At 29.5% G+C, this 72089-nt stretch overlaps 4 protein-coding genes and 1 non-coding gene across 5 annotated transcripts; 2 read left to right on the forward strand and 3 right to left on the reverse strand.

Moving 5' to 3' along the window:
• Positions 1 to 5779: 5779 nt before the first annotated feature.
• On the reverse strand, positions 5780 to 9428 carry LOC136071864 (parkin coregulated gene protein-like). Its single transcript, XM_065797400.1, has 2 exons — positions 9223 to 9428; positions 5780 to 6489 (listed from the first exon to the last, which is right to left on the reverse strand). The coding sequence occupies exons 1-2, from the start codon at positions 9316 to 9318 to the stop codon at positions 5872 to 5874; spliced, it is 714 nt and encodes a 237-aa protein (XP_065653472.1). The 5' UTR covers positions 9319 to 9428; the 3' UTR covers positions 5780 to 5871.
• Positions 9412 to 15808, forward strand: LOC136071863 (vacuolar protein sorting-associated protein VTA1 homolog). Its single transcript, XM_065797399.1, has 6 exons — positions 9412 to 9566; positions 12130 to 12224; positions 12379 to 12512; positions 13235 to 13310; positions 14970 to 15248; positions 15424 to 15808. Exons 1-6 carry the CDS (start codon positions 9464 to 9466, stop codon positions 15604 to 15606), a joined length of 870 nt encoding a protein of 289 aa, XP_065653471.1. The 5' UTR covers positions 9412 to 9463; the 3' UTR covers positions 15607 to 15808.
• A 1850-nt stretch (positions 15809 to 17658) lies between these two features.
• Positions 17659 to 18480, reverse strand: LOC136080185 (uncharacterized). The gene has a single exon (XM_065796798.1). The coding sequence runs from the start codon at positions 18478 to 18480 to the stop codon at positions 17659 to 17661; it is 822 nt and encodes a 273-aa protein (XP_065652870.1).
• A 20785-nt stretch (positions 18481 to 39265) lies between these two features.
• Positions 39266 to 39339, reverse strand: trnan-guu (transfer RNA asparagine (anticodon GUU)). The gene has a single exon. It is a non-coding gene; the product is annotated as a tRNA-Asn (tRNA).
• An 18794-nt stretch (positions 39340 to 58133) lies between these two features.
• On the forward strand, positions 58134 to 60329 carry LOC136080583 (uncharacterized). The gene is made up of 2 exons (XM_065797405.1): positions 58134 to 58406; positions 58481 to 60329. The coding sequence occupies exon 2, from the start codon at positions 58523 to 58525 to the stop codon at positions 58982 to 58984; it is 462 nt and encodes a 153-aa protein (XP_065653477.1). The 5' UTR covers positions 58134 to 58406; positions 58481 to 58522; the 3' UTR covers positions 58985 to 60329.
• The last annotated feature ends 11760 nt before the right edge of the window (positions 60330 to 72089 follow it).

Consider the following 72089-nt stretch of genomic DNA (forward strand, 5'->3'; position numbering starts at 1 on the left):
ATTAACTATATATAGTTGTCCAAATACAATATTTCTTTCAATTTTTACAAAAAGACGATAGTATTTTTTGTTAATTTTTAGTTAATTTTATAGAATTCCGATCAAGAAAGAGCTTATAATTATGGAAAATTGCCAATAAACAATCAGAAAAGATCATATTGTTAAACTATGATATCTATTTCACCTAAAAAATGTATTTATTTAAAATCTTATTCAAATTTGGAAGAGCGAATGTGATTTTAAGAAGATTTTTTTTTTAAACAAAAAAGAATCTTCGGTCTGGGATTTTTCGCTACAAACGTTTATAGTTTATGATACCGCAAGATTTATCATTTTAATTTTTTTCGACTTTTCATAATTCACAGACCTGATCATTTAACGGAAATATGTCGTAGTCAACAAAATATCTTACAGACGCTATAATATTTTTAAATTGCCTTAACTTCAAGGGGTAGGATATGTGATATACCTTTAGTGGGTATAATTTTCTACCTATTAATGTAGAAAAATATACCTTTAAGGTAGAAAATTGTATGACAAAATATTCTTAATATAATTTTAAACTTTAAAAGGTAGAAATTTATACCTTACTAAAGGTAAATCACATATCCTACTTTATGGTAGATATTTCTGCCTTTTTTATATTGTGAATGATGCATATATGGTCGGGGCCAACTTTGAACCACGGACCTACAGTTCTAAAGTCAGAACTCTAACTACTAGACCACAGCTGCTGACCAAATATATATTTTTAAACATTTGCTATTACATTTGAAGGTTGTTTACAAGTAGTATAAACTATTAACATTAAGTAAACACCTAATGCCAATGATTAAATTAGTAATGGTAATAACAATAATAAAAATAATATTTATATTAATAATAATAATAAATAATAATGTTAAATAATTATAATATTGATAATAACATATTATTTTAACTTAAGTAATAACAATAATATAATAATTTAAATAAATCGCTATAACTTTCCATACAGTAATCGTTTATACATTTAAAGTTACAAACTGTAATAAACTGACAAAACGTAACAACTAACAATAATATAAAAACGACTCTTGTTAAAAAAATTATAAAGATTTAGTAAATATATTACCCAAAGGGTCAGTGGTTTAGTTTATTAAAATTTTTCAATCTTGCTGTATATATTTATATCAAAAAATTATATTTAGAAAAAAAACACCTTTGATTGTTAAAATAAAAATTTAATTTTCTCATATAATACATATATTATACATGATCGTTCAATATACGCCCGGCAAACTCAACTAATGAAAAAAAAAACGTTTTCACTTATAGACTTTTGTACTTAACGCTATACAAATGGTGGAACAAAGAAGATGACGCAATTTTAAAAATAAAATGATCGCCTTAAAAATGTATTTCAGAGCAAGTAGCGTGACCCCCTCGTAAGTGGGAACAGTTTCTATAGATCCTGATAATGCCAAACTAGCTTACAAAGTGATTAAGAGGCAATAAATTTTCTTGTTTTCCCAATAACAAATACCAAATCCGGAACATATCTTTTTTAATATCTATCACAAAGATGCAATTATTAATGCGTAAATAAAGCCGAGTTCTTGCCACTATCCAAAAACAATTTATGGTATATTAAAAGGTTTTATCCAAAGAGCTTTTGCATTATGCAGTAAAGAACATATAAATTATGAATTAAAGTTTCTTACAGAAATGTTCATAGGAGATGGTCATAATAAAAAAATACTTCAAAACATTGTCAAAAAAATAAAAAACAATAAGCAAAATATTAAACAAAATAACAACAGTAACATTAAAAAACTAGAATTTAACTACAATTTCTCTACAATGGGTACCAAAATTAAGTATTTAATTAAAAAATGCAGGGTATACTCCAGTTTCAAATCACCAAAAAACCTTCGACAATTAATAAATCAAAAAAACAAACCGCGACTTTCTAACAACTCTTATCCTGGAGTCTACAAACTGGAATGCTTTTATTGAAAACTCTACGTAGGTGAAACAAAACTCAAAGTTTCAACACGCATTCGCCAACATTAAAAACATACTTTTGAGGAAAAATGGAAAAACTCAGCCGTGGCGGGACATTCCAGATATTGCCTGGAATAAAAACAACACGTTTAAAGTAGAGGCAGACTATTTTAAGAAAAGTGAGAGAGTCTTTGGAAATACAGTATCACCAGTGTTCTCCAAATGAGAGTGGTTTGAATCAGGGTGACGGTGATTACGTCACATCGTCGTTTTGGAAACCTTATTTTTCTTATTTAAGACGCAAGAACACATTACATTGAAGTTTTATTATTTGTTGGTTTTTTAACTGGTTTTTATATTACTTGAATAACGAGGGTATATATAACCCCAAGAAATACTGCATTATATTATAAAGAATTTTATAAGGATAAGTTTATACTATAAACCGATATTTTAACTTAATTTTAGCATATCAAAATTCTCTAATTTGTAGTGTCTGTGAGTTGCAATCAAAAAAGTACATTGTGTATTATTTAAAAATAAAACTTTTTGGGACAGTATATTTTGTCAGTCAAATGTAAGCGTTTTACTTAATCAAACCAGTTAGGGAATATTTTGCGAAATTCAAACCAAGAAAATCTAATATAAGCTTTCAAAGAGCTAAACCAGTTTCAAGAATTAATGCATTTACTAGTTTGCTGAAGCAACATATCTTGTTCTGGTTAATAAGATAGTTATAATCAGTTTTGATGTTCTCGCTGTTCAGTAGCTGTTAACAAATTATGAGGACGTGTTAGGAAATAGCTGTTTTTCTCAATAATGGTTAAAACTCTGCTCCTATAAAAACGGTTACGTCAAGGATGACGTAATCATTTTTATAGTTTGGTTTTGTTTCTTAAACTAAACCCTCCAGAAAAAACTCAATATATTCTAAACTTTATCCTCTTAACTTTGAAGGCATTTTATTTATAAAACCTAGTGCTATGGACCTGACGTGTGCATATCATTGGCATAAAGATTATCCTTGAACGTTCGAGCAGAAGAAATTAGAAAAAAATAGTAAGTAAGTTGTTTTTTGGGGTTGTTTTAAAAATGTAGATGTACTTTTTTTTTCAAATAGTTCATTTTCTGATAATGAAAGATTAACACAGTGCTAAGTGAACTATAAATCTAAACATTGAAAATAATACTATTACAAATAAATCTTTAATTGCTGAAACACTTAATCAATATTTTTTCAGTGTAGGTTCTACTTTAGCGGCGAAAAGAAACTACTGAAGTAAACTTTGAGTCATATTATACTCCTCAACCTCCTAAAACCTCAAAAATGGATAATTATGAAATTACTGAAGAGGAACTCTGAGATGCAGTATATCTTTTAAAACTAAACAAAAGTGCGGGGTATAATAATATTAGTAGTAATGTAATTAAAAAATCGATTAAATACTTAACAATTCCTCTTTTACATACTTTTAATCTATCTTTAAAACTAGGTATTTATCCGGAGAAACTTAAAGTTGCGAGGGTCATACCTATTTTCAAATCAGGAGACATTTCTAATCCTGGAAATTACAGACCAATTTCAATTCTTCCTTGCTTCTCGAAAATCTTAGAGCAATTTATGTATAACCAAATTTTAACTTTTCTAAATATAAATAGTATTATATATAATAAACAGTTTGGATTTCAGCCAGGTTACTCAATTGACCATGCCATTATTAATATTGTTCACGATATATTTAAAGCATTTGACGAAAGTAAGTTTACCCTCGGAGTTTTTATATATCTTAGCAAAGTCTTTGACACAGTAGACTACAGCATTCTTATAAAAAAACTCAAAAGTTATGGAATTAAAAGCAAATGTTTAGAATGGCTCGAAAGTCATCTAAGCAATAGAAAGCATACGAAGAAGAGAAAACTGATTACTTGACTATAACTTGCGGTGTTCCCCAAAGCTCAATTCTGGGTCCACTTTTATTTCTTATTTATGTAAACGATTTCCATAAGTTTTCAAACATTTGAAATTCAGTTTTATTTGCAGATGACAAGAAGTTATTTTATTCTAATGGAGATGTGAACCTTTTATTTAAAGTAGTGGAATTTAGTAACAAGGAATTTTTAAATCTAGAGGAATGGTTTAAGGCAGAGAAATTGTCTTTAAATTTAAATAAAACTATGTATACTTTTTTCATAGAATTCAGGATAAAAAAAATAATCCATTAAAACTTTCTGATCTTTATATTGACAACTCTAAAATAATTAGAAAGTCATCATTAAAGTTTTTAGGAGTGATACCTGACAAAAACTTGACAAAAACACATAAGAACGTTAGAAGATAAAATTTCAAAAAATATTGGCATTCTATACAAAGCTAAGCTATTATTAAACCAAAACTGCTTATTAATCTTATATTTCTCCCTCATTCATTGTTATATAAACTATGCAAATATTGCATGGTGCAGCTCTAATGTAAGTAAAGTTAAAAAATTACTTAGTAGACAAAAACACGCTGTCAGAATTATTTCAGGTGCAGGTCGTTTCACACATTCTAAAGAACTACTTAAAAACCATCACATACTTAATGTTTTCCAGTTAAACCTTTATCAAATTCTTATATTTATGTACAAACTTCATAATAAAGTAACTCCTATAATATTTAATACACTTTTCAATAAAATTAATCATGAGTACTCTACAAGATTTTCAAATTACAATTATGAGCAACCTAAAATGCACTAATTGGTTACTAAGTTTTCTATTGCCATCAGAGGTCCTAAGTTATGGAACAATTTATTAAATAACCAACTGAAAATTTGTTCTTCACTTTCTCTATTCCAACAAAAACTCAAGCAAAAACTTCTTAACGATGTTAATGAATTAAATTCTTTTTAAGATTCTTTTTTTTTTTCTTTTTTAACAGCTATTTTATTAACTGGTTTTTAATTTAAATTTTCCTTAAATTATCCTATTCACTCATTATTAGTTTTTAGGTGTAGTTATTATTATAATTATTATTATTATTTTTTTTTTTTTACGTTTTTTTTTTATTATAGATTAGTGACTGATCTTAACATACTTGTAAAATTTGTATTTATTTTTTATATGGTACAAAGTAATTTTATGTTTACATTTTAATGATTGGACATGCTTGCTGATCAAAACACGTCGGGGCGTTGTGATAAGGCAAATATTGTCTTTTTTTAGCCCCGGTCATGTAAATTTTATTTATTTAAAACGGCATTGAATTCTTTTTTTAATGACGAAATAAATAAACACATAGTAAACAAGAATTGGCATAGCCAACCCCGCTCAGTAGTTTTTCTGTGTCTCAGCAACGTTAGCTCCAATGAGATATCTTTTCTCATAGTGAGTTGATGATAATGCTAATAAATAATATCAACATATTATTTTATCCTTTCCAATTTGTTTTTTTTTGGCTTTTCATAAATATATATCTATTTCAAATATGTTTGACTTTTGGTTACGCCATGATGTGCTCAAAACATTGTTCTTACTTCGAAGGATGTGGTCTGGGATTTCTAGTTTTAATGTGGTCTAGGATTTCTTATCTTAAGTACAATCAAAACCAAACTGCTTTATGTTTTTGATTGCGACAAAATAATATTTTACCGCATCAATGCATAATATTATATTTTGGTGTTTCTCCGCTCACACATTTCATATTTAACAGCATTTGGTGAAAACTCGCCATATAAGCTTAAATACTTTGAAGCTGTCAAGCATACAGAAATAAACATTAATTAACCAGCGCTAAAGTTTGAAAAAAGTTCAATAAATAAAATAAAAATCTTTCATTTTCACGAAATAAGATAAATAGTATTACTAATATACACAACAGACAAAAATATTTTACAAATACAGAATTCAATTCAGAAGACATGATTCATAAGTGGGAATCATATACTTAATATTGATAAAAGAATCTTCACCACCGTGTTTTTCAAACGCCTCAAGAGTCTCCTGAATAAGATCACCAATGTTTTCCCGTCTTTGCTGACTATAATCAATTCCATCGCCAGAATTAAGATTTTTGTTTTTAAAGATGTTCAAAACTGGCAAAATTTGGCGATAGTAGGGAACTAAAGCCTCGCCAACCATTTCACCTGAGATCACTAAGTGTTGAAGGACTTTTAAAGTTGTGCAAACAACTTGTAAGTCGCGTGTGTCAAGAGCGTCTCTTATGGGTAGAATGAGTTGTGGGACAACAGGTAATATTTTAGCACCCCCATGTTCAAGCATATCGTGCACACCTTGGCGGGCAAAAAACTCATATGGATGTTCAGTCTCTCTCAATCCTTCAAACAGCATGGGAAGATAATGATGATAGTCTAGTTTTTCAATTTCAACTTTCCAAGCTATTTTATTTCCTTTAGTGTCATGTTCCAATGCGATTGGCAAATCTCCGCGATCGTAAAACCTACGAAACTGAGTATGTTTTGCAGGTCTTTTTTTAAAAGCACCAGCTTCAGGTGGGCCAGTAACCTAAAAAATAAATTTGTATATAATGAAAAAACTTAATCCTCTGAACGAAATGTAATTTTTAGTTAAAAACAAAACAAAAATGGAACGACTAAAAGTTGAAACATTTTGGTAGATATTTAAAGACTGGCCAAAAAGTTTTTATGATCCTTATAAGATTTTTTTATGCTACAAAAAAATTAAGTATTTATTTTGTGTAATAAAAAAAAAATGCTGGCATGTTATATATCAATCAATATATAAATAAACAACACAATGCTAAAGAATTTTCAAAAGGATTAAAATTCTTTTGTTTATTCTTTTGATATATCAATAATAATAATAACAATAATAATAACAATAATAACAATAATAATAATAATAATAATAATAATAACAATAATAATAACAATAATAATAATAACAATAATAACAATAATAATAATAACAATAACAATAATAGTTATAATAATAATAATAATAATAATAATAATAATAATAACAATAATAATAATAATAATATATATATATATATATATATATATATATATATATATATATATATATATATATATATATATATATATATATATATATATATATATATGTATATATATATATATATATATGTATATATATATAAATAAATGATCGTTATTAAAAGATAAAAGAACGCGGGGACTCGAAGAAGATCATACGGTCATGTTGTAGAGAACCGCTAAGAAATGTAGGTGTTAAAATTTACAAGATAAATAATAAGTTCACAAAGTAAGAAACTTTTTTTGAGAGTATATATACTTGAAGATAAACGAAAAATAAATAAACGAAATTCCTTTATAAACAAATGATGCATTATATGTATTATATATGTAGATTACAGTTGTCAATAGTAAATATATAAATTTTATAATTTAATGTTGAAGTAGAGGGTAAAAAGGAGGATCACTAAAAAGTATCAGAAGTACATTATTAAATGATTTAAAAGAAAAGTAGTTACTTTGATGAATAAAATCTTCAGTAAAAATTTTTAAAACTATTTTGTTTCATAAAAATGGTCCGCAAAAATCAATACAAAATTTAAAAAACATTTGTTTAAAAAATGGATCGCTTAATAAAATTATCATTGCGTATAATGTAATTATTTTTATTTTTTGATGAATAAAAATTATGGTAATAAATTGGGGATAAATTGGTTTTACATTTAAACGTAAAACAAAGAATATTAAAAATACTAAACTCGTATATATTAAAAACTTTCATTTCATAATAGAGACTTGGCATGAGTATAACGGTCTTTAAAATATATAAGTAGCGCTACGTGCTTCTTCTGACAAGAAGGAGATTTAAGTTTACTTTTATTTCCTACACCAAGCAATGTTTGCATAGTTTATATGACAATGAATAAACAAGTTATATAATTGTACAAAAGTATTTTTATTATATTTATTCTTCCTTTGCGTATAGTATATTCCTACAGTTATTGAAATTTTACTTGATAATTTTTTAATGTGATTTTTCCAAGTAAGATTTTCATCTATACAAACATCTAAAATGTTGGTTACTGATACTTTTTTAATTTGTATATTGTCAACAACAAGTTGAGGCATGTTCATTGGCAGTTTATGTTTTTGATTAGAAAATAGAATAGAATCCATTTAGTTTTATCAACGCTAAGAGATAATTTTTTATTCCTAAACCAGTCAGACATTTTGATTAACTCAATGTTCACGAAATGAAATAGAGTAGGAATGCTTTTGTGTAACCAATGAATTTGTGTCATCAGCAAACATAATTGTTATTAAATCCAAGGCTTTGTATAGATCATTAATATAAATAAGGAAAAGGAGAGATCCTAATATGGATCCTTGAGGAACTCCACATGTATTATTTAACTAATATGATAATAATGTTTCATTGGCGTATACAAATTGTTTGCGATAAGTTAAATAACTTTTCAACAATTTTTAAAACATTGTCTACTGTAGATCCCTGTAACAATGCACAAAGTTTTAATACATTGTACCCAAGTTATAGGGTCGTGCATTCCATTTATTCAGCTCTCGCCGAAAATGAGAAAACAGTTTATTAGCCGAGAACTAAGAGGGCGTACGTCCATTTTTTATATTTCCGAGAAAATTAAGTTTTAAAATTTAATTTGTAGAGACTTTCTGCCAAAATGTCCAACTAATTTTTTTAGATATTTTAAAAAGTTTTATCATTCTTTAGACAAGATTTATTGGGCACATACTCCATTGTTTAAAGTTTATTGATAATAAAAAGAAAAACCAAAAAATGTAGACATACGGCCTCTTGGTTCTTAGCTGACGAACTCTTAATTTTGTTTAATTAGGTATAATTGAAGATTCGTTTTTTGTAAAAAAAAGGCATCTTTATTAAAACCAATATAGAGACAAATTCGGTATTTGACTTTTAAATGTAAATGTATAATTAAATACGCATGTTCAATTAAACAATTGTAAATGCAGTTATATATAACATTTATATATATATATATATATATATATATATATATATATATATATATATATATATATATATATATATATATATATACATATATATATATATATATATATATAGTTAAAAGTTGTATACAACTATTGTATAACTTATGGTGCCTTAAGAATAAAATGATAAGCTGATTAACATAAAATTTTAACTACAAAAAAGTCATTAACGAAATTGAAAATTTGTACTTTAATTTATACATTTGTATAGTTAATAAATAAAACTAACCTCAGAATTTTTCATCCATGACTTAATAGTGAATCCTTGCGTAAAAATTGGTTTACACCTAAAAGTAAACGGCTTTTCAACCTCGCAAGAAGCCATTAAAACAAAAACAAAAAAAATTGAAAAATGTTTTAAAATAAAATGGCTAGACGATCAGCATAAACAAATAACCGCTGTAACTACAAGTAACGCGGGCCGTATATGAGTTTATTTTTATCTGAATCGACAATTTAAAAACACAAAAATGGCGGCTCCGGTACAGCTTCCACCGAATCTTAAACAGCTTAACTCATATTTAAAACTCGCAAAAGAATATGATAAAATAGACCCAACAGTAGCTTATTTTTGTAAGCATTTTTGAAATTTTTAAAATCTAATTAGAAATCATCTAACTGTTTTTAAATTTCATAATTTCATCAAAAATATATCATAAAGTAAACTTATTTACCCTACATTGTTATAATTTAATCCTAGTTAAAAATATTTTTCTTGTATAAAAATTTTGAAGTGATTGCTCGTATGAAAATTTTTTTTTATGATGAATTTAATTTATATACGAAATGTATAAAATTTAGTATCAAAAAAAAAGTCTTTTTAAAAGTAACAAGCAGGTAAGTGACCAAAAATATCAAATCATTGTGGTAATAAATTTAATGATGAAATTTAAAACAGGTTTTAATAAATAACAAAATAATGCCATTTTTTTTCTTCTTACAATACTATTTAAAAAAGTTGTAAGTATTTTTAGCATAGGATATTATAAAAGGATTGGTGAAGGTTTTTGTCACCATAATTTGTAATTAATGGTCAATCATAACTTAGCATCAATTGAAAGCTCAAAAAAGTTAGAAATAGAAATTTTATATATATATATATATATATATATATATATATATATATATATATATATATATACATATACATATGTATATATATATACATGCATATATATTATATATATATATATATATATATATATATATATATATACATGCATATATATATATTATATATATATATATATATATTATATATATGTATATATAAATATATATATATATATATTTATATACATATATATATATATATATATATATATATATATATATATATATATATATATATATATATATATATATATATATGTATATATTAGTCCAAGAGTCCCTGTGTCATATTATCTTGTCCATAGAAACTTTTTAAAAGAAAAGGTTATTTATTGGCTTCAGTGCATACATAGACTATCTTATAGCCTGTTGCTGCAAGGCAGCAGGCTATAAGATATTGTATGTATTTAAATGTATTCTATGTATGTATTTAAATAACAGTAATGAAAGAAGCTGATAGGATGAAAAAAGAATTAAAGAAAGCCGTCAAAAATCTTTATAGGCACAACATTTTTATGGCAAGAAAATTGAATAGAAAGAAGCACAAGCTGTGTTATAAAAGCAACTTTTTTTTTAGATGATGAGAAGCCAAAATGATTGTTTTAGTGTAGATTAATTTGTTAAATGATTTTGATATATAGGAAGTAAAAAAAGTAAATATTTGTGTAACAACAAATGCAATACTGAAGTAAAAGGTGGTGTTATATTATATTCAAAAAAAGAGTTTAGCCAGTAATTTAGAAGTTCCACAGTATATTGGTTGTTAGCATGATGTTTTAGAATTGTTATTAAAGCATGATGATTTTGAGTTAGCTTATTTGATGGTTTTGTGTGAGCTAGGACATCATTACAGTTATTAATTGGAAGAAAAAAAAAAGATTTTTCAAATATTAACTTTAAGGTTCTTCCAATTGAATTGTAAAATGTGACTTATGTTCCTTTTTTCAAAAGGAACATAAGTCACATTTTACATGTTTTGAGAAAACTAAAAAAAATTAGTTATCTATTTAAATTTTCAACAAATAATATTTTTTATTTTTGTTAGCAGTAGTTTATTGTAATTTTAATAAAAATAGTTTTACTATTAAAATTTTCTCTTTTTTTTAAATATACTTATAACGGTTTAAAATGTGAGAGGTTTTTCAAAAAGGGCTTAAGTCAACATTTTTTAGAGAAAAAATAATTTTTGTGACAAATTATATTTCGTGTGATTTAATGCTTGCGAATTAAGTTTGTTTGGATAGACTTATAAAAATGATAACACAACTTCCTAGAACCCTAATATTTTGAGCACCTCGCCCTTGTTACACGATAAATAAAGATCCTATTCGGGATTTCATTTTTTTGTAACGATTTAAAATTCATATGTGCTCTATTAAGAAAAGTAAAAACATTGGAAATAAAATGGATGTATAACTTTTTATCCATGTTAACATAGTCAGAATTGTGCCATTTATACTATAGAATCCAAAAGTAACCAAAACTCAATTTCGGCAAAAAAGGAATTATGTCCCTTTTGAAAAAACGCTTTTCAATTACTAGTAATCCTAGGAATTTTATTGCCAGAATTTCAACAGCAACCAGCATGTAATTTTATTACTGGCAATTGGATGGATATCTGTTTCTAATCACTATTATGATAAAACAAACTGTAAAGTTTTATTAGCTGCAGTTAACCAGAATACAAAAGCAAAAAAGCAACACTGGTGTAATCAAGAAATTTTCATGAACAATGCAACATTTATGAAACATTTGTGCAAAACGCACATTAAATAAAAAACCAGTTTTTTGTAATAAAATTTAAAAGTTATACTGGTACTAATTTTTTAAGCCTTTTGAATTTTTCAGAATAACAGAACTGTATATTAAAAACATAATTAATCATAAAAGTCTTATAGTTTTACATCTAAATTTATTGTTTGTGGTAAAAAAAATGGTTCTTAATGACTCTTTATTTGTAAAAGTTATATATATATATAATGTTTGTATATGTATATTTGATTTTTTTTATATTGTTCTATAGGTCGGATGTTTGCTGTTCAAAAAGGCATCAAGCTAGACAGCAAAAGCCCTGATTGCAAAAAATTCCTCTTTTCTTTAATGGATCAGCTTGAAAATGTATTTTTCAGTTTTATTTTGTTAAATCTTTAAATAGTTGTAGCAAAGATTTACTTGACATTTTTCAACTCACTCAGTGTATAAGTTTTTTCAGGTAAACACTAGTTTGCATCATTTGGCAGTTTTTCTTCAATTGCTTGTGGCGTTATTTTAGACAAAAAAGGCACTTTTGGAGAGCGGTGAAGAGGCGGTTTCAAATGAAATTGTTGGGCAAGCTCATATAGAAAGTGTTACATTGAGTCTTTTTTCTTGGGCTGATAGTGCAGATAGGAATGGAGTTTTTAACCGGTATGTATGTTTTTAACCGGTATGTATGTTTTTAACCGGTATGTATGTTTTTAACCGGTATGTATGTTTTTAACAGGGTTTTTTTTATAGGATTTAGGTTTTACTGGTATGTATGGATTTAGTACATTATAGTTTATAGTTTATATTTATAGTTTTAATTGTTATCATTTTATTGTGTATCATATTTTTTGATAACCTTTTGAATGTAAGTTTGTGTGAGACTTTTAGTGGAAAAAATCTCACACAAATGTGCTTTTCATATTAGATTTTAATTATTTTGATTTTAAGTTGAAAGTTGCTGCTTTACTTTTGTCACTATTTTATTATAATTAGCTTAGATTAATTACAGTTATTAATTATAAGTATAATGCTTTTTATTGGTTGAAATGTTCATGAGATTGATCTAAAAAAATGTTTACAAAGTTTTATAGAAATAAAAATTTAACAACATTTAAAGATATGAAGAGACTGATCTGTGCTTAGTTTTTGAAAATTTGAGGAAAATTTTACTTGTTTTTTTTCCTGATTTCTTTTTATGTTGAGGAAATCATGTTTAAATTTAGAGTTATTAGCAAAATAAAAAACCTTGTTCTCTATATTGCTAATATTTTTGGTCATGTTATAACTTCCTGAAATGCCATTTACTATAATACTGTTTATAAATATGTTTTAAAAAAAGATGAAAATTTCCAAATATTGTGTTAATATTTTACCTTTTTTAGTAACATCACAAAAGCGTTTTATTCTGCCAGCTTGTTATTTGATGTTTTAGGCCAGTTTGATGGATTTACAGAAGAAGTAGATGTTTTTGTCATTTTATTTTAATCATTTTTTATAAATATTTTGTATTAATACTAGTAGGCATTGTTAAATTAAAATTTGGCCTGCTTGACATTTTAGGTTTTATGAATTTTAATTTTACATTTACTGCTTAACTTAATTGAACATTCCAATGAATTATCTCACCTTTAAGGTGGATCTATATGCTCATGACACAATTATATACACTAGTTTTAACAAAATTAGAGTATATAAATATATAAGAGTATATAATCGTCCCAATTCGATTGCTTTAGAACAAGTAGCCAATCCTAAATGTCTTTTTAAATCTATCTTCTGTCACAAAATTTTAAATGGACATTAAGACTTTAAAGCTGCAATAATCTAAAATTCAAATTTGAACTTGTATATTGCATTTGATATTATATTGATTGATAATATAATCATAATATAAACATAAGTTATGTTTACAATTTTATTAATTAAAATTTTCATAAATTAACAAAGTTTTAAAAAACGTTACGTTTTAAAAACGTAAAACCACCTGGATAACAAACTTTTTTGTCAAAAACATTATACATAACATTGCATATAAATTTATCACTTTTATAAAAACAATAAAAGTACACTTTCGAATAATCATTTTTTATAAACCAAAATTATTATTTTTTAATTGCAAGCTTGTAATAAATCATAGTTAAAAATGATGTGCAAGTGAGAATAATTTATGTCTAAAATCAAAATCTAAAATTTTAAAATGCAGCAATAATGAGAAATCAAGTTATGCAATCTTTACAACTAATTAAGTTTTTAAAAGAATATTACAAAAAAAAACAACATAACAACGTTCATTGAAAAATTTTGAACATCAATTTTATAAAAGAGAAGTATATTATGTATCTACCTTCAGGATTTTTTGAAAGCAATAAGATTAATTAAGTCATAAATAAGTAAGATTTTGTGCTTAAAATTTTTTTATTCCGATGACCTCTGTAAGACACCAGTATTCCATACAGAGAAGAATAATAGATTTGTAGTGGTAGAAAATGGAATGAGGAGGACAGAAATTAAAAGCACAATAAAAAGAGGTAACAAGATTATATAAATGGTTTCCATGCGAGGTCAGCAGTGGATGATAATCTGAGAAGACATATAGTAGAGGACTCAATAAGGGTGTTGCCATTTTCATTATAGGAATATCAAAAATTTTAGGATAATAGTTTGCAGTAAATAACTGAGTTTTTTTTGGCTAAAAATTCAGAAGCCTCTGTAAGCCCCAAGTTGTCACAAAAGAGAGGTCAAATTCAAAATCAGCTGCTTGTTCTAATAGTTCAAAAAAATTTTGTGTCAGTTTTATACACATTTTAAATATTTTTATGAAGTAGTTATAATTATATTATAAAATTTTATATAAACATGTTTTTTTGAGTTTAAGACTATGGAGAAAAGTACAGACCTTTAATATCAATTGTATCAAGTCTATTTGTAACATTAAAGCAAACAAAATATTTTTAATATTAATTATATATGTTGTGGATGGTAATGTAGGCTTCTTTTTTTATGTAGTGTCAAATCAAATGTCAAAGCAATCAGCATGTTTATAATATTAACTATATCTATTGTGGTCTACTTATAGATAAGTTGTGGATTGTAATATAGGCTTCTTTTTTTATGTAGTGTCAAATTAAACAGAAATATGCCAAATGGAAAGCAACATACCTTCATAAATGCTTGCAAAATGGAGTGGTTCCTGAACCTGGTCCAGAAGGGTCTGGATTTGAGAATGAGCTTAATGTTTTGCCAGATGTATCAAAAGAGTCCAAATTTAATTCTCAAATTCCTCCATCAAATAATGCGGACTCCATAAACTTTGCTACGGGTTATTCATCTGCACCAGCTAGTTATGGCTTTGCACCTCCAGAAGTGTCTGAAAAACCGGTACCTGTTCCAAGAAAGGTAGTTTGTATAAATTTTAGATCACTAATCTAAGCAAATTGTTAAATATTTGTAGGTTTACTAGATAACTACAATTAAAAATCATTTTAAATTTTATTTAATAAAGCAAAACTTCAAAATGTATTTAAAATTTTCTTATTTTAAGAATTTTTATTTAACCCTGAATACTTTTTAGGTTCTAAATGCAACAGACACCTCGCCCCAAAATCCCTCTGTTAGTGACTCTAGCAGTTCTGACATCGACTTTATACAAGCTACAAAATTTTGCAAATTTGCTATGAGTGCTTTACAGTACGAGGATGTAGGAACGGCTGTTGAAAACCTTACTAAAGCATTGAATTTGCTTCAGAAACGTTAGCGCGATAAGAATTCGTGTTGTTTACACGAACAGGAAGATATTGTGTTTGAGTATTACTTTTTTTTTATATTGTCTTCTGTTAAATTCGTTTTTCATGTGAGTTTATAATTAGGCAATTTTTTTTGTAAAAATATTTGTATCGTGTTAGAATATTTCTTTTTTATATATTGTCCTTTATTAAATTCATTTTTATGTAAATTTATGCCACTTTTTTTCTTAGTAAAGTAAAAAAATTCTAATATTGAGCCGCAAACGCAAAAGAAGCATTAACTGTCATCTTTATGTTCATGAATCGCAATTATTGGTGAACTTTCTTATGCAACGCTAAAAGCATTGTTTTATTGAATCTAAGTTATGACTACTGCAAACATGGTACCGTTAATTATCTTAAGTTTACATTTGGCACAGTTTGTTACGTACTAAAAAAAATTTTTCTTTAGGAGTGTGCTTTGGCTTAAGATCACGTTACGAAAATCGTAAGAAACTCTTTCGTTACATTTTAACTATAAAAATAAAACTGCATGGCAGTGCACAGTGGGCCAGAGTTGTCTAAAATGGCAAAACTATTAATGGGTTAAATATAGACATGATACATGTTTATAATAGTTTTTGGGGGCAAAGATTTCATTTTTGCGCTCCATTTTACGTTTGGAGTACTTATGACCACACAAGTGGTTATTTTAGGGGTGATTATGGGGTGTCTTGATGGGTTTTTAATTAGATGGGACATGTTATGTCTAAATACAGGTAATTGCGGTCAGGGAATTTGAAATTGGGTATATTCGGTCTTCAGGAGTGGTCATATTCGCTTAAGTGATCATTTCAGGAGTGGTCAAGAATGGCCCTGGAATATCCCGATGGTTTTTCAATTATATGATACATGTTGTATGTCTAAGTATAGGTAATTGAGATCAGGAATATCAAATCTGAGAATATTTAGTCTCTGGGAGTAGTCATAAACGTAGGTGCTCATTTTAGGGCTAATTAGTAATGGTGTTAGGATGTCCCAATGGTTTAATTAATTAATTAGATGGAACAGTTGTACGTCTAAATATGAGTAGATGAAGTTGGGGAATTTAAATCTGGCAATATTTGGTCCAGGAGTAGTTCTGATCGCACTGGTAGGTGTGGTCATGGGTTGTCAAGACGATTTTTTCGTGATAATTATTTATTTTATGTACATATTTTCTTTGATATTGTGAATATAAATATATAACGTTCAATAAAATTGAACTTTATTAACACAGTATTATTATATATGTTTAAGAATCTAAGTGATGACATACATCATGCATTAGTACGTCAAGAGCCCTTTGGCCCCCTCAGGTTGATTGGAATCTTTGGCTTTTCTCTGACTCCTCCTTATTCTGGATACCTTAGTATTGTAGCTACAAAGCATTTTCACCATAAGCTCATAGTTTGTTTGAAGCCTGGAGAATTTTATTGTGTAGTGCTCTCTGTTCATTTATTGTAAAACATTAATATTGGGGATATGAAATGACTATTTTTCACAAACAATTGACTGTTTTTTAATTTTTTGGGCGTTATTTAAATGAATAAAACACATTTGACCCATTTAAGTTACAATTTTCTAGATAAAAACGCCATTTAAAAAAAAATATTCAGATGATGTTAAAACTAAAAGTACTAGATGATGTAGTTTTCTCGCTTTCAACACAAGCAGAAATTGAAAATCCTTTTTTCTCGTTAACAAACTAATTTTTCTTTACTAAACTAAACTGTTCTTTTAACATAAATAAAAACTTTTTGCATACATAATAAAAAATAATAAATATTTTCTTCTATAAATCATCTTTTTATACATGTTCACGTCATATTAATACGATACAACAATCCACAAAAATTTATATTATAAAACCGCTTGATCGTAACAAAAGTAATTACTAATAAAAAAAACCATATAAATCACATAACGGGTGATGCGGAAGTTATCAGACAAACTAAAAACGTCAATAACTTATTTATAAATAAAAAAACAAACTACTATTATATTTTTTTTAAATAAAGCATTTATCTTTCAATAAAAATATATTATTTTTTATATGAAAAAACGCCACCATCTGCAATTGATCTCAATTTTGCTCTGACGCCTTTCATATGCGACTGTAAAAAGTTTAAATCAATTTCTTGTAGTTTTAGTTTAATGCGATCAATCAAAACTTGCTCTGTTGAAGCTTGCCAATCTCCCTCGTAAACCTTCTGTGCCAAATGTCCCCAAAAATTTTCAATTGGTCGTGCTTGAGGCACATTTGGGGGATTGGATTCTTTATCAACGTAATAGACATATTGGTCCATCCAATTTAGAGAATCTTTAGAATAATGAGACATTGCTAAATCTGGCCAAAATAAATAGTTAAAGTCTCCATCATACTTGTGAATAAATGGAAAAAGTCGTTTTTCTAAACATTCATTAATATAGATTGATGAATTGATCGCTACAACCTTGGAAGTGCGAAACAATGGCTCGGACATACCACGGTCAGATATGGCTATCCACATTAACAATTTTTTTGGAAATTTCTCTTTTCCTATAAAACGAACACTTTCTGGGCATGTCTTTTTGTTGTTTGTGTAGTATCCAGAATTTCCAGACATGTTGTTCCCTGCAAAACAAAAGTATTTTTCGTCATCGATGACTAGAAGCGATTTTGTGTTATAGAGTTGGTTAACTAGTTTCCTGCTTCTTTTCTTTGCCTTTATTTGTTGTTCTATAGTGTATTTCGGAGTCTTTTCACGTTTTCTATATTTAATATTCATTTTTTTTAACTGACGACCAATTGTCGATTGATTTACACCGAATCTAATACCTATTTTTCTCTGACTGACCCCTTTTCGATTCTTGACAAGTCTCATTAATTAGGCTTTCTTTTCTCTAGTCCAGGATGTCGGACGACCAGGGTGCTTTCTATCAGAAAACGATTGAACAGTTTCAAGCCTTTTTAGGTTATCATATATTGTACTTCGAGCAAAACCTTCCTTTTCAAAATGATTTACGGTTTTATTTTTTTTTATATTAGGTTTATTAACAAAAAACATTTTTAGTCGATTTCGAAAAGATTCTCGTTCAGCTGCATTTAACCTCATTTTAAATAATTGTGTTTCAAATAAAAAGTTTATATTTTATAGAACGTTTATGCCTACGCATAAAACCACAAAAACTAATTATTATGCTCAAATAATCACCCGTTAGTCGTCATAGAATGTTCCATAACTTTTCACAATAACATTAAAAGTGCTTTTTAAAAAAGATTTTAATAAAATGTAAATAATTAAAAATCTGAAACCGTTCTTTTTGCGTCTTCTTCAGTTTTTTTTAATAAAAATCTACGATTGGATATCATTTATAATAAAAAGCCTACCACCTACTGCGTTCAGCTGAGCTCAGAAAATTTGGTTATTAATTTTTATCTGTATATGAGAGTGTAATTTAAAGTAGATCACATGTGCTGCCTAGTGCAGCCTAATTTTTTTTATGCTTGCGTAAAGTAAGTGTTTAAAAAAATGCTGCACACTTTAAGGGGTTTTATTGAAAAACACTTTGAAAAAAAGCCAGCATAAAAAGTAAAATTTTCATATTTCTTCTTCTTATTTCAATATATGATGTCAATGGGAACAAAGAAACCTAAAATTTTGGCCATTACTGTCACAAACGTGAGAGCAACAAGTTGAAAAAGTATTTTCTCAATACTTTTATTAACTCCATGTCTCTGTCTGTTAATCTGTCTATTAATATCAAATCTTGTAATCAATTTTTGAGTCACTTCTATTCTATTATAATCTGTCTATTAACATCAAATCTTGTAATCAATTTTTGAATCACTTCCTGATGATAGATTTTCTTCAAATTTGGCAAGCTTGATGACAATACAATATTCAATAATTAGTTTTGCAATAAGTCAATTAATTGAGTTAATTTTAATTAAGTTTATTTTTTATATGGGAAGAAGAATAATAATTTTTATAGTGATTAGCAAACCTTCATAAAAAATAAATTTAACATAAATTTAATTAGAAAAAATTGATTGCAAAATTTGTGTTTTAATAACATAAAAAAGCATTGGGTTTTAAAAAATTGTTATTAATTTATTTGTACTACTAGTGCCAAAAATAAACAGAAATAAAAGAAGTAACAAGCATGGAAAATTTATGTGAGAATGGCGATGTATAAAAATTTCACATAAAAATATCTATACTATAGCCTATATTTGAATAATCAGTTGTTATTTAAAAAAAATAATATTTTGTGATTAAAGTACTTTTAGCACTAAGCTCTTCAATTCTAATAAATATATAATTCTAAAAATTCTTTTGTGTATGTGTATTTGGGGTGCATTGAAAAACTAAAAGTTGGATTCTTTAAATGTAATAGCAACAAAAAGTTGCCTTTTGCTTAAAAATTATCAAACTCCGAAAAAATCATAACAAAATACGGTCTCCAGTGCTGAAGACTATAATTTTTTGTTTGTTTGTTTCAAGTTTGTTTGTTCATGCCGTAGTAACGTCTGTTCACAAAAAATCCGGACTGATTTCAAATGTACACAAATTGTTCTAAATTTCGAATTTTCGATTCGAAATTTTTAAATTTAATCGGTCAACATCAACAGTTTCATTTTGTGGCAAAATTGAGTTTAAATAATTAATTCAAATAAACATGGAGCATCTAAAAGAGAACGATGTTAGAAATGTGATTGGAAATTTTTATAAACAAAACATATACAGTGGAAAGAAATTTACAGTGGATCATTTTAAGAAAATGGGAATCGCTAAATCTACAATTTATGACATAATTAAAAGGTCTGAAAATAATTTGCCAATGAATAGAAAAATCGTTTGCGGCAGAAAACCTTTTAAAATTACACCAGAAAAGAGAGAGTCCATGATTGCAAGAGCAGAAGAGAGAATCGGGATTTCGCAAAGAAAATTGGCACTAAAATATAAGATAAGCGTTTCATACGTAAATAGATTATTAAGTATGCATGGACTAAAGTATACCAAAAGAAAAAATGCACCAAAAACAACAGAAAAGCAAGACAAAACAAAAGGAAAACTTATTAAAACTTTCAAAAACTTTTTTCAAGCCATCAAATGAGTTTGAAATCATCATGGACGATGAATCTTATTTCTGTGTAAATGGTGCAAATTGTTCACAAAACTCTGGCTACTATACAAAGGATAGTTCTCAAACTGATCCTAACATTAAATTCAACTTCAAAAAAAAGTTTGACGAGAAAGTTCTCGTTTGGATTGCAATCAGTCGTTTTGGTCATTCATCGTCTTATTTTGCTGTAAAAAACTGTGCACTGGATGCAAAAACTTATTCTAAAGAATGTATTACAAAAAGACTTCTTCCATTTATAAATTCCAAACATCAAAACATGAAAATTTTATTTTGGCCTGACGGAGCGAGATGTCATTATGCAAAACACACATTAGAAACTTACAACACTTTAGCTATTAACTTTGTCGACGCTAAAGATAACCCCCCAAATGTACCGCAGTTAAGGCCAATTGAAAATTTTTGGGCACATTTAAAAGCAAAAGTTTATAGAAATGGATTTACTGCGAAAAATCTTGACCTCCTTAAGAATAGAATTCGATTAAAGTTGAAAGAGTTTGATCCAGACTACTTTTTCAACCTAATGGATTCAGTCAAAACTAAAGTTCGAAAAGCCGCTGATTTAGGACCACTTTCGGTTATAAAATAGTTAACAATGTCCAGTCACTCATTTTAGTTAAAATTTTTGTCAAAAATCGATTAATTTTGTATTCAATTAAGAACAATTTTTCATTCCGGATTTTTTGTGAACAGACGTTATCAGCGGTTTTGGAAGATTTTGGACTAGTAACAGCAGAAAAAAAAAAAGAAATAACACGAGCACGAGACAAGATAAATGATGCGCGATGCCTCTGTTTTGATGGACGCATAAAGAAAACTTTAGTAGATACATTAGAACACGTATCCTTAATAAAAGAACTTGGTTCTTCGTACATTGGTCATATATCGCCTTCAAATGGGAAAGCAGTCAAAGTTAAACGAAGTATTATAGATTACTTCTGCACGAATAAAATTTCGTTAAGTAAATTAATAGCAATTGGATGCAATGGCACAAGTATCAACACCAGACAATCTAATGGTGTGATCAGATTGATAGAGAAAGAAGCAAGAAGACCACTACAGTATGTCAGCTTCATAGCAACAAATTGCCACTATGCCATTTATTCCAATACCTTCATGGTTTGACAACCGGTCACATATCAAAAATATTTATGGAAAATCACAAGAGCTGTCTTTCTTGGGTAATGCTCGTCAGCATTGGTGCAATGGCTCCCAGGAGATCTAAATCATTCAAGTTTGCTAACAACGGCAAATTCTGTGCTTCGTTTGTACGTGTCTAATTTAAAGCCGTCAGAGCAGCTAAGAACTTTGTCAACCTATATTATTTGTATTTATGTTCCAATGTAGTTTTACATTAAGTTAAAGTCTTCTTGTAAACATTCAGCAAGACAACTGTGGAAAACAATTAGTCCGTTGCGTTACAGTTCTTCTGAACTAAAAGAGACTATCAATCCTGTTATAAAATGAAACAGCTATTTTACTCATCATGAAAACATTATTCTTGCAATGATTACGGATGAGCAAAAACATGTTCGAAAATTAAGTTTGAGCAGAACTTTAAAGTCAGTGCCAATTACCGTAATTAGACAGTTTATTGTTCCTGAACTAAACTACAAAAAATCCGATTACATTGATCTCATTGATAGGCAAAACACTAAAATCACCAAACATCCATTGACATTTCACCTTTCTGACGCAGTGACTAGAGAGATGGTCATTACTTGTAAATCAACTGTTATCAATTGCTCCAGATTTTCCATGTCACATTTAAGTTGTTGGACGTTGCGTTAAAGCTGTTACTGACGCATCGGCGGATGTGTGCGGTCGTAAATTGAGATGCGGATTTATCTGATCGAGATTTGAGAGCTGACGTATAATACCCGGATTTAATACTAGGCGGAATACCGGGTTGAATAATTTGATTTTAATATCTCCATTTCAGCAATTCAAGAATTGTCTTGACTTGTATTAAAGTTATGTTAAATCTTTTTTATTTTATATTATAAAATAAGAGTTATGCTGTTTACTTTAATGTACCATAGGTTATATTGCAATTCGTTGTAACATTTACAATAAATATGAATCAATTTTGATAAAAGTCTTTTTTAGTTTTGGTGGTTCTTTTCCAAACGACAGGGGATGCTAAATTAGTATATAATTGTGATATAACTTTAAAAAAAAAAACTCAAAATTGTATCACAATTTTATAATACTTTAAATTATATTTAAATTAAATTATAGTTTTATATCTAAATTAAATTATTTTTTGATTTAAAAAGTAATTGATTTTAAAGTAATCAAATTCCCTAAGGAAAACTATGGTCTTCACTTGCCCCAAGGATGAAGGGGTAAAAAAATCCTTTAAACTTTTTTTTAAAAACAAAATAACAATAGTTCTAAAACTCTAAAAAAAATATACCCCATCTGAAGACCATAATTCATATAATGATTTAAAAAAAAAGACAACATTTTATTGCTATTACATATTAAAATTTTGTCAATTTTTTTCCCCATAATATATTGCACCCTAACTGCATAATTATATAATTATAACTGCGTAATTATATAATGCACCCTTATTGCATTATTACGAATAATAAAGAATACCTCTTGAGAATGAAACATTTTATAATTAGATATTCAAAGATTTACTTGTGTTCAAAACTTGTTATGTATATTTTTTGGGATAATATAATAAAAATTGACAACTTGAAAGAAAATGTAAGTATAAAGAAATTTCGCAAACAATATTAAAACAAGCTATAACAAAAATTGATACTAATTTTGTAAAGATTTGTTTGCAAAATATGATGAAATTTGTATACATTATTTTTGTATATGTTGCACAAAACATGTAAACAAAAACAAAAATCTTTGAAACGAAAAAAAACTTAAAGGGCGCGAAAACCTTACAAGTAAATTGTCAACATTAACAGTAAACGTCGTTCTTTCAGCTACTATAAATCCATTATGAATAGAAAAAATGTCACAGAAATTGCAGGCAAGAATTTTTCTGTTTAGATGAATAGCACGCAAAATAAATCTGGCGTGCGTCAAGAAAGAGAAATCAAATTGACATTTCTCGGCGTACTTCTTGACGAAAATGTCAAGTAGAGAGATCACATACATTATCTCAAAAATAAAATCTCAAAGAACATTGGCCTACTTTGTAGAGCAAAGCCTTTTTTAAATCTAAATTACTTAAAAATTTTATATTTTTTTGTTCATTCATTGTCATCTAATTTACGCAAACATTTCTTGATGAATTATCTAAAATAAAGTAAAAAACGATTTATTAAAGAAAAGCATGCAATCAGAATCATTTCCAAGGTGGGCCATTTTACACATTTCAAAGAATTTTTTGTTAAGTCAAATAAAATAAATTTCTACTAAATAAATCTTATTATACTTATTTTCAAAATTAGTAAAAATATACCCCAAAAATATTTTACCTGCTCTTTAAAATAAATCAAAACAGATATCTAACGAGATTCTCAAAAAACAGTTACATTCAGCTTAAAGTTTATTTTGCGGCAATTAAAATTTTAATTTCTACTAGAGGACCAAGTTATGGAATAAAAAATTAACTAACGAACTTTAAATAATTGCAACGTTTAATGAGTTTAAGACCAAAATGGGCAAAAACTCTTAATGAACGACGTAGCGCTCAGCTTTTTCTGAAGTATTCAAGGTTACTAATGATAAACATACCCAACGATTGGAGGTTTATTACTATCAGCTTGGTTAAATTTGAAAGGACCATGTCATTTGTTACAGCTTCAATTCTTCTTTTTAAAAAAACCTTTGATTTATAAAATTCCCAATATATTTCAAGGTATATATCGGTTTAAAAGAAAAGCTTCAAGATTGTATGCGTATTTTTCTGCATTTTTTTAAATAATAATAAATATTTTATCTTCGTATTTAAAATTTTTCTTCAGCAATACAAATAAAAAACACAAATTATGTCATCTTTTTGCTCTTGCTTTTTTTTTTCTTTTTCGTATTTTTATTACACCTGTTGCTGATAAAGAGTTTATTATATTGTGCTATGTTGTCAAAGACGATGTAAAAAAGCGTCTTCTTATGCTGAAAAAAGTTCAAGATTTTTCAGGATTTGCACTTCACCAACTATTGACATTAATTCTCGAAAGAAATAATTTGAAAATAGAAAACATCAAAGGAGAATCTTTTGACGGCGCCGCCAACATTCGTGGTCAATATAACTGTGTTCAAAAACTCACAAATGTTGCTGCTCCCAACTTAGTGTACATCTGGTGCTATGCACATTTCTTAAACCTGGCTGAAATTGACATAGTTGAAAGCGTTGTTACTGTCAAGAACCTAATTGGACTTTTACAAAGTACTGCAAACTTCTTTTCTAATTCTTGAAAACGTATGTAGAAATCTGCTCTCAATTAATAATTTGATTGTCAAGATACAAAACGCATGTAGAAATCTGCTCTCTATAAATGATTTGCTTTTCAAAATACAAAACTTTGATTCCCAAGTGAAGTTTGTTGCTAATGTGCTCCTTGATACACCGTGTAAGTTAGAGTCTCATCTAATCTGCTCTTTGAGTGTTCAGTATTCTGCAATCTGCTCCAGAATACTTGCAGACTAAGAACATTGATTATCTGAGTGCTTGGAAAATGTTGTAGACAGCAAAAGAACAATTGCAAGCTATAAAGTATGACGAGGTATACAACAAAACAAAATTATTTATGAACAAAGTAAATGAGATTATACTTCAAAACAAACGTAACGTTAAGCACACAGTTGTGTGAAACTAGGATAGTAGGAAAAAATGCCGTGAGAAAAAGGTAAAAATACAAGACCTTTAAATCCACCAACACTTTTTTGAGTTTTTTAAAAGTCACTGTTCAAACAGTTTGTGATAATAACTGAGGGGTTTTAATCAAACTACCAGCTTATTAGATACACTGCCTGCTTTGATTCTAGAAGATTCAAGAAAATATCAGAAAAAGGGTTACTTGTTCAAGCTTTAAGTCGAATTGTTGAATTCACTGGTCTTAATACTGAAGCTTTACTGACAGAATTATCGTTATTTATTCGAAATATTAAATGCTTGGTAAAAACACTACATGAAGACTTCTAAAAAAAAGTTCTAAAGCTCAGGTTGAGGACGAAGGTTTCAAAGTGGTTGCCGTCTTCTCGATTGCTACAATAACTAAATGCACAAGGTTTGCATTGCTGTTTAAGAATTCCTGGCAGATATTAATTGCAGGCTTTAACATATTCTAATTTATTCCTCGGCTACAATTACTTACTGACTCTTTCGTTTATTCAAGTAAACTGTGAAAGGGCTATAAGCAAACTGAAAATCATAAAAACTGCGATTGCGATCAATATTATCTGATAATCATCTTGAAACAATCATATCGATAAGTAACGAAAAGGATTCACTTGCTGGTATCACTGTGAAAGACATGTCATTCCTTTTTAAAAACTCTAAATGCGAGGCATTTTGCAGTTATTGGTTTACAATTTTGTTTACACTTTTTTTTTGCCATTTGAGATATTAATAACTGCAATAGCTACCAGATGTTTGCATAAGTGTTGCAAAGACATGAAAATATATAGAGCAAAACCTCACCTTATAGTCACTTTCTGTATATAAAGTTTAATACATTAAGGAGCCCAGGGCTCCTATTTAAATATTTTCCCGATAAATTTTATAAAATCATATGAACTTTGTTGCAAACTGTCAATATTTATTATGACAAATTTTGTTACTTTCCACGGAAAATATCACAAATTCGTCATGTATAAGATACGTGAAATTACTCTGAAAATAGCCAAAATTAATTTCCGTGAATTTTCATGGAAAATAACATGGGATACAGAGCACTCTACATTTGCCTCACTTAATCGGGTAAACATTTCTGAAAAAGTATCCAATTTTCGGGTAGCTGTCCAAACTCTTGTTTAATCTGGAATCTGTTTTGCTCATCCAAAATCTATCACACAATTATATCAAATCTTGGTAGTATCAACATTAACTTACAATTTTTTAAAACCAATGACGTAACAATGCAAAACCTAGACAGAATCGAAAGGAGCGCATTAAAATCGCTTTTTAACCTTTCAAAACATTGCAAAAATTATTTACACTCGTTATTTAAAATTCAAGAAATATAAAAATGCGTTCACCAGAGTAAAATGAGTTTATTTATTCATCTTTTGAATAAAAAATCGACGATTGATATTATTTAATCTCAGCTTAACCATCCCACGGTAAAACAATCTTTTGTAGACGACGTTCAGCAGGTGTGCCATATGAGTGGACTAAGCTTTGAAAAGTTAAGGAATGAAAAAATAGAATAATTTTTGTGGTGGTGGGGGATATAATCCTGAAAAATATTGAGAAAACATTGAAATACTTATTAGATTGGTGGAACGTTAAAAAACAGAAAAGCATTTTCAAGCAAAGTCTAGAAGAAAACATTCCAAAATAATTCTATTCTTCCTTTCAAATTTTTACTTTTACTTTGTAAAAATATTTACAGAAGGTTAAGAAAAAAAAAAATAGTTAAAAAAAAATTAAGTATAAAACAACTTGGATATTGTAAATTTGCAGTTCAAAAACCAAACAGCTAAGCACCTTTTTTAGATGATGTCGGGTTTACGCGATCGAAATCAACTAAATCTAAAGAACTTAATGTAAACAAAAGAAAAGTAAAAACTATTGTCTTAAAAATACAATTCCTAAAAAGAATCTTCAAACGTTAAATTATCCAATTAAGTGCTGGAACTCATTGGAGCAAAGGAAAATCTACAAAGATATTTTGAAGTAAATATTCCAAGATAAACTTATTCCCTTTCAAAAATATAACTTTATAGTAATTTACCTTGTGTTATACTCAGTGGGTGATTAATAAATATATACATTAACTAATAATAAATGCTTAAAGAAACTACAACTTACTTATATCTACAAAGGGATCTTCCATAACGTACAAATGCGTACAAGGGAGGAGGGCAGGTTGTGTTAAAGACAGCAAGTATGTACGCGGTTGGACTATTTTTTGTTCTCTAACTCTCCTAAAACTTGATTACTTTTTTTAAAAATAAAAGCATTGAGTTTCATGAGTTTAAAAATTAATACTATGCTTTGTGACAAAGAAATATTGAAAGTTTTTTTGTTTTTAATATTTTGAAAAATTTAGGCTGGGAAAGGTTTTGCAATAATCAATCCCCCTTTAAATAAATTAGAATTTACAAAATTTATAACTATTAAAATTAAAAATTAATAAATTAATAAATTAATAAAGAGTACACTTAACATAAACAGTAAAATTAATAAACAAATTAGTAAAGAGTACTAAATTAATAAAAAAGTATTTATAAACAATATTAAACAGTATTAATAGTCTATATACAATCTATATACAATAATACTAATAATAAACCAATTAATAAAGAGTACAATTAATAAAAGCAGGCCCTTTCAGAGCTTTGGAGTAGCCTGGGCCTCTATAAATTGGAGATCTCAAAGGAAGATTTTTGTAAAATTTACGCAAAATGCAACGCAAGTTAATGCAAAGCCATTTACGTCTTCAGATAGATCGGGACTAAATAAATGTGTAACTTTCAGAATAAATGCAATTAGTTAGACAGACCTTCACTCACAGATTTGGCACTTTTTGTGCGTTTATCAAGCCAACTAGCCAAGAAATGTGCTAGTCTACTAATTACACATTTCTCAGGGAGGCCTTGGAATTAGGAGGGTACGACCATACGAGTGGAGTGTTACACTGTTACATTATTGTGAATGTTACAAGTCAGATTTCACAAATGTATGATTCCTACATAAATAATTATTCATTGATTTTTGTTTATTAGTTTTTTTCAATAGGTAATTATTTGCAATCACTATAAATGAATAACTAAATTGTGGTCACATTTTGAAAATGAAATTTAAAGAAATTCACTTAATATATATAAAACAAAATGAATTAGTTTTATTTAATTTTAACAAATGCTTTTCTTACTTTTTGTTCAGAAAATGCAGCAATTATATTTGAAAAATCCAGTTTTTGTGCAATATCACAATTTTTATTCAGCATAGCAAGTCCATTCAACCGTTCCTGTTCCATAGTTGAACGATGATAAATTTTTATCTGCTTTAAAACATTAAATGTGCGTTCGCTTGAAGCCGTCAATGCAGGCAAACTGATAAAAATGCGTAAGGCAATTGTAATGTTTGGAAGGACACCTGATAGACCAAGTCCAAGAATTTCTTCCAGCAACTTTTTTAGTGTGCAGTCTAGTTAAATATTAACACCATAGATTCTTTTAAGAAATAAAACCTCATTTTCAAGTTCATGTGAGATTTCTTTGTCATATTTGTGCTGTAAGTGTTGAGCATCCTATACAAGATCTTCGTCATTCAAAATTTTAAACTACCATAGAAATCCAAAAAGTTTATAAACTTTTGTAACAACTGAAATTGTCGCGTGAGGCCAGAATGAATTGAGTCAATGATAACAAAGTATACGTTGATTTTAAAATACAGCTCGGTATCATCTTGATATTGGAAATGACGATTAGTTAAAAACTCACATAAAACACAAATATTTCTTGCAACATATTTTGACTCGGTTAAAATCTTATCAAATTGTTAACGCAACCTTTGAATGTCCTTACATAGATTTTCAATGATATCCTTTTCAACATCAAGAGTAGCATGGCGTGCTTCGATGATTAGATTTGTCAGATGAATCATTATGAGTAGCTTCATCTAGATAGACGACATCAAAATGCAATCAAATTTAAAAATATACCTTTGAATAGCATTAAGTTCCATTTTAGCATCGGCTGTTAAATGGAGCACCCCAAGTTTATTTAAAGTACTTCTTATTGAATTCAAATCTTGTGCAACTGGTTTAACACCATCAATCCGTGCTGACCATCTTATTTTGGACATTCCATGCAACAAAACAGGAAGATGTTGTTTTAGAATTTCCCACCTTTGAGGACTGCTACTGAATAAATTGTACATTTGCTGAATTATTCCGAAATACGTTAAGGCTACTTTGCATCATTCAGCGCAATCGACACCAATTAAACTTAATGTGTAATTTCCGCAGCTAGAAAAAATACAGTTTAAATTTTGCTCTAACAAAACAGATTGCACACCGTAATACTTCCCAGCCATATTAGCACCGTTGCACAGTGCCTCACAGATACGAAAAAACGGCAAAAACCCTATTAATTTTTTAAATTTATTTTGATGTTTTTTAACTTTATCTTGATTGTTATAAGCATACTGAACAAGGTAAACCCATTTTTTATGATTTTGTAAATTTTTACTCTTTTTGTGAGCTTGTTATATGTAGGTTGTTTGTGGGCAAAAATTCACTAGAAATTTTAGAGTTTTCAAGTAGATCTTAAAATTGTCACAAAATGGTCATTTTTAAAAAATTTTCTTTCATTTTTTCGGTGAACATCATATATATATTATATCATCCGGTAAGTAACTGACATTGGACTTTCATCGACACCAAAAATTAATGTTCGAATTTCACAATTTGTGAAAAAATTAAAAATTTTCAGAAAATAATATTCACAATATTTACTTTTTCTAAAAATGTCCACACTTGTCCTCCCTAAATTTTGATGGGGAAGTATCTTGAATATATACAGGAATGCCCGGAAAAAAAAAACCCGCCCCAAAGTAGCACGTTTTTGAGAAATTGAATTTTAAAGTTTTTTGCAATTAATAAGAAATCCGCAAAAAGTTTTTTAAAAATCCAAAAAATTAGTTAGTAATATGTGCCTTTGTGATTACATCTCAAAATGAAAATAATAGACTTGATTCCCAAAGTATGAGAAATTTGTATAACTAACAAGGATATTGTGAGCCTCCTTTATGAGGAAATTTTGATATCAGAAGGTTTGGATGGTGAAAAAGTGCATAGTGAAAAATTAACAGAAAAAATCCGAATTTTGGTGATAAAATTGAAAGCTAAGTGGATTGCAGTAAACAAAACATATGACAGGCTGTTAATGAAAGAAAAGAAATGGTTGCAAACCGAAATTCAAATTGTTATGAAAGCTGACAATGTAAGCAGAAAAGAGTTCAGTGGAGGGCGACCAAAGAAAGATTGGAAAGATCTAGGAGAGAGAAGTAAGCGAACAAGAGTTATTGGATTATCTGCGCATGATCCAGAGGTTTTAGCTCTGGCTGCTGTTAAAAGTGCAAAATCATCAAGTGACTTACAAGACTTTGCTTATGTGGTTAAAGAGTCTATTCAGAAAGCATCTGAAATCAGAAAAAGTATGGACAGCAAGGAACCGATAATGATGAGTGAGAAAGAAGCACTTTCATTAAAAGTTAATTGTAATCTCAGTGATGATCAGTATCAAATGATAAGAAACTCCTCAATCAAACACAATGCCAATATTTATCCAACATTACGTGCTCTATTCAAGGAAAAAAGTAATTGTTATCCAGAGGACGTTGTTGTAACTGAAACTTCTGCTGAAAGTAAATTACAGTCCATGGTGAATCATACTCTTAAAAAAGTTATTGTGTTAAGTGAAGACAATTTAAAAACTCTGGATACAGATCAAAATGTGCTCAATGGTAGTTTTATTCTAAAAGCAGGGTTTGATGGTGCATCAAGCCAAAGTTTGTATAAACAAAGGTATGATAACACAGACATTGAGGAGGCTAAAAAAAATGAAGAACCCATTTTCCAAACTGCAATTGTACCTCTTAAGTTAAGTGTAGAAAGTAAAACAATTTGGGAGAATAAGAAACCAAATAGTTCTCATTTTTGCAGACCTCTTCGTCTTCAAACCACAGAACTTAGCAAGTCAGAAGAAAAACACATTCGTTATCAGATGGCTGATTTAGAAGATTATGTTGAGATTATTACACTTGCGGATGGAAGAAAAGTCAGTATCAATATAAAATCTCATGTTGAACTAACCATGTTTGATGGCAAAGTTGTTAGTGCCTTAACCAACACAAAATCATCTGCAAGCTGCAATATTTGTGGTGCGAAACCATCAGAAATGAACAAGCTAGATCTAGTTAAAATTAAACCTGTGAATGATGATGCTATGTCCCTTGGTTTATCATCATTGCATTGTTGGATTAAATGTTTTGAATACATACTTCGTTTAGGCTACAGACTGGAGATGACTATTCCAAGGACAGATGTCAGGTTAGCCGAAGATAAGGGAATACAAATGATGGTAATACTGCCCGAAGAGCATTCATGCATGGTGAGGCTTTTGCTGACATAACAGGAGTTCAGGTTGAGTTGATTCTCCGGGTGAGGACAGTTCTTCAAGCTGTTTGTTCAGGGTATGACCTAGATATTGATAGATTTAGCCAATACTGCAATGAGATTCTAGCCTTTATAGTTAATAACTATGATTGGTACAGAATGCCTCCAACTCTTCACAAACTTCTGGTTCATGGACCTGCAATTGCTGAAAATCTAGAACTACCCATTGGTTATTATTCTGAGGAGGCTCAGGAGGCCCAAAATAAAGTGATAAGACATGCTAGGTTAAACCATTCATGCAAAATTTCCAGACTCAATGTAATGAAAAATCAATTTCAATATTTGCTGATCAGAACTGATCCAGAAATTTTGTCGATCAACTTCATAAAACACAAATCTTCCAATGGAAGCCCCTTGAATGTCTGAACAAGTTCTTAACTTGCTGAAACACTAAGTTTAGTTTTTTTGTTTAAATCTAAATTATATTGTTACATGTTATATATGTTATATGTTACAACATACAGAAATTGTAGATATTTGTTTCTGAATAATGTAATCTTTATTGTTTTCAATGTTTACTGACAAAATCAGCTGTTATGAAAGGATTATATGTAGAGTGTTTAAAAACAATGAAAATTTGTAAATAAACTATATATATATATTTATGAATTTGTCTCTATAAGTACAATAAAAAACGACAGAATAGCATGTTGAGAAAGTGGGAAAAAAATTCAGAATTTGCAAATTTGCAAAAATATTTTGAAAAAAGTGTGCAAAATTATTTTCTGACTTTCGGGTTGGGTTACTAATTAAATTTTAATATATTTAGAGCCAAAAAAGGTTGAAATCCATTCAGAAACACTGATTTGAGGGTTTTTGCCGTTTTTCCTTAGCTGTGAGGCACTGTGCGTTGTCGTTGTTGTTCAATACTCCAGCACAACCAGTCTCTTTTGCATGTTTCTCCATTTGCAAGAGTTTTGTTTAATAAACGATAAAAGACTTCACTTGACTAGAACTGTTCTTGTTGATAATCCCAATGTCAATAAAATTGACCGGATTATCTTGATGAGTCTAATCTGTTGAGTCTGATCTGTTTCTGGTTCCATATCTCGAATTTTATTTGCACTTTCATCTTCCTGTAATAAGATTTCGGGTTCAACCTGTTCTTGGTTTACAATATTTAAATTTTCTGCTGGTTGTTGTTCAGAATTTGGGTCTTCTGCAATCGGAACAACTTCTGCAATCGGAACAACTTCTGCAATTGGAACAACTTCTGCTTTTTCTCAAGAATGTAATTTTGATTCTTTTACACAAAATCTTAAAAAACTCATTTTTCCAACTGATATTATACTAATCTACTTTTAAATTTAAAATTTTTTTGAAAATCCCTTATCTATATTAGTATATGTATATATTTAATGTATATTCTTTTTTTTTATTTGTTTGTTTGTTTTTTTATCCACAAGCAATTAGCGGTTTCTCTGTGACAATGACGCGGATTACTCTTCTTTGAGTAATCCGCGTTCTATATATTTATTTTTAATACTTATTTCTTAACGATATCTTGACTTGTTAACTTTTAATTTTGTAACAAAGTTTTGTTTATTTAAATTGTAATAAATATTGTAATAAAGAACAAAAAAAAAAAAAAAAAATGATTGGTATATATATAAATATACCAATATATATATATATATATATATATATATATATATATATATATATATATATATATATATACATCAATATATATATATATATATATATATATATATATATATATATATATATATATATATATATATATATATATATATATATATATATATATATATATATATATTGATGGCTAAACTCCAACACCACTATCTAAAAAATAGGCAATTTTCTAAGATACGTGGAATTGACCTAAAGTTCTATCTGAGATATGTGTTGTTTAAGAGGGTAAGTCAATAATAAAACTGCATTGTCTAAAATGAAAAAGGACACAATTTATTAACTAAAAGCCATATAAAACATATAAAGCCATATAAAAGGCAGTCTTTTAAAAAATAGTAACGCTAAACAGTTACATAACCCCATATATCTTCTTTGGTGTTCTAATGGGTAACTTTTAAGTGGCCTCCAACACCTGCAGTTGTCTTCTCAAAATTATTTTTTGTAAGGAAGGGAGTCATAAAAGTGATGGTAATCCTCCGGGATAACAACATGGAAGCGGAATCCTTTCCTTAAATAGTTGTATAGGTAACTCATCTTTTTTAACTTTGATTGGTCTTTTAGGCAAATCCACAAAACTTCTATTAAAAGATAATTTGTATTGAATCGTTCCTGTGGGTAGGTACTGGAAACAGCGAACATCAACGAAACATGGGTCACCCTTCTTTCTTCTTTGACAAACTGAGTTGTAACAGCTTATATTAGAGAAACCTTTGAAAAAGTCATATTTCAAGTATGCAGCCTCATAAGGGAAGGGAGTTTGCCGGGCTTCCTTGGTACATTTTACATACTCAAATGGTAAGTACACATCCTTTCTCTTGATTTGTTTTCAATCCTCAACACAAAATCTGTTTCATAAGGGTCATCAGGTTCTTCATCATTGCTATTGTAATCAATTTTATTGTCAATGTTTGGAGCAGTTTTTTCTTTATCTTTTAAGTATAGAGAGCAACCAATAATAGGTATAGGTTGATATCATTCTTGTAAAACATCCTAATAGTTTGTCCCGGGCTGATTCAAATCTGTTTCGTCGACAGAGAGGATGAATTCTTCTTGTAGGACGTCTTCAATACCTAGACCATCTTCAAATATCACTTCTGCTTTATTTATCAATAGTCCAAAAGCTTGATTTCCTGTATCATCACTGCTGTTCAAAATATTTGTTCTTCTAAGGTAGTTCGTAGTCCGCTCAGCTCCTGAAAAAATATTAGGGTATTATTGTTTTATAGACTAATTTTTAATGGATAAATTATGAGAGAAATTTATTGATCTTTTGTGGCCTAGCCAAAAGTTCAAAACTATTTCTTGTTATATACCTTTCAAATGTTGTAAACGGCTAAGCTTGAGCTAGTATTGTCAAATAGTCATACTTTATAGAGGAGTAGGTCTAGGCTTATCACTTTAAGGAGTAGACCTATAGAAACTTGAATTTAAGTTTGATATCAAAAGCTACTTACATACTGTTTTTTCTTTTTCTAGCAAACCAATCACGTCATCAATTAAATCACTATCTTCACTATTTGGTTCATCCATGATTCAACTGCTAGGTAGCAGATATTAATATTACAACACGTATCTTGGACCTGCAAGAATACAAACTAAACTGTAACAACACGTATCTTGAACGTTTATTTTACAAGCAATTTTTCTATTGTAAACAACAAATCTAGGCTAAGTGAATACTTCAAAACTATTCATTATACTTCTAAGCTAGTAATCAATTAACTTAACTGCATTACAGTTAACAAATTAAACAACAATTATCTGAAATGAACCAGCTGGTTAATATTGTCACATGTTTTAACAATATAAACAATTCATGATACGTGGTGTTATAATTCAGTTCTGCGAACTAACAAGATACAGGAAACAAATTTACCTAATTTAAACACTTTTCCCGGTATTATTTAACATAAGTGTTGTTAGAATCAGGGGTAGAATTAGCCATAGTTTCTTATTCACTACTTAACTCAAAACAGCCAAATTTAGATATGCGTGGTGTTGGAGTTTAACCATCGATATATATATATATTTATATATATATATATATATATATATATATATATATATATATATATATATATATATATATATATATATATATATATATATATATATATATATATATATATATATATATATATATATAGAATATTATAATATATTATATTATAGAATATTATTACTATTATTTGTTATTATCATTGTTATTATTATAATCATAATAATAATTATTATTACTCAATGCTATTGGATAACACTATTTGTTACACATCAATCAATCAATCAATCAATTAATCATATATATATTCTGAAAATAAATTTTCACGGCTGTTTACAAGTAGTATTGAAATACTAATCTCAAGTAAATACCTTCAAAAAATAGTTTATTTATATACAATTAATCTTAGTAATAATAATAATAATATTAATAATAGTAATAATAATAATAATAATAATAATAATAATAATAATAACAATAATAATAACAATAATAATAATAATAATAATAATAAAGTAATTATAATAATTTAAATAAATCGGTATAACTTTCCATACATCAATCGTTTTTACATACAAAGTTACAGTTACAAACAGTAATAAACTGACAAAGCGTAACAACGAACGATGACATAAAAACGACTATTGCTAAAAAAATTATAAAGATTTAGTAAATATATTAATATAATCATAGTTGTTTTAATATAATAATCAAAATATTTGCAAATATTATAATCAAATAAATAAATACAATATAAACAGAATATAACACTGCCAAAATCAAAATAAAACAAAAGTTACAACAAACATTACAAACAAAACAAAAAATTACCTTTGGCAAAAAAACAAAACAAAACAAAAAACTAAGGATTAAAAAAGATAATAATAATACACGGTAGAATAATAAATGGCTAAAATGAAAATAAAAACAAATTATATATAACTGTATAAAAATTTGTATATAACTAAAAATAAATAATAACTAAAAAAAAAAAATAATAAATGACTAACAAAAAATAGTAAAACTATATACGCTAAAAAACTGAAGAAAAATAAATAAATAATAAAATAAATAATCCTAAGAAATATATGAAAGAAAACTAAAGAAATATATGAAAAAATAACAAAAATCTTCATTTGCCGATCGAGGTTCTGATGTTTAAATAGTTTTTTTTTCTTTTTTTGCCATTCTTTTAATATATTTCATTCATTAACGTTTTTTTTTTTTCACTTCTATTTTCATTACTTTTTTACTTAATTTCTTTCAGATATTTCTTTTTCTTTTCTTCTTTTAAAACATTTATTTATTCTACTTTTTTGTTGATTTTATTCTTCGTTTAATTTATGTTTTCTTTTCCCTTTTGCTTTTTTTCTTTCAAAAAGTTATTTTCAACCGTTTGAAAATAGCGTCCACCATTTGCGATGTCATTGCAAAGAGGATCAACTCCAATCATCTATTTTTTATTTTTAACTGGAATATGTTGAATATTTTTTATTACTAGTCATTTAGGCGATTCATAACATGTATTATAAAATTGATATAAGTTAAAAAAACCCCAGGTTGAATGCAAAAAACCGCCAGATAAGATGAAAAAAAACACCAAGTTCGTGCAAAAAAACACCAGATTAAATGCAAACACCGGTAAGAAACAGTTCAAAACAAATTTTAATCCCGTTTAATGAAATACAACTAAAAAGGAAGAGAAAAAAATGAAGCTACTAAAAAGCAGAACAATAAGTCATAACTCAAAAACTCGTACGAGATAAAAATGATTGGCTTGTATCAATTTAATCAAGCGCGCCCGACGGAGGGTTAACCGCGTCATTACACGACGTAATCTTTATCATGTCAGATTTAGGTTTAGAAATTTGTAATTATGAAAAATAAATTAATTTATTAACTCAAGTTAACGTTAAGTTAAATTATTTAGAGTAAGGGGTCGTCCATAAAGTACGTACGCTCATAGGGGGGAAGGGGGAGGTCTTCAAAAAGCGTACGAAAGCGTACGAAAGCGTATGGGAGGGGGGGAGGGTTCAATTTAAAAGTACGTACTTCGATTTACAATTAACCAGCTAATCAATAGAAAAGTTACATTCTGACTAAAGATTCTAGTTTGCCAACATAAAAAGATGTATGGTATATGGAGTAAAGGGTATAGTTTTCCTCTATGCACACACATGTATGGGCGCCCTCAGAATTTTTGATGTTCCAGATAGGACACTTTCACACATCGTGCAAACTCATAACTTAAGTTTGTTTATACCTATGCCAAATGAGGAGGTCTTGCAAAATATCGGGATGGCGGAGGCCTGTGAACAAAAAGCCTTAAAACGTTTACCCTCCCGACCCCCAAAATGAGAGGGGTATAAATTTTGCATGGTCATAACTTTTTTGTAATTTACAATATTTTTCTACAAAAATTAAAATCTGTCGATAAATTTAAATTTAGTTTTAGATGTTAAAGTTAAAAATTTTGCTATATATTTCCCTCACGTTTGGGCAGGGAAGGGGGGAGGCAAACGCTTTAGGGCTTTTTGTTCCCAGGCCTCCGCCATCCAAATTTTTTGCAAGGCCACCTCATTTGGCATATTATTAAACTTAAGTTTGCACGATGTGTGAAAGTGTTCTATCTGGAACATCAAAAAATTGTGAGGGGGCCCATGCACACATGCCACCCCTTATATACTGGCCCTGAGTAAGACCTGAGGGCCGTGGTTGATGGGACGGAGTCACCCCCAAAAAAAATGTGTCAATGGCGTCTCAAAATCTTCCAAATTTGACCGCTTGGTTTTGCTAAAATAAAAAGCTTCTTAAATTAGCAAAAGGGCACAAAATTTGCTGTTGCCCCCTCCCACTGGGTTTTACCCTTTGTTTTCAATATTACTGATCTCACGTAAGACCCGTTTTTTACTTACTAAAGAGGGGTGCCTGAAAAAAACGTCCACCTTAAGTATAGTTTATTTACATTTGATTCGTTATTAAAACAAAAAAAAAGTTTACATATATATCACCGGGTATCGAGCCTGGGTCTCTGTCGACTATTCACGCCGCATTAACATCTCGCCCAAATACACATTTACCTATTATATATTTTAAATATATTTAAATTATTATTTGCATATATACTTAAAGACGTTTTTAAAAATGCGCAAACAAAGAGCTTTGAGGTCGTATATAGTATCTAAGGTACCCTCCATTTTTTTTTAAATAAACTTTTTTATTGAGAAAAAAAAATTAAGGAGGGATGGGGGGGGGGATATGAAAGGGGGGGTATTTGAGAAATGTACGTACTTTTAAGGGGGGGCGGGGACATAAAAATACGCATGGCAACAGGGGGGGGGGGGGGTCAAATTTCAAAATTTTTGGCGTACGCACTTTATGGACGACCCCTAATAAGAAATTTAGAATTATTATTTCGATGTTTATTTTGGTATTTAAAAAACGTATTTTAAAAATGTGAGGCCCCCATCCTCCTCTAATTGGGCCTGAATATAAACAGTAAAATTAAATCATCTATAATATTAATTAAAAGCTATCGATCGCTCCCGGGTGGGCTTGAACCACCAACCTTTCGGCTAACAGCCGAACGCGCTAACCAATTGCGCCACGGAAGCATGTCTAGTCTGAAAAATTTTAAAATTTAACAGCCGTTGATAAGGTTATTAAAAAAAAATGTTAAACAGTGATTTTGAATATAGCACCATTCTATCTATTTTATCTATTTATATATTTTATTTCATTTAGCACCATTTTATCGATAAATGCAAACAAATTCTCTCCCCGGTGTCGTCGGCCCTGTTTCCGAGATAAACCCTCTAAAAGTACCAACTGGTCCCTTAATAGAAAAAGAAAAGGTCCTCAAAACTAAAATTCAACCGACTGGATTGAGTCAAATACCCGTATAAATTCGTCAAAAAACTGAAAATCACTTTCTCTTGAAAACTTTTTTTTTGAAAACTTTTTTTTGAAAACTTTTTTTTTGAAAACTTGAAAATTCTTTCATGAAATTTTTTATGAAAGACACATTTTGGGTCCTCAAAATGTGTCTTTCATATACGTGATATTATTTGAATATTTGGGCACCAGAGAATATTTCTTAAAAATACAGAGGTTTTAAAAAAAAATAGCACAAGTGCTCATATTACCCAGACCAATTGATTATATGAGCACTATATAAAGTTTAACAAATTAAGTAAACCAACCTGACAATTAGAAATAACTTGTGGAATATAATGATTTTAGGATAGCTCAACTGAACAAGCAAATATCCAATTTGTACGTGAAATCTCAAAATCATATGAAAAATCACAATATACGTTAGGATTTTTTATTGACCTATTAATTAATAGGTTTTAACTTAATTAACCAAAGCTTTTATAAAAGCTATGGATACGGTCAATCACCAAACTTTAATCAAAAACTTAAAACACTATGGAATAAAAAATGAAGTTTAAAAATGGTTTGAAAATTATTTGTCAAAACGTAAGCAATTTGTTCCGAGTAATGACGGTTATCACACCACTTGTCTTTCCATAACGTAATGTATGTGGAGTTCCACAACCCAGTGGGCACAGTACGTTTTTAAAACGTTCTTTGGACGTTTTTATTAGGTTTAAACCTTATAAAAACGTCTAAAAAACGTTTTAAAAACGTACCGTGCCCACTGGGAAGGCTTCATTCAGTCTTTTTGATTTCATTCAGTCTTTAAATGAAGTCAAAAACAAATCTTTAATAAACATGCCATTTTCGTGTAATATGAGTAAGCTCAATTGAGCTAGTCAAAAATAAATATTTGTATTATGTGTTTTCTAAACAAAAATGAAATGGATTTCTAACTGACAAATATTTTTTGATGAAATAATAAATGCCTATATTTAACATCAAAATTTTGCGCCATAGATCTTTTTATGTGTAATGATAGTATTTTAATTAAATAAAAAGTTGAATACCGTTTTGATTAGATGAGAGCTTCTAATTACTGGGTATAAATTTATGTTAATTATACTGTTTTTCTTGTTATCACCACATAAAGTTGATTCAAAAAATACAAAGCAACTTCATTGCTCACATCTTAGGTATGCTCATACTATCTAGATGCTCATATTCCTACAAAAATTTATAAAAAACACTACTTATGCAACAACAGCCATTATTATTAATAGATACAAGGAAATGCTATTTTTATTCCGTGTTTTATAATAAAATACTTGAAGAGTATCCTAAAGCCTGTTTTTATTAAATGTTCTCTCAATGAAATCTTACGTTTTGCGTATTCATTTACAACTACAAGTGCTCTTACATACATTGACATATGCAAAAATGCTTACGGCATCTTTATTTTTGTCAGTTTTACTGGATGTTGTGTCAAAACACAATCCAACAATCTGATCAGAAATCTTATAGTATTCAATCATTATTTGAGAGAAAATGGCATAATACTTGGCATACTTTATTTGGAGCAAAATGCCGAAAAGAAAGTCTAATGGACCAGACTTTGGCAAAGATGCGCTAATGGCAATTTTATAAACATTTTTAGATATTCCTTGTATAAAAATTTTTGTATCAAAACTTACCACAACTTTTAGCCTTTTATTTTATCCAAGTTTTCTTCTCTGATTATCTGATACACAAATGTAGTAGAGTCCTAAGACTCCACAACATATGTTTTTTTTTTGTTTGGAGTTGATCTTGATATCATAATATTATCAATGTCAAATGCACCAGCCTGGTAAAAAAAGACAAAAGACACTTACCTGGTCTGATCCCAATTCCAAATCTAGTCATAACTGGAATCCAGTTGTAAGGAATGTCTTCCATACTTACTGAAGATATCCTAAGAAATCTTTTCTGTATTTTTAGGACTATAGCTGGAAATAAATATAGTTTGCCACACTCAATTTGATTATTATTATCTGTATTTGAAAGCCTTTGTTCAAACAGTTACTTTTTTTTTTTTTTTTTTGTCTTTGTGCATTACGATCTTCTCTGATATTTTTATCAGTTTTTATTTGCCCTATGAGCATGTTCACAAAATCCATATTCTATGTTTCCAAACTTGACCATATCCCATCTCAGACAGTTTCTCAAGAATTATACGTCTTCATTCTACCCTTATCACTCCTATTTCTATTACTCTTGGTTAAATCGAATACGTTTGTTTTATGAATAAAGTATATTTAAACACTGCTTTCTCTTTTAAAAAAGCGTTCACTTTTTTTTGATGCGATCATTTGGTAGATTTAGTGTTTTTATCATTTTTAAAGTGTTGTATTTCTTGACCTTCTTGTTGATTCTGGTCTTGATAGTTTACTCATTTACAATAAAGACAATGTAAAATCCAACTTGTTCCTATAAACTAAAAAACTCCCTCAGAATACAGACACCAGTGATTATTTGCTTAATCTCTCTGAGCACTCAATCAGCAAACCTGGAGTATCTTGAATAAACTTTCCAGAAGCTTCTGAACAAGCAATTTTTATGCAGATCTGTGTGGTACTAAAACATTTTAAAATTACATTTAAAATTTAGTATTAAACATGCAACAAATATAATGCTTTTGTTAGTTAATTACCAATTTACCTGTTGCTTTTTTCGAAATTAAGCCAGTTTCAAATTCTAAGCATTTCTCCATTTGCTTATATAACGTTCTTTAAAAAGGAGTTAGGAGAGGTTCAAAAAGTTTGTTAAAGGCAAAAGAGGATCAGAAATTTTGCTATACAGCCTTTTTTTAAATTTACATTTGAGGTTAAAAGAAAGTGGAGAAAATCAAAAAAACAATTATATTTAAAAAAATTAAGTAATTAAAAAAATGCTTAATAATGACTTTGCCGAGAGCCTTCACGCCGCCTGGGACAGCAAAACCCTGATTAGCACCCTAATTTTTCTAAATTTTCTTATATTATTAGTAAATGAACTTTTTTTTTGAGGCACCTTTTTTTTATTTGGCGCCCCTTGGACATCTGCTTCCGGGACAAACTGTCCCTTTCGCACTCCCTTTCCCTTTCTCGACGCCCCTGGAGGACTAATTGGTAAGCAGTACTATAAACTTTTATTATCAAGAAATAAGTATGTGTTAAAGGATAGCTGACAGTCGTTGTACATCGTGTACTGGAACCAATAAAATAAACTATATTAATGTTTACGTAAACAGCACGAAGTATACTTAAAGCAGGGTACTTAAAATAAAACAAAGTATACTTAAAACAGTACGAAGTAAACTTGGTACAGTTTTAATGATTGCATAGATATATTTATGCTATACTAATTTTGCAATTATACGAATTTTTGCCGGTAAATAACAACAGTTTCTTTAAATATAACTTAAAGAAGAAAATAATTTTTCATAATTCTTAATTTGCATGATATAATCATAATTCGTAGTTTTATTAACTCAGAACTTTTTTATTTGATTTATATAAGAATAAATATTCAGATTATAGTAGAATAAATAGAAGCTAAATAGAAGCTATTTAGTTTAACATATGCTTCTAACTAAATTAATAAATAACATTAAATACTTTTATTTAATGCTTTAGGGTAAGATATTTTCTTAACAACACACTCACGTTAAAGATAGTTAAATGTTTACACCAAAATGATTCATTATTATGACATTTACTCATGCTCAAATCATTTGGGAACATATGCGTAGTTCGAATTAAAACTGGTTGGAAAACTTGAAATTCTTTTTTTAATTTGAAATTTTGCAATTTTTTTGATATATATACATATAACCGTACTTATTTGAACGGATTTATGACTAAATAAAAATAGTTTTTAACGCTTTTAAACTTTTTTTTCAGAATAGCAATAAGCACTCTTCAATCTTTCGTAGTTGATGGTTGCAATATCTTTAACTGGAATAACAGGTAGTGGTAGTGGTAGTTGCAAAATTTCATGCAAGTTTTTGTATTTCTCATCAGTGCTAGCATCAACTGTAAAGCTTAGTACTTCATCATTTTCAATTGGTTGCAACCCGTTCAATGCCTTTTTGGTTCTCTTCAAATAAGTATCAGCAGTATAGTCATTATTGAACATATCTTTGTATGCTTGCTCCATAGTTTTATTTTGGAATTCAGCAATTTCTTGAAGCCGTTTAATACGTCTTTTGACCAACTCGTCTTCTGATAAAACTAATAAAATAAAAATATAGTTTGGTAATTGTAATCTTAAATAGTCTCTCACTTCCCTTCGTAAAACTACTCCAGAAACGACAACGTTGGGGCATTTCTCGTGTTCATTACTGATTAAACTACAAAGTGCTTGATAATACGGTTTCCAAAGATCACTTGGTGCTGATTTATTTTCCATCCAATAATTATTATGCGCTTTAAACAAATTATTTTTCAAGTCGATATGTCTAGGGTCATTTGAAAGAACAAATGTATCTCCGTCGACGTGAGAAAATCCACACATCATTTCTAAGTAATCTCCCAAAAAGGTTTTACCAGAACCAGGACATCCGCTAATTAAAACAGTTCGCTTTATCATCATTTAAAAATGCTTGCTTAAAAATTAAAATCATACTTATCATAAAAAATACGTTTTGCTTATATTTACTTTAATCTAATTAAACTTATTTATGTAAAACAATACGTAAACATCTAAAGAAAAATTATTATTCAATACGATGCGTCGTATCGAAAACTTGTCAATCATATTGAAACGCAACGTCGCGACTTTGCGTTTCAATACAATTAACAAGTTTTAATCCTAAATATGTTAAGTATTCCCCTGACGTAAGTCTCTTTTGATCAACTAGAAATTTAATCCAACTGAAATATAACTGTCCAGTTAAGGGGTCATCCAAAAAGAACGTCACGCTAAGTTTAACTAATGGCAAGGAGTCGTCGAATGTTGGCTCTCGTGCGGAGAGATTTTTGAGTATTATAGCGCCTTACGTTAAATAAAAATCTCCGCGGAAGAGAGCCAATAATTTTCTACTTCTGGTTAATATTTAAATTCTAAATGACGTCCTTTATGGACGACCTCTAACAACCTAAAAATAGAATTAACAAATAAATCATAACCGCAAGGTTATTACTTATTATTATGCTACAATACACATACTTTAAGTATGTGTATTGTAGCATAATAATAAGTAATAACCGCAAGGTTATTGTTTATTTGTTATTTCTATTTTTAGGTTGTGTTTTAAATTACGAACTTTTTAATACAAATTCAAAGCAATTAAAAAAATAAAAGAAAACACTAAAAGATTAAGCAAAGATGACTAAAATTTTTTTAAATTAAAATTTCCTCCTTGTGGGTCAATGTTCAATGCATTCATATCAACGGTATCCAGGCCCTTTCAGAGGTTTGGAGAGGCCTGTCCAGCCGGCATTTGGTCCTAAAAAAAGACGTCTTTTGAACGTTTTAAAGACGTTCTGAACGTGTTTTGAACGTTCAAAAGACGTATTTTTAGGACCAAATGCCGGCTGGGTGGACCAGTAACAAATTGGAGGCCGCAAGAGGACGATAGCCCAAAGTTTGCGCAAAAGCGACACAAGTTGGTGCGATGCCAATTTAAGTCTTCAGATAGATCGGGACCACATAAATTTGTAGCTTTTATAATAAATGCAATTAACCCAGTGGGCACAGGACCTAAATAAGACGTCTTTTGAACGTTCAAAAGACGTCCAAAACGTTCAATAGACGTTTAAAAGACGTCTTTTTTACGTCCTGTGCCCACCGGGAATTAAACAGACCGCCACTCACAGAAGTGGCGCTTTTTGTGCATTTTAGCAAGCCAAATAGCCGAAAAATGTGCTAGTCTACTAATTACACATTTCTTAGAGAGGCCTGGGACTGGGAGGGTATAACCGTATGAGTGGAATGTTTTACTGTTACTTTATCGTGAATGTTACTATTCAGTTTTCACGAATATATGATTTATACATAATTAATTATTCATTGATTTTTATTTATTAGTTTTTTTCAATAGGTAATTATTTGCAAATCACTATTAATGATTAAGTAAATTATGGTCAAATTATGAAAAAGAAATGCGCTATATGTATATAAAACAGAATGAATTAGTTTTATTTAATTTTCAAGAATCTCTTTCTTGCTTTTTGTAATAAAAATGCAGCAATTATATTTGAAAAATTTAGTTTTCTTGCAATATCACAACTTATATTCCGCATAGCAAGTCCATTCAACTGTTCTTGTCTTAAAGTCGAACGAGAACATCTTTTTATATGCTTTAAAACAATCAACATCAAGAGTAGCATGACGTGCTTCAATGATTAGACTTGTCTGATGAGTCATTGTGAGTAGTTTCATCCAAAAAGATGACATCAAAATGCATTCAAACATAATTTTGAATAGCATTGAGTTCCGTATTATCCTGAACTGTAGCACTCTAAGTTCATTTAAAGCACTTCTAATTGAATTCAAATGTTGTGCAACTGATTCAACACCATCAATCCGTGCTAACCATCTTGTTTTGGACATACCATGCAACTAAACAGGAAGACATTATTTTAGAATTTCCCATCTTTGAGGGCTGCTACTGAATAAATTGTACATTTGCTGAATTGTTACGAAATATGTAACTGCTTCTTTGCATGATTCAGCGCAGTCGACACCAACTAAATTAAATGTGTGATTTCTGCAGCTAGAAAACAGTTTGGATTATGTTTTATCAAAACCGCTTGCTCCCCGTTATACTTTCTAGCTATATTAGCGTCTTTGTCATAATCTTGACCTATGAAGGCTTCAAAATCCAGCTTTAAAGTTTTTTAATATTTCTAGTGTTCGAGCTGCAATTTCTCTTTCAGTTTTTTTTATTGTGTGAAATCATCAAATAAAAAAACTTTCTTCAACTGAAGATCTTCAGTTTAAGATATTCAGTTCAATTCAAACTCGAGTTTGAATTTTCTAAAATTTTAACAAACGAATAACCAGACTAGTTTGTTCTTTCCACGAGCAATCTGGAGTAGCTTAAACTATATTGAAAAATATTTTGCTTTCAATTTCAAAAAACAAATATCAATAATTTCTTTCTGAATTCATGTTAAAAGATAACGAGCTTGCATTCGCTGCTTATACTGTTGTGATTCTCTAACACGTTAAACATGTTCAACTAAAAGTGGGTCAAAAAAAGTGGGTCAAAAAAAGTGGGTCATATTTGCTTAGAAGCTCAGTAATATCTAAAAAATTTCCATTCGCTCAATTACCTCTTTGTTGATTTGAACCAAAGCTAATCCACGTTTAGAAAGGAAAAGAATAACATCTAGAAAACGTTTGAATTTTTCCCAGTTTTCAGTTTCAGACTTGAGTTCAGATTAAAGGAAATTTTCAACTGAGTTTTCACGTAATGCTGTTCTACTAGCAGATTTCCATGAAACATATTTTTCATTGTGATAAATTGAATTTTTGTGCAACGATATACAATCTTTCAATCTCCTCCAACCTCTAGTAATGCCCCATCCGGTAGAACCAGAAAAAAATAATACATTTGCAGCATTTTTATTTAAAAGAAAACAGGTGCAAAATGCAAATATTGTTTTTCAACACTCCAGCAAAACTTTTACATGTTTACATTTTACATGTCTCTTTTACATGTTTCTCCATTTGCAAAGAGTTTTACTCATTAAACGATATGGAAATACATGGTGATTAGAATTTTAAACAATATGGAATTTTAAAGCAAGTAATCTTAAAAAAAGAGTTCACTTGAGTAGAACTGTTCTTGTTGATAACCCCAATGTCAATAAAATTGGCCGGAACACGGACCGGAATACCTTGCTGAGTCTGATCTGTTGCCTCTGGTTCCATATCTCGAATTTCATTTGCACTAGCAATCTTGCGCTTGCATCTTCCTGAAATGAGATTTCGGGTTCATCCTGTTTCTGGTTAACAAAATTCGAATTTCCTGCTTGTTGTTGTTCCGAAAATAGGTCTTCTGTGATTAGAACAAGCAAACAACTTCATTTTCAATGTTACCACTGGCACTGATATTTGAGATTGGTTCGCTGATTCAAGCTGAGAACTGTATTTTTTGATTTTTTAAAAAACGATATATATTTTCTTGGAGTTGGTGCAAGATTCTTCAGCCAACTTTCTCCTGCGCCGTATTTTACTTGCACCTTTAATGCACCACTTGCACTCAAATTTTCTCTTCATTTTAATGGTATCTGAAAAAAAAAATTAAATTTGAAAACATAATAAATTTTATATAATTATATTATTACATGACGTAGCCTTTATAATGCCAGATTTGGATTTGAAAATTTGCAATTATGAAAATGAAATTAATTTAAACTTAACTCAACTGAGTCAACTTTAAGTTAAATAATTTAATGCAATTAGAAATTTAGAATTATTATTTTAATGTTTATTTTGATGTTAAAAAAATGTATCCTGAAAATGCGAGGTTCCAACAAAATTGGAGGTTCAGGCCAAATGGTCCATGTGGCTCTGAACTCAGGCTCAAATGGTCCCCCCTCTGATAGGGTCTGACGATATTAAGCATTCATGGCGCATCAGTTATTCTTAGAAAAACTCTCACCACAGGCAAATATTTATTTTAAGTTTTCTTATTTCTTCTTGTTTTTTCAGGAGTTTTTAGAACAAAATTTTAAATTGCCTTCAAACGTCAATAATCTTAAAAGTAGATTTTCATAAAAAGCATCAACCAATATTTTTTAATTACCAATAGAACAGCAATTTATTTTTTTGAGCAATTTTGACTTAATAGTTTTCATAGATAATTATGTCAGCTTGAATTATCTTAACATTTTAAATGGATAATATGAAATTCCAGCACTTTTTTGTAATTTGCAAAGCCATGGTTTAAAAGATCAAGTTAATCACTGACTAGCTTAACTACTGCGTGGTTATTCAAGTTCAACTTGTCATTTAAAAATGACAACGAAGTGTTAATCACTGCTTGATTCTAAGCGTTCCTTCTTAGCCTAAAATTGATATTTTCTGAAATCCAGAAATTAGCATTTAAAAAACAATATTAACTTTATTATTTGAGCTTACTTTTATTACAAAAATCATAGAAAGCCACGTGACATTTCATTTTTTTTTGTCTTCAAAATGTGGTTAACTTAATATATAATAATAACTTAAAAAGTTTCACTAATGAAGCTCTTAAAGCGGTTGAAACTTATTTAGAAATATTGTAAAAAATTTTACAACTTTTTTTGTTTTATTTTGTAAAAGTTATAACTACTTTTTATGACATTTTTAATTAACAAACATTTATTTTTAAAACAACAAAAGTAGATAAATATTACATATCAAATGCCTCATCTTTTTAGGATAAAAAATTATAATGAGTTCAGAGATTCAGATTGTTTTTGTTGCTGTAACAAAACAGACAACTACTCTCTTTGCAGAACGTCGTCATTGGTGACACTAGTTCGAGGCTATGTACACGAAGGATTCAGTTTTGATATAAATGCATTTCCCACTGGACTTTATTACCGTTGCAAAAATGCTCTCTATGCCAAAAAGGTTATTATATTTTATAATTATTTTATTATATTTATTAAATTTTTTCTAAAATATTTCACTGAAAATACAAACAATATTGTTCACAGCAAGGAAAGCCTGTAAAAATGATAGAAGAGGTTTGGAAAATTGGAAGAGAGTTACTTATAAAGTTAAGAAGGATTGCTCCAACTGAGGATCGATGCTTATGTCCAATTTGTTGTATGGTATCAAACAAGCGCAGCCACAAGATTTTTAACTAAAGATATTATACCTTTGAGTCAAATGAAAATCTCTGCATTAAAAGATTAAACTTATTCTGAACAGATTGTTTTCAACTAGTTGGAAAGGGCATTAGACACCCATGCACGAGAACATCAGCTGTTCAAAAGCTAAGAATCTTATTCTTTCCAAGGATGAAAAGATGTCAGAGCAAATAACCTCAACTTTTTTAAAATTTCTAGTAAAGAATTAAAATTCCTTACAATTATCCACTGGTAGATTTTTATTTATTTTCTTATTTATTTATAATGACTTTCTGCAATATTTTATTCTAATTTTAGGAGGATCACTCCTACCTGTAGTACTAAAACCAAAGCTCCAAAAAAATAAAGTAGTCTCTACTGATACAATATTTGATGTCAAGAAAAATCATGATCTGCCTGAAAATGTTGTTCGTGATATTCTTAGAGATTTACGAAAAGATCTTGATTGTTTAGGTGTCTAAATATTTTATAACATAACTTAAACGGCAGTACATTAATTTATTTTTTCAAAAAATCTATAATATTTAATATATCACATTGTTTACAGTATGGTATTTCACAATTAGGTGTTGAAAAGCATCAATTGCTACGGTTATGAAGCAGTCTCATGCTCAAGATAAGTTTTACAGTTACAAAAAAATTGTTTTTTTAAATGGAAAGGAAGATGAACTTGAAAACTCAGTGTTGAAAGATGTTGTATACATTGAAGATCTCACCAGACTTGTTCAAGAAATCTGCTCTCTATGTAGATTAGATCCTATGAAAACTATTGTTAGAGTTGGATTTGACGGAAGACAGGGTTAACTGAAGGTTTAGTAACTTAACCTACTTTATATTACTCAAATAAAAGAAATAAAATTAGAATTATTATTCAATTATGATTAATTTTCTGATTATAATGAATATTTTCGATGAAACAAAATTAGAGGAGCAAAATAGAAACGAGAAAGACTCAGGAGTGAACAAGGTGATAATTCTGGCTTTAGCACGTAACGTCAAGTAGAATAACCATAATCTTGGAATGCTTACTAAATTAATTAATCTAAATCAGCTCAAATATTTTATGGCTTCTGACCTAAAGCTCATAAACGTACTTCTTGGCATATCAGTAAGAGATTTTGCTTAATTTTATTAATTTTTACAAGTGGCTATTAAAACATTAAATCTCAAAATAATCAAATATTTTATTATAGTCATGGTGGAAAACATGTTTTTACTGTACTGGTACAATAAGCTCATCAGGTGGCATGAGAACTTTTGCCTCCTTAAGTTCAGATTACTATCTGTACCAAGATGCAGGATATTCTTATAAGACTATACAATTATTCAATAATGTTATTAACCCATGTTTGCTTGAGGAAGATCCTAGAAAATTTATTCTTGATATCATTCCTTCTCCGGAACTTCACATGTATGAGAATGTTGTGACAAAAATTGTTGACATTTTTTTGGTTAATGAGGGCCTGAAATCCTTTTTGAACAAAATACTGTAATGTGGCATGGTTATAATGGTGGCGGATTGGACGGACCCAACTGTGGTAAAGTTCTCAAATTATTAGATAAAATGATGCTGGTAACACTAATTCAGTTATACCCCTGCATTGAAATCCTGCAGAAGTTTCTATTTGGGTAACAATTTATGTAACAATAAATTGTTACCCAAGAAAAGGTAATAATTATATATATATATATATATATATATATATATATATATATATATATATATATATATATATATATATATATATATATATATATATATATATATATATATATATATATAAAATTACTCCTCTCTTCCTGATGATCCAGCAATGGTGAAACTTCAAGTTGAAGAAAAAAGTTAGATAAGTGTTTTTTACTAATTTATTATTGCTCTGTTCTTTAAGAACATTGAGCACTCTATTTGTAAAATACACTAACATAATTTACATTATATATATATATATATTACATTCCATATTATAAAATACCACCTTGTAGATTTTCTCAATAGGAGTCAGAAAGCTCTTGGATTTTTTTTCAGAGCAAACATCCGATGCTGTACATAAAAATTTAACAGAAACATTGAAGCGCTATGCTGTCGCAGAGATTAACAAAAACCATGGATTGAAGCTTAAAAAAGTTGCTTCCACCTATAGCTCTATGAGAATTTAAATTAATTAAATTCAAATTTTTTAACTTACTTATATAATATATATGATATTATTGTTTAATTAAAAAAAGAAAAGTTTTTGATTTAATTTTATTTTGCTTTGAACCTGTAATGTATATAATGGACCCAAAAATACTTTTCTAGTTGCACGTAAGCCGTAAAGTCATCAAATCATTAAAGATATTATTATATATTAAATTAACCACATTTTGAAGACAAAGATAATGGATGGTCACGAGGGTTTCAATGATTTTTTTAATAAGAGAAAAAATAATACAAATGATATTGTTTTTTAAGTACTGCTATCTGGATTTTTGGAAAATATCAATTTTAGACTAAGAAGGAACGCTTTCGATCTTATTTTTAACACATTCCAACTCGTACATATACATATTAATAGAATTTGAAGAAAAAACTCATGTCTTTTGAAATTCAACCTAAAACCCTTAGAATTAAGCAGTGTTATATAGCCGAGTAATTACAAAAGATTGTGTTGAGAAAGTTTACACTTACATTACAACACCTGTAACTTTCTTTTAAAGAAACAGAGTGCTCAATCGCATATTTTAGAATAATCTCTATATCTTCAACTTTTAGCACTTTTTATTTCAAAAATTCAGGATGTAAAACTGCAGCAAGTTATTAAAATTATCTAGCGCATCATCTACAAGTATTTTGTTAAAAGCAAATTTTGTTAATGAAGTTGGAATAATGTTTTCTCAAGAATAGAAAGTTGGAAACCGATGTACTGTTGTTTATTAAAATCACTGATAGTCATTGCATTTTACAATTTTATTATGTTTCCATTCATCCTTCAATATTTACTGCCTTTGTGTCACATATTATCTTTTCCAAATTTTGCTATAACTAAACTCGTTTAAGAAGTCCTCCTGTTTCTTGATACACTGATGTATAAGTATAACAATATATAGTATATAATATATAACATAGAACAGTATATAACAACATGTAACAATATATATATATATACAATTAGAATATATCAATATATAACATATTACAATATATAATATACATCAATATATAAGCAGGTCATCGCAAAATATATCAACATAATATATATCAACACAATATATTATTATAAGATGTCCTATGATAAAATATATTGTGCAGCGCCGACGACACCCGGGGGGGGGGGGAAGGGGGCTAAGCAGCACCTGTCTCCCCCCACACCTTTTTTTTAAAGGACCTTATTTTTTTCATTTTATTTTTTTTTTTTAAATTCTAGATATAAAGGACTTTTTTTAGAAATTGGCGATTGTGCCCCTCCACTTTGAAACCCGTGTCATCTGCATGATTTAAAACTTAACAAAATAAAGTTGCAAATATCTGCAACTTTATTTTGTTAAGTTTTAAATCAAAAAAACTGACCAGAATTTTGTTCAGTTATAATACTCGCTCACAAAAATTTTATTGCAATATTCCAGCAATCTTTGTAGAGTTGAGACGTCCAGAACCACACAGAGACTTTGCGGTGCCAGGGGGCAGTTTTTGGTCTGTGCCCCAAATTAAGGATTCCTAGATATATTGAATTAAGCATGAATTTCGCTGTTTATTGTCTTTATGTCTACTATCACATTACAACTTAATGAAAACAATATTTACTTTTTTATTAAGCATATTGTATTACACATAACAACACTCGATATTTGAACTTGGTTATATATGATAAAACGAAAATATAAAATAAATTAAGATAAAGTTTATAATTAATTAATTTAAAATTTATAATTGCTGAAATATATAATTCCATTTAATGGAATTATATATTTCAGCAAAAAAAAAAGTTAAATATGAAGACTAGTCAGATCACACAAGTTTCACTTTGCGGGCCTTGCGGGCTTTCTTTATTGCGAAAGTTAAGATGACATTTTCGTTCAATAAAGTCTTGGCGTTGCGGTTTTCAATTGAAATCACCATAAGGTTATTAAGGCGTTCTTCAGTCATAGTTGATCGAAATTTGAATTTGATTAGAACAAGCTTACTGAAAGAGCGCTCTCCTTCAGTTACTGAAACCGGGGTTGTAATAAAAATGTCAAGCAAAATGCAGATTGAAGGAAGTATTGAATAAAGACCTTTTTTGTATATTCTTTTGAGCAATTTGATAGAAGAAAGAGATTCTATTTGTCTAAAAGAATTTGATAGCTTGAGAACATCTAGATGGCGGATTTCTTTAATCAACTCTTCTTCTTTTACACCATTTACGTAGAGATTTGCCTGGGCTATTCATTTTTCATTCTGACAAAGTGTTTCTTTATTACTAGAAGGAGATGGAGACCACTAAATGAGTGAAAGCATGTCTGTTGTCTTTGAGCTGTATCCATTCTGCTTCTTATCTGCTGGAATAGCCTTTCAAAAGCAACATTTAATACGTTCACCTCAAAACCTAAACGAAGTGAACCCAGATGCAACCAGTTTCGCTTCTTGGAGAATTTGGGGCCAAGAAGAACTTAGTTGGGCAAGATAACCAATTAGAGTCTTTAAAAACTTTGTCTCGTTGTTCATAGAAATGCTTTCTGATTGAAGATGGAGGTAGACATTGTTGACACATTAGAGAGCCTTGAGCCAGATAGAAGTCAAGACAATGAATTATAATAATTGAATCTACTTTTTGTGCGCCTTAACTAAAGTCAGTTGATTATCTTCTAAATCAAGTTCTTGAAGAAATTGTAATGACTTCATTTCTTTTGGTCATTTCGATAATGGCCGCGCAGCCTCTATGCGCGCACCCCATCTTGTTTGAGACGTTTGGTAAAGATACAGTCCAGATGCCTCAGTCAAAATTTTTGAAAACAATTTCCCCACATGCCATAATAGACTTATTTTGAGTTTTCTAGCTCAAATAGTGCGCTTGCATAATTTTTCCTTGTTTATGTCGTCGAGAAACTTATTCTAAATATAACTGGAGTGTCTTATTGTGTTTCCCCAACAGCTCAAGGGTGGTTAAAAAATTATCATTGTTATCCTCGTCTAACATGCTTGATGAACCTACACAAATATGATCATAATAGTGAAATAAAGATACCATCTATCTTAATATTCCAAGCAACATTAACATTTTTTTATAAATATAATCTGTAAACACACCTCGAAAACTTAGATTTCTCCAAGCTAAATGGAGAGTTACGTCCAGGACACAGCGTAAAATTTGATACCACTAAAATGCCTTTATTTTTAACTTTTCAAGTTCTGAATTCTCGGTCTGCTTTTTCAAGATTTCAAAAGCTGATTCCCAGCCAATGTTGTAATTTTTGTGCTGAACATTATACTGGTGACTTTTAATATTTCCTCCTAGTTTTCGCCGATTATCTTTTATTCCACCATTCCTAATCAAGAAGATAGACTTAAATCCAGGGCCAAAATTATGCTTTTGTCGAAAAATAGAGCAAGGAAAACAAACGAAAGCTTTGGCCGTTCAACTCTAGATAAGCCAATCACTGTTGATCTTCTCTCCCTTGAAAGAAGTTTCGTGAAAAATAGAGGCACAACTTTGCAGAATCTTTAGGAAAAAGTACCACATTTTGAGGTTGTCCATTTAGTTTCCACATTTTGAGGTTGTCCATTTAGTTTCCAACTGTTTGACCACCCAGTTTAACCGCCGTTTTTTTTTTTCTGCAGCTTTTTTTCTGCCTCGGGAACCAGAATCATGCTTTCGAAAGCTAGATATGACGTTTTTACTTCACTATTGTATTGGGTAAGTATTTAATTTCTATTGAAAAACAAAGTTAATAATTACATGTCTAACTAATTCAATTGTCTTTTCACTAATCACTATTATTTTTAAAACTTTTCACCAGCAAAAGACACTTATTCCACCACTCCATGACTTTTAGTGTCGCATGTTTCTCCTTTGTCCGTGTGTCTAGGACAAAGCTCTTTGTCGTATTGTACCCAGTGGCCCTCCTCTGGGCGGACCTGGAAACATCTGTTATACATAAGCAAATCGAGCAATCGATTTTAATGGACTTGGTTATTACATTCATCTTAATGAATGGATTTTAGATTTCGAAGGAACTGTGTTACTTAACTGATTTTACATTAAAATACAACATGTGCGCCCAACATGTGCTCACAAACTAAAAAGATAAACTTATTAAAAGTAGTATAAAATGATGTTTTATACATTTTCATTCATTTTATTTCATATTAAACTATATATAAAATGATGTAGCTTTAAATTTTTTTAAATCCACCTGTTGCATTTTTGCAGTTGCTCAATGCCATATAGAAATCATAGTTTTGATTAGTTTTATTAGTAACTATGCAGATAGTCGACGTAAAGTAATTCTATTATCTACTTAATAAATCTTCAATGGTGTTAGAAGGGCAACCAAATGCCAAGCCTGGTCCAAGTCAAAGGTCTATAAGCCCCCTTGTTAATGATAATGAGAAGTGCTTTTATCCTCCTCTCTAAAATTTTTGAAAACTAAACATCTAAAAATCAGATTTTATTTAATGCTAATAACCTGTTTTTGTTTTTTGTTCATTTCTCAAAAATTACTGTAAAAATGTAAATGTTCGGTCAATTATGCTTTGAACACTTATATCTTAAGATATAGTTCTATGTAAAAATTAAAAAACGTTTATTTATGCCTAAGATCTTAGGCCTAAATAAACGTTTTTTAATTTTTTTTTTTGGATTATACATAGAACTATATTGTTAATTCATATTGTAAAAATTAAATAATAAAAATGAAAACATTCGATTTTTCAAATAAGAATAGCTAGTTAAACCGGACTTTCAATAAAACTTTAAATAAACTTTTAATACCATCTCATAAGTTCGATCACTATACACATTCCAATCAAAACATAGCAATATTACAAAGTTAACTTTCCAGTAACAAATTTAGCATCCAAATAACACATCGCAATAAAGTACCACCACATCACAAATTTAAAATCAAAAATTATGAAAACTAGTTTTTTAATTTTATTTTATAATAAAATTATGAAACAAAATCGTTTGATTCGGTTTTTAAAAAGATTTTTATTTTAATTGACTACTTTAATAAAAAAAGTTTATTAAAAAGCAAAAACTATTTTTAGCAAACAAGTTTATTTAGAAGACTCTTAAACATACCAATGCTAAATTTTATCATTACTTTCAGAGTTCGCTTCATTTAAAGTTTCAATAATATGCGCGATTTGAATTTTTTATACGGAAACGCCGTGAACTTAAATTTCAACACCGTGAAATTAAACTAATTTTTTTAATGATTTGTTCACTTACTGTATATAAATTTGTCAGCGTCAAAGTTTCAGACATTTCTGCCAATACACGGATTTATAATCTCAGTTCCGTTCGGCAAGTTATCTCAAAATTGTTTAGAAAAGTAAACATTTCTAGAATTTGAGAAGATTTGAGAAAAAATTTAAGAAGCTGAATATGACATATTGATTTTACTTTGATATAAAATTTTTGATATAAAACATTTTTAACGCTAAATATCTTTCCTAACCAAATTTATCACTAACTTAAGTTCGAAATATTTATCTTAAACAATTTTGCAATAATTTACGGAACGGAAATGAGACTATAAACCCGTGTATTGTTGTTTTTATCGCGGAAGGCTGAATAACGTAAATAAAAAACTAGTTTAACGTAAATAAATAGAATCGGTGCACAGTGGGCTAATTTTCAAAAAAGCTGGCCAAAAGTCAAAAAAAAAATCACTATTGTGATTTTATTATTTTGAAACTACATAAACAAAGCCCTGTTGCATTTAATTGTATAAGAAAAAATTGTATATACTAAAATATTATATAAATACCTTGAATCGATACGATTCAAGGTATTTATATAATATTTTAGTAAAAAGTTTTATATTATTTCTCTAAATTTTATGCGAAAAGTGCGAACAAAAAAGTACAGAATAAAGTTTATTTATTTTCTTTAACCCATTTTTCAAGCATTGAAAAAGTAGTGAACTCGCGAGATTCCGCTTAGTTATAATTTGGATGTTGTTCATAAAAGTGTATTCTAAAGATTGATTAAAAGAAAAGGCACCTATTTTTGCCTATTACTTTATTAACTTATATTGTGTAGTGCTAGTCGTGTTTTTTAGTAAACAAAATGGCGGTGTTTTGTTTTCTTTACAAAATCAGTCAAATTGTATATAGATATAGTTATTATGTTTCTTGAGAAACTGATTTTGTTAAGTGCAATAAAACTACAAAAAAATTAGTAGCACACATGAATGAGATTTTGACAAAGTTAGAGTGTAGGGGCGGGGGGGGGGGGAGACAAACCCCCTCGGTTACGACGTCTTTTTTACCTCAGCTACGACGATTTTTGTATAGTTTTATTGAATTTTACAAAATCAGTTTCTCAAAAAACATAATAACTATATCTATATACAATCATATGATTAACAGTATATTTTACCTTTCTCTTATATATCGAATTTATATAATATAATATATTATCGATTACTTTTTACTTTATTTTTAATTAGTTTAGTAAAGTTATAATTTTTTTATGATTTTTTCAATTATTATATTTTCAATTAATATCTAAGGTTCACAAAAAGATCATTTGCAAATTCCTCGAATTGAAATTTTTGAAATTTTAAAAAACGAGTTATCTTCAGATCTAGATGACCAGCTTAATATTTTGCAATCACAGTTGTGTCTAAGAAGTAAAATTTGTTTCCAATTTTCAACAGATGATAAAAAGAAACTAAAAAATGTATTGACAAAATTAAAAATAAAATGGAAAAGTAGTAACCGAACAAAAAAAATATTTTTGAAGACACATGACACTTGGTTAAAAGCCTCAACAAATATTTGTGTAAGTTATTTAATGCTTATCTCTATTAAAGTTTTAAACTTTTTAATATTTACTAAACATTGAAATAATTTCAGATTGTTCAAGCACGAAATAAAGAGAGAAAAAGCCATAGTGCAATGGGTCGACCACCTTTGAATTTTGATGAAGCTATTGAACGAACGAAACGGCGAAAAACAGAGGAAATGCGTTCGACATTTAGTTCATCCGAGTTAGCATTTGCTTCTCAGATGAGTCTTCGGGCTTCAGGAGCATGCAATGCCGGAGTTACAGTTAAAGATTTACCTTCCACAATTCAACACCGAGTCGCAAACTATATAGAGAGCCTTAAATTGTCCCAAATTTCACAAACATCTGAACTATGTGCTGAAACAGCTCTTTCTATACTAATGGAAGCAAAGCTTTCTAAACATCAATATTGCATTATAAGAAGTGCTGCAATTGCGAATAGCTCTTCTTTTTCACCATCTTACGAAAAACTTAAAGAAGCCAAGAAAATGTGTTACCCTGAATATATAACTAAGCGCCGAAGTAAAACTGCAATCTTTATTAAATCACACTTGATTAAATCACAATTATAAAAACTCAACAAAATGTAATTGACTCCTTGAATGTAAATCTTTTATCAAATTTTATTTTAATTCTTAAGTGGGGGTTTGATGGCAGTTCCGGTCATAGCGAATATAAACAGAGATTTGCCGATGGAAGAAACTCAGATGCAAATGTTTTTCTGACTTCACTTGTACCATTACAACTTTTGTGTACAAATTCAGTTTTAGGTCAAGATATTATTCTATGGAAAAATAGGACACCCTCATCTACTCGATTTTGCCGACCTATCAGACTTCAATTTCTTCACGAAAATGTTCATACAAGCATTAATGAAAAAGACTATATTGAAGATAAAATTAAATCACTGGTTCCTCTCATCATTGTTCAACATGAAATAGAAATTAAAATACATTATAAATTGGTTATGACAATGATTGACGGAAAAGTTTGCAATGCAATAACATTGATGAAATCAACAATGCGGTGTTATTTGTGTTCTGCTACTTCGAGTCAATTCAATAATATCAATTTCGTTAAAGAAATAAAAGTTGACGAATCAAAATTGGAATACGGTTTATCAACGTTGCACGCATGGATTTGCTTTTTTGAATGTTTTTTGCATCTTGGGTATAAACTTGGAACAAAAAAATGGCAAGCACGTTCTGACATTGAAAAAAGTATAATATTACAACAAAAATTGTTAATTCAGAATGCTTTTAAGCTGCAGCTAGGGTTAATAGTTGATCGACCGAAACCAAGATGCGGTAATACAAATGACGGAAATACAGCTCGAAGATTTTTTAAAAACTCACAAGTGTCTGCTGATATTCTAGAAGTGGATTTAGAACTAATAAATCGGTTTCATGTAATTTTACAGGTATTATCTAGTGGCTTTCCAATAGACGCAGACAAACTCGATAACTATTCTACCGAAACTGCACTACTTTTTGTTGAAAAGTGTCCTTGGTGCAACATGCCTACAACAGTACACAAAGTACTTATTCATGGAGCCTTAATAACAAAAACAGCAATACTACCCATAGGACAACTATCTGAGGATGCACAGGAATCGAGAAACAAAGACTTAAAAATATCGCGAAGATTTCTCCAGGAAAAATTCCAGAAAAAATACAATGCATGACGTTTTTTGCAGACTTCTGGTTTCGTCAGATCCTGCAATATCTTCACTTTTAAAATCTCATGCAAAAGTTAGCAGATCTTTGTCTTCTTAAGCTTTACAAATGTTATTACCTCCGGAGATTAACGAAAACTCTGAAACTCATTCGTCTGTGATTGAGTTTATCAACAATATTTCAACAATAAATGATTCAGATGACAGTGGTGATTTATTTTAAAGTAATATAAATGAAACAATTATGATAAATGATGCAAATAAAAGTTTTCCTTGTTTTCCTTGAACAAATAAATAAGTAGAATAAATAATGAATTTTTCAATTTATTTTTTTTAACATTGCGGCATAATAATACAGTCATAATACATTATATATCGGTATTATATATAGTGTTTATATATGTAATGTAAATAATACATTAGTCTATTGAACTTAAATGTCGAATTAGAACTAATTGGTTAAACACGAAAGCCCAAAGGCATTTCTAATGATTAATGTTTTTAAAACACCGCCATTTTGGATCTACCATTATTGAATTTTGGTACACTTATGTCAAATTCAAAGTTGGGGATCCAAAAAAATGCTTTACAGAAATTTTCCATCAATTATAATCATTTTTTGACTTTTGGCCAGGTTTTTTGAAATTCCGCCCACTGTGCGGTGTTGAATAATAAAAAAAATATATATATAAAAACTTTTTAAAAATAACATTTTAAAAATGGACTAAAAAGTAGGGATCCAAGGACTTTGGGTACGTACACAACCTGAAATATCCGTTTAAGTCAATGACTGAAAATGTAAGGCAACTAAGTACAACTCGTTCCTATTGGCGCCCAATATTTTTAGTCATTGACTTAAATCAGTGGCTGACTGGCCCCAGGGAGCACCGGGAGAATTCCCGGTGGGCCGGTATAAATTTGGGCCGGTGGGCCGGCCTAAATCAGGTCGGTCAAAATTTCAAAATGAGTTAACGCAAGAAAAGAAAGGGACGAACTGCAAAAAATTTATCTAATTAGAATTTAAATATTTTCTCAGGTTTTATAAATTTTAACCCGTTTCTATACTTTCTTTTTCTTTGATGTGGGCCGAACAATTGTGAAACTTCCAGGCTGATTTCAAGCCTCAGTCCGCCCCTGACTTTAATGGATATTTCAGGTTGTGTACGTACACAAAGTCCTTTGGTTTCGTGAAGCAGTATATTTCTTACTTTTTAGGTCCATTTTTAAAACGTTGTTTTTAAAAAGTTTTTATATATATATTTTTTATTACTTATAAGTTGACAGGCCTAGTAAAGGGGTATATATGTAAAAGTTCCAGGTAACAAAAAAAAACTATTCAAACTAAGATGAGTAAAATATATTAGTTAGATAAATTGTAAAAAGTTTTACTCACCTTAGTTTGAATAGTTTTTCTTTTGTTACTTGGAACTTTTACTCAGATTTGTTAAAAAATTTTTAAGCTATATATATATATATATATATATATATATATATATATATATATAATATATATATATATATATATATATATATATTAGTTCGCTCAAAAAAAGTTAAGGACGTCAAATGCAAGAAAAGATTATAAATTAAAATTGAAGCATTGTAAAATAAAAACTATTTCAAGACAGAAGCAGTTTTCTGTCTATTACTGTTGCGTTGCCGTTTGGCTACATTATACCATAACTGTTTATTACTTATTACCAACTAAGTGTTAGTTTCATATTTCAGAGCCGTAACCACCGGAGGGGCTAGGGGGTCTTAGCCTCCCAAAAAAAAATTTTAAATTATAATTATTAGGGAAAAACATATATGTAAAACATTTTTAACATGTACATTTTTCATATATGCAAAAATGTTTGTTTGTCATCGATGGGTCAATGATTATTTACAAACACACGCAGTGTTCATTGGTATACATCCGTTACGATATACAACTTTTGAAGAAACTGTGCGTGTTCTCAAAGGTATTCTCTTGAGGATGAATTTGAGATGAGAAGATGGGTGTGGTCAATGCTATGACGGAGCTGCTAATATGTCTGTTCCTAAATCTAGAGTAGAAACTGATATAAAATTATTTAACAAAAAGTGACAGGCGCTGGAAGTGTTTAAAGATTGGAGGAGGGGGGGGGGGCAGAAATGGGTGGGGCTTAGGGAGGGGTACCCCTTCCTAAATGGGGTGTTTGGGGGGCGTTATCCCACTAAAATTTTTTTAGGCATAACTAACCCTGCTAAATTCAGATTTGCAATCCTTTTTAAATCATTATATTTAATTATTTGGGTTAAAACAAAATTTACCAAAAACAATTACAGTTACTGTAAAAAATGCCCAAATACGGATCAACGTTCACGGGTTTTAGCCGCAAACTCTTTCATGAGTGCTGTAATGTCAACCTTGTCTAGGTAATCTTTGTTAATGTGCATTAAAGCGAGGTGAGTGAGGCGACTCTGTGACATTGTTGACCGCAGCCAAGTATTAAGCCGTCTCAATGTACTGAAGGACCTTTCAGAACCAGCTACGGATATTGGAACAGATAAACACGCAATTACCTAATAAAACGCAATTACCTGTTCCACCATGTCAAATAACCTGCGGGTACTTGGTTCAAAGTCTTTTAAAGCTGCTGCTAGTCTGTACTCTATACTCTATACAATGAAATTTTTTTACTAATCGAATTCTATTGAAAAATTCTTAATTTAGTTCTCTTTTTTGTCATGGATAATGACTTTGAAACAATAGACTTTCAAAAGTTGCGTTTAGACGTTTTCAAAATTGAAAATATTTTTTTACGACTGATTTATATGAGGGCGATATTTTCTTTTATAACAGAAAAGTATTTGACTCTACATATTTTTTTATTAAAACTTTTAAAGCTGAACTCCAAACTAACATAGGAAAGTTCACGGTAATACACATCAACATCAGGAGCTTAAATACAAATATCGATAAGCTAAAATACTTTCTTATCGAAGGCAAAAGTTCTTTACAAAAAAAAGAACTTTTGCATTCTTTTGAATGGAAAAGTTTTTTTTCTTCGGAGTGCATAAAATTATCGCTGTTTTGAATCGCGGATAGTGACATTTTGGATGGGGGGGGGGGAGGGAAGAAGATATCCTCTGCCCCCGGTGCAGAAATGTTGGGTGGGCAGTTGCCCGTCCTGCACCCTATGTTCCAGCGCCTATGGCTAGTAATATAATTGTTAAGTGCTAATAGTATAATTAGTATAAGTGCTTATAGTATAATTGTTATAAGTACTTATATTATAATTGTTTTCCGTTAGTTCTCTAATAGCATCAAGTTTGGAATTTCTTTTAGGTGACTTTTTAATAAGTTTGCATATGTATTATTTACAAATTATATGCTGTTCCAAACATTTCGTTAAGATTCGGAATATTTTAATCCTTTTAAATGTGATTATAATAACGATGTTTTTGAAAAAATTAAAAATGATTTTAATATTGATTCATTTTTATTTTAGAATCTATTCGTGAATACAGCGTTTGCCTTTTATCGGCACAACTGAGTTGTACCCGATAGCTCAATAGTTCGAGGTAACTGAGTAGCTCAATAATTGGAGACAAACGTGCGAGCGCAATTTTAGCTTAGCAAAAGTTTATTAACGTATTAGAAGATCGTATTCACCGCCCAGAAAATAATGCGGATGATACAACTATTTATAAAAAGATATTGTAAAATGCATCTCGACCAATTGATTACTGTCTTAACCCAGGCACATACATGATTGTTAGCAATTTAGAATTGAAAATGGACAGTACAATTGAATATAACAATCAACTAATTATTGCTTCTCTGGTTGTTACTAAAATAGCTTAACGAAAATTTATATCCTATATAGATAGTGGTACTCCTGGCATATATACAGTGGAATGTGATAAAATATCTTCAAACGCAGTAACATTAAAAGGAAACCCTCAAAAAGTATTAGATACTATGACTACTTTATCTGCTGGTGTAGGTTTTACAATTATTGAGCCTCTAACTTGGTTCTTTTACAGTCTTTTCAAGAAATTGATCAGATTACTTTTAAGTTTACTGGTTATGATGGATCAGTCATTGTTATTCTCAAGTTGCTTTAGTTTTTGATAACTGGGATGGATGTTGATGTGAATTAAACAACAAAAGCAACTAATATAATAATAATAATGGAAAAAAGCAAAGTTTGATTATATCTAGTGCTACCAAAGACTAACGAATAATTTTAGCTTCGGCACCTTCGTTTGAAGATGTCCCGCTTTAGACTATATCACTCTTACAAACAAACCTATTCCAAACGACTTGGCGATTTCAAAAAAAAATAAAACCTAATTATTAAACAAAAATTGACTGTAATTTATTGATGGTACATAATCTTCTGTTCATTGTTCACATTAAAATTTGAGACTCTGAGTAAACTCAACTGAGGCAGAATGTACCATGTGCCTAAATTGAAGTAACAACTCTCGAACTAATCTTGTGCAAATTAAAAGATAATATGTTTAATTTTAAAAAATATCAAAAAACATAATAAACGTAAGTGCTTTTTATAATTGCAATAAACATAAATACAATATTTAGCTCAACAAAATTTAAAAGTGGTCTTTTCAAATATATTTAAAAAAATGAAACCTCAGTTTTATTTATTACTTATAGCGGTAAAGATTAGTTATCTTTATTGTTCAATTCTTCAGCACATAGCACTGCTTTTTTTTTTTTTTTTTTATCAGTTTCTTTGATGAAGTGAGGTCTTTTTTTGGCTTTCGTAATTTTTTTTTTCTTTTGCTCTTATGATTTCTGTTAATAACTTTTGGTTTTCTTTTAATAACATTTTTGTCTTTATATTTTGCTTTTCTTCCAAATCATATTTGTATGGACTGCTTGTCAAAACAGCAGTAAACCCTTGTGCTGATGATTTTTTTTTTTCGAGGAGTAATAATCTTTGGAATAGGAGAAGCTTTTGTCAAGGGAAAATATTGGTTTTTATTTGATACTGTTGGTGGAACAACTGGCTCTGAAAAGTTGAGACTTTCTGTCAGAACTTGATTAACAACTGGCGTTACAACTTTTGAGGCCTGAAGCTCAATGGGTAGATCCTCATTTTGAGCAATGTCTAGAATCTGCTGTGGCGAGATTAATGTTTGACCAGGAACATCTTTTAACGTTTTTTTTATTTTTTTATTGAGCAACTGCAGAGGAATATCAGTTGAAAGTGCTGAGGCAAAATCATTGTCTGTAAAAACATTTCGATTTATCGGGAAAATGCCAGTCTTAACGAAACCATTAACAGCAGTGATAGCAGATGCTGCTCGCAAATAGCTATTTTTAAACAAATAGCTATTTTTGGTGGTGTCACCATATTAATATAATGGGAAGTGTAAATTTAAGGCAAGAATTGTCAAAAGCAATTATACTAGATTTTACTTGCTCTCTATTTTAATATTTCAGTCAATTCAAATTGTTCGGTGCATTTCGCCTAATGACGAAAAGCCGGTCGAAAAACTTTTGATATTTTTAATTAAGAAAAACCGCGTCGGTGTACTCATTACAAAACAGGTATTCAAATTTTAAGGCAAGAATTGTCACTTAAATTTCAATAATTGTTGAGGTCACTCTTATGGCAGTGCTGCAAATATGTCTAGAGTATATTAAGAGATACAAGCAATGATGTATAATAGAATGAGAGATGAATTTGAAAACAAAGATGATTTAGAATGAAAATGATGAATTTAAAAACAAAGCACAATTAATCTCATCAGGTAAAAAATTATAAAAATATAACAGCGTACTTTTTTTTTTTAAATATACACGTTTTGTTAGATAAAGTTACATAAGAGTTTTTTGTATTACATATCAATAAATAGAAGTTTTAAAAACAGAAATATATATGAGTTTCTCGTAGTACATATCAATCAATAGAAATTTTAAAAACAAGCCAATTTTTAAAAAAAACCTGACAACGGGGATGCTCGGAAGCTAACTTAAACTGCTCGTGATAATTTGCGTACCAACAGATTCAGAGTAATTATTAGAGACGGAGTTTAGAGACGGCTTTAGAGACGGAGTTTAGTGACAAAAGCATAATTTACTTAGAAGTTGCAGAGATATTTTCTTTTTTGATTAACTTTGAAATTTCAGAAAATATCTTTTGACAGATGGTTTCTAACTTTGTTAATTTTCATTCTGACAACTTAGGCGTTCAGCCAACGTTATAACAAAGTTGGCTGAACGCCTCCAACGTTATTTTGGTGTTAGACTAACGTAGTGTGCGCTAAAAATAGACCCTATCCATATTTGGTCTTTTTGTCTGAACGTCAAAATTACTATCCCTATTTTTTAAATTTAGTAATTACAAACTGTTCTGCAGAATATTCGTTTTAAAACAGCCGTGGCGCAGTGGTTAGAGTTCTGGCTCTGAACCAAGTGGTCCGAGGTTTGACGCCAGATATAGCCCAATAAGCGACTTTGGTAAGGATGGAGACGTAAACTTCCTAGTTAAATGCTCCTCCGCAATGCCTGTAATAAGACCGTAAGGACTTCTGAAAACACTAATTGTGCAAAGAAGTACCATGGTTCAGAAAAGATTAGACAAGTTTAGATTCATATATATTGAATCCAATATTCTTGGCGAGATCGACTTTAGGTAAAATAAATTTATTGCGCATAATGTGTAACAGTATTGGTATATTGTTTAATAGAAAAATGTTTTTAAATTCCTTTACAAATTATAATCTTATAATTCGTTTTTGTTTGGTGCAGATGTACAGTATTGGACAAAACATTTGCAACCAACATCGAACAATAGTAAAAAGTGTTCCTAATTTTAAATGTCTTAAAAACGAAACGAACTATACTGCCACAGCAAACAGTTCAGGAGTCTGGAGTCATAGCATGCCATGACATGAGCAATCAGCTGACAGGTGACAGCACACAGGCAGAATTTCGTTGACAAGTGCCATTTTGCAGCGGACAAAACAAGTGCAACTTTTTTAGTTTGTTTCATTTTCTTAAGTCTGGTCTGTGTCAACGTCACGGAAGTTTTTTAATAATTAAAGGAAGTATCCAGAAGTTTTCAGAAGTTTCCAGAAGCATCGAAAAGAAGCATCTAGAATCTTCCAGAACAGGTTCACATCGGTTCATTTTACTATATAAGAGACATGTAAATTGACATGTAATTCAGTCAGTATATGGAAGTCAATCAGTCAGTATTATCAAGACAGTTTATCGAAGTGAGTTTTATCAAAGTGTTTCATCGAAGAACATCAATACAAGAAGTGAAATACAACAAGTGTTTCATTACATCAAAACAGTCCACATCCAATCAAGGCGTTGTGTTCCACAGAGCATTATTGTATCATCACAAAGTAAATGTAACACGGTAAGCCTTGAGAAGCGTGATTATTTATTTTTATTATTTTTATGACTTCAAGTGCAAAAATGGCTCCCGACAGTCTTGGATTGGAACTAAGAAAGAAAATTATTGGCGATTACGTAAGTGGAATGTCACAAAAAAGTATTTGTGATAAATATCGCGTGAAAAAATGGACCGTATCAAGACTATGTTCCAAATATCGTTCAACGGGGAAGTTGGCAGCAGATAACAAAGGTGGAAGACCGCGTCCCACCACTTCTAGAGAGGATTCTATGATCGTCAGATCCGTCAAGAAGGATCCCTGGATATGATCAGTTGAGATACAAAAGCAATTAGAGCTGCCTGTATCGGACCAAACAATCAGACGACGTGCTGTTGAAGCCAGATAGTTTTCTCGACGCCCTGCAAAGAAACCGCTGATTTCACTAAAAAACCAGAAGAAAAGACTCCTGTTTGCTACATCTCATATTGACTGGAATGTGCAGAAATAGCGAACTGTCCTGTTCAGTGATGAATCGAAGTTCAACATCATTGTGAGCGATGACATTTGCCGTGTACGTCGACCGGCCGGAAAACGCCTCAATTTACGTTACTGCCATAAGACCATAAAGCATGGTGGAGGCAATGTAATAGTCTGGGGGTGTTTTTCTGCTAACGGTCTGGGTCCAATACATCGAAACGATGGAATAATGGACCGTTTCATGTATAAAAATATCCTGAACGATGTTATGTTACCTCATGCTGAATGGAATATGCCAATAAAATGGGTTTTTAGGCAAAACAACGATCCGAAACACACTGCAAAAGTAGTCAAGCAGTGGTTTCAAGACAACCACCTATCGGTGATGGATTGGCCGCCTCAATCTCCGGATCTCAACCCCATCGAGAACCTGTGGGAGATTGTCAACCGCAGAATTAATCGTGAAGGTGTTCGTAATAAGGATCAACTGTTTGAACAAATCCAAAAGGCCTGGGCAGCGATTCCACAAAGTTTCATTGATCACCTGATCGAATCTATGCTTCGAAGATGCAAGGCTGTGATCGACAACAAAGGATTCGCCACGAAATATTGATAGCGAAATACAGCTTGGTCAACATTTTGTCGAGTTGCACTTGTTTTGTCCAGAAGAAAATCAACTTTTTTTTAATACTTTTGATTAATTTATTAATTTTTGTGTAAAAATAATGAACTTTGTGATGAATAAAACTTGAAGAACTTTGTCTCTAAACAATTAGATAGTTTTTTCTCTAAATTGAAAAAATGCAGCACTTTTATATAAAGAAACTAAATTAGCACTATTTGGTTGCACTCGTTTTGTCCGATACTGTATGATCTGGTTGATTAGCTAAATTTTGAGACTAACAACATACAACAGCTCTCCAGCTACGCAAGCTTCTTTCCAGTTGCAGAAAGCGCTTTTTTCAGTATCGTTGATATTAATTATTTTTTGTGTGTTGATGCATTTTAGCCTCTCTCCAAAGGTATATATTTTTTCCAGTTTTTATTTAGTTTGTTGAAAGTATCAACTTCAGATGGAGTTCGATCTAGATTAATAAAAAGTTTGTATCTATAATCGTCAATTTTTGATTTCTTTACGTAATCTACTGCTAGTTTTCACGTTTTCAAAATGGACAACAATTGGTTGAGTAGCTAGCGAGTCCTTTGGCGCACATATAGAAGCTGGAAGGCTATAAACGATTTTGTAAGTAGAATCTGTTTTAATGGCTTCAGTAACATCTTTTACAGCAGCTTTGGTGTGACTTTTTGCTATAATATTGCCTGGAATCGTACTAATCACGCAAAACTAAAAAAAGTATGTTGTAAAAAAAAATTTATTGCTGGTTAATATTTAGTGCAAAAAGAAACGCATATTGTGAGCCTCTCTTACGAGAGCTTAGAGCATTAAGTATTTATAAACTTAATATTTACCAAGTGATACTTTTTATGGTTTTATCTCTAGTTTTATCTCTAACCCGTCATAAGTTCGTTCCAAATTCAATATGTGGACCTTTTGTATAGAAAAAGTTTTTTCATATCATTAATAAAAAACAAGACTTCGTACTTATATGCAATTTGGAAAGTTTTAATGCTAATATTAAGCGGCATTTACAATTACAAGCGTCATTACTTTTAAAAAATAATATAAAAGGGTTGAATAAAATGTTATTGAAAATCGTTATTACATTTCCTTACCCATTGATACTTTTTTGTTTTTTACCCATTTTTACCCATTGATACTTTTTTGTTTTTGTTTTTTTTGTTTCATCTGTTTTATTTTTAACAAAGTAAATAAATAACTAAAATTTACTTAATATTGATGTAAAAAAAAAAAAAAAAAAAATTGTCTAAAGAAAAAAAACTATAAGTAAACGTAAATTTCTTATTAGAAATATATCTATTTTATATATAAATTTAAAAAGTAAATTTTAAAAGTACTATTTTTCTTTAATTAACCGTAGACATCTAATATGTTAATTAATTGATAATTCAACTTTTTAACTCAAATTAAATTATTAATTAAATCAAATAAATTATGAAAACCTTTATTACATTTCTTTAACCTTGATTTTTATTTTGTTTTTGTTAATATTTAAAAATCAATTTTATTTATAATTTATTTATTTATTTTTCATTACTTGTAATAAAACATAAATTTGTGGATTGATAAATTTTATGGTTATCTCTCTTTTGTTTTAGTGAGTATTAACTGTTTTGTTCATTATTTAATACGTTGTAAAATTTTAAAACGCTTAAAAACACCGATGTAATTGGGTTCCGGTAATAAGATAATTTGTTTTTTTCTTGTTCCGGCCAGGTTTTATAATCATGTAAACTATTTATTTTGTTTTTGCAATTTTAACAAACGGCAAAGAAAATAAATTAACAAAAAACTTTTAATATAAAACGGTCTTAAAAATTAGAAAATATATGCTCACTGATTAAAATGAAAATTCCCACCTACCCTTTTATTCCAACCCCACCATAAATACCTTACTTTTATACCATAAATACCTTACCTTGTATATAATACCTTGTATTAAGCACTAAAGAGTAAAGCATAAAACGTTCATGTCGTTGGTGTGATATTGACTCCTAAAAACTATTAAACTTGTATCAGCCTAGAAAAATTGGTGAAATAAAAAAACAATACCAAAATTTCATAAAATTTGGAGGGAGACCTGAAAAAGTCAAAAAACTTCAAGAATGTTATCATTTGCCCGTGTTTGAGTTTTCTGAAAACAAGCTTGAGCTTGAAGCTATACCACCCATTAAGAAGCGTCACTACATGTTTCAATTTAAACATATCATTGAGACGTTTCAATGGTTGAATAATTGTGTGAAGCTTTTAATAAGATAAGACCCTATAAAAAATCTCTTTGAAAAATTCAGCTTCTATCAACCTGCTGTATTCATTCAAATCCTTTATTTGTTCAGAGATGTTGTGGAAGCGTGATTTGGCAATATTCTTTATCCTGATTTTAAAAAAAGATTACATTTTGTCAAACATCTACATTTATCATCATGTCTCAGTTACACCGAAAGTGCATGTTGTCTTTCATCATTGACCACAATTTATTGCCATTGATTACAAGAACAAAAAATTATAATAAATTGTAAAAAATGTTATAAAGAAATTTATTACTTGATAGAGAAAAAATGTTTATTTTACTGTTTTTTTGTTTCAGATTAACTTGAACTAGAAACTAAAGTTGATTTTATTTCGTTCACTGAATTTTTTTTTCTTAAAACTATAAGGTTTCAATAAAATATAATAAATATTTGAATCGGCACATGCTAAAAGGGCCTCAGTCAAAAAAATACATAAATTTAGTTATTGATGAAAACCGCGTCTTTAAAGATAGCGCCATTGCTGTGTGCTAAAAGGATATCAGTCATATGCACTGGTGGCATAGATACTGGTCACTAAATTATTGAGAATGTGCTAGAAGGACCTTAGTCAGTGACTGTCTGTCAGTGACTGGCAACACTGCTGTCTATCAACTATTGAACAGCGTACACTATCTTGCTATAACCTATAATTTGGCTTCAGAAACGTGTTTTGTACTGTTGTGCATTTCGCAACGTTACTTTAATATTGTTTATTGTTTTATAAAAGTAAGTGATGGAGGATAATGAGGACAGCGTCAGTAAAAAACGAAAAGGAAACAAAGATTTATGGAAAAGGAATGTCTTGAAAAAAGCAAGAGTAAGTTTGTTGATGCAATAGGTAACATTATTTCTAAAAAGGCAACAGGGACTGCATGCAGGTAAGATTACGGTACACAATATTAGTCTAGTTAGGCCAATTAATTCAGCAAATGATTAGTACTAAAAATGGCCTATACTGGACAAATTTACTTACTATAGGGCTATTATATTAAGGCCTATAATGTATTAATTTATTGATACAGCCTTTTTAGCCATTGAGAGAAGTGACAAAAATAAGCAATAGTTAGACCTACCAAGTTTGATAAACATCTTTAATTTTATTTTGAGCCCTAGATAATGTAGCTATTTTGTAATGTTGTAGAATGTAACCTTATTTTATCGTATTGTTTCAGTTGTAAGCGGAAGAGTTGCTTTGACATTGTGACGGAGGAAGAACTAGAAGATCTTGAGACATTTTTGTGATTTAC

This window comes from Hydra vulgaris, chromosome 05 (genome assembly GCF_038396675.1).
Source record: "Hydra vulgaris chromosome 05, alternate assembly HydraT2T_AEP".
Classification (NCBI taxonomy): domain Eukaryota; kingdom Metazoa; phylum Cnidaria; class Hydrozoa; order Anthoathecata; family Hydridae; genus Hydra; species Hydra vulgaris.

Excerpts from the sequence above, each read along its gene's own strand:
- LOC136071864 (XM_065797400.1), bottom strand. The coding sequence starts at position 9,318 with ATGGCTTCTTGCGAGGTTGAAAAGCCGTTTACTTTTAGGTGTAAACCA. Across the intron at positions 6,490-9,222 it reads CATGGATGAAAAATTCTGAG|GTTACTGGCCCACCTGAAGC; the intron begins GTTAGTTTTATT and ends TTTATTTTTTAG.
- LOC136071863 (XM_065797399.1), top strand. The coding sequence starts at position 9,464 with ATGGCGGCTCCGGTACAGCTTCCACCGAATCTTAAACAGCTTAACTCA. Across the intron at positions 12,225-12,378 it reads TAATGGATCAGCTTGAAAAT|ACAAAAAAGGCACTTTTGGA; the intron begins GTATTTTTCAGT and ends GCGTTATTTTAG. Across the intron at positions 15,249-15,423 it reads CGGTACCTGTTCCAAGAAAG|GTTCTAAATGCAACAGACAC; the intron begins GTAGTTTGTATA and ends AATACTTTTTAG.
- LOC136080185 (XM_065796798.1), bottom strand. The coding sequence starts at position 18,480 with ATGAGACTTGTCAAGAATCGAAAAGGGGTCAGTCAGAGAAAAATAGGT.
- LOC136080583 (XM_065797405.1), top strand. The coding sequence starts at position 58,523 with ATGGGTCGACCACCTTTGAATTTTGATGAAGCTATTGAACGAACGAAA.